The sequence below is a fragment of the Coregonus lavaretus genome (genome assembly GCF_964263955.1).
Source record: "Coregonus lavaretus genome assembly, chromosome: 18".
In the NCBI taxonomy this organism is placed as follows: Eukaryota; Metazoa; Chordata; class Actinopteri; order Salmoniformes; family Salmonidae; genus Coregonus; species Coregonus lavaretus.
In genome coordinates this window covers 22,471,991-22,544,079 of record NC_140005.1, presented here as the reverse complement: position 1 = coordinate 22,544,079, position 72,089 = coordinate 22,471,991, and the positions used below count along the sequence as shown (strand labels likewise).

At 44.4% G+C, this 72,089-nt stretch overlaps 1 protein-coding gene and 1 pseudogene across 2 annotated transcripts in view; one reads left to right on the top strand and one right to left on the bottom strand.

Annotated features, from left to right (window-relative positions):
• Positions 1-27,066: 27,066 nt before the first annotated feature.
• Positions 27,067-56,881, bottom strand: LOC311145699 (RAS guanyl-releasing protein 1-like). Its single transcript, XM_084181960.1, has 17 exons — positions 56,643-56,881; positions 54,929-55,119; positions 45,731-45,836; positions 43,821-43,883; positions 43,455-43,586; positions 41,962-42,115; positions 41,620-41,793; positions 39,385-39,501; positions 38,982-39,257; positions 32,922-33,002; positions 32,507-32,611; positions 32,174-32,283; positions 31,637-31,781; positions 31,315-31,351; positions 30,604-30,738; positions 28,256-28,635; positions 27,067-28,114 (listed from the first exon to the last, which is right to left on the bottom strand). The coding sequence occupies exons 1-17, from the start codon at positions 56,780-56,782 to the stop codon at positions 27,962-27,964; spliced, it is 2,499 nt and encodes an 832-aa protein (XP_084038086.1). The 5' UTR covers positions 56,783-56,881; the 3' UTR covers positions 27,067-27,961.
• A 6,770-nt stretch (positions 56,882-63,651) lies between these two features.
• Positions 63,652-72,089, top strand: part of LOC311145351 (piRNA biogenesis protein EXD1-like) — a 9,631-nt pseudogene continuing 1,193 nt past the window's right edge. The window contains exons 1-7 of the transcript in view: positions 63,652-63,774; positions 70,640-70,752; positions 70,875-70,962; positions 71,178-71,264; positions 71,408-71,512; positions 71,604-71,684; positions 71,837-71,980. The product of the transcript in view is annotated as a biogenesis protein EXD1-like (transcript). The remainder of the gene's footprint in view (positions 63,775-70,639; positions 70,753-70,874; positions 70,963-71,177; positions 71,265-71,407; positions 71,513-71,603; positions 71,685-71,836; positions 71,981-72,089) is intronic.

Genomic DNA, 72,089 nt, shown 5'->3' with positions numbered 1-72,089 from the left:
CAAATATACTAATTGACAAAATGTTAAAAAAAGGTATAATCTTTGTAAATGACATCATCGGTAGGACTGGTGGAGTTATGTCGCACATGCAGCTAATAAAAACATATGGAAATGTCTGCTCTACCCAAAATTACAACCAAATAATTGCAGCCTTACCGCAAAAATGGAAGAGGAAAGTGGAAGGAGGAGAAAGTAAGGAACTTGTCTGTTGGCCTTGCATTAAAGAACATAATTGGTTAAGGAAAACTGTGATAAATAAAAAAGTATATCAGTTTCATTTAAGGACCAAAGGATTGACAGCCGTCCCATATAGATTGCAAAATAGTTGGGAAGAGATTTTTGACGTACCGATCCCATGGCATAGTGTTTATGAACTGATACGCAAAACGACACCGGATTCAAAACTTAGAATCTTTCAATTTAAATTATTATATAAAAGTCTTGCTACCAATAGAATGTTATTTATATGGGGGATACAATCTTCCCAGCTCTGCAGATTTTGCTGCGAAGAGACAGAATCATTCGATCATTTGTTTTGGTACTGTCCATTTGTTGCTTGTTTTTTGGACACAGGTCCAGGAATGGCTAAAGGATTGCAATATTTACCTGGCGCTAACCCTGCAGATAGCACTACTGGGTGATCTGAAAAGTCATAGTCAATCGATCAATAACATAATAATACTATTAGCAAAATTTTTTATTTTCAATTCACAATCTGTAGAAACAATGAGAATAGAAAGATTCAGAACTTTTGTAAGACATCACAGTACAGTTGAAATATATATGGCAAATATAAATCCTATATGGATGGTGTTAAAAGATAGATGGGAGGTGTTGAATGGAATTGAAGGATGGGACTAATAACAACTAACAACAAACAATAACAAGATAACTAATAATGTAGGCACGCTGTGTCCATAATAAGTGTATGGGTTGTAGGTTGGGAGCTTTTGTGAAGGAGCACAGTTAGAAAGATATGGCATATAGAAGCAAACCGGATGGACATCATGAAAATGATCGGAAAGGTTGAGAGTAGAAGAAGTTCAGGAGAAAGAACAAACAAAATGTAATTACTGTAAAATTGACTGTGTCCATCAAATGTAGATAGTGGGTATGGGCTGGAAGTAGAGGCCTAGGCGTTGTTTTCACTAGTTTACTCCAAGTGGGGAAAGGGTGGCGGGGTTGGAAAGGAATAAAGGGGAATATATATATTTTTTTAAAGGATATGTATGTGTATGTATGTATGTATGTATGTATGTATGTATGTATGTATGTATGTATGTATGTATGTATGTATGTGTGTGTGTATGTATGTGTATGTGTATGTGTATGTGTATGTGTATGTGTATATGTATATATATGTATATGTGTATGTATATATATATATATAAAACATGGGGGATATGAAGTGATGCAGACAATTACATTGATGGAAGTTACAATCTATCTGCAATATTAAGCTGATATATCCCCAAAAAAAAGAAGAAAAAAAGAAAATGATCAGTCTATAATTTTAATGGTAGGTTTATTTGAACAGTGAGAGACAGAATAACAACAAAAAAATCCAGAAAAACGCATGTCAAAAAACCCTTGTTGGCAATCACAGAGGTCAGACGTTTCTTGTAGTTGGCCACCAGGTTTGCACACATCTCAGGAGGGATTTTGTCCCACTCCTCTATGCAGATCTTCTCCAAGTCATTAAGGTTTCGAGGCTGACGTTTGGCAACTCGAACCTTCAGCTCCCTCCACAGATTTTCTATGGGATTAAGGTCTGGAGACTGGCTAGGCCACTCCAGGACCTTAATGTGCTTCTTCTTGAGCCACTCATTTGTTGCCTTGGCCGTGTGCTTTGGGTCATTGTCATGCTGGAATACCCATCCACGACCCATTTTCAATGCCCTGGCTGAGGGAAGGAGGTTCTCACCCAAGATTTGACGGTACATGGCCCCGTCCATCGTCCCTTTGATGCGGTGAAGTTGTCCTGTCCCCTTAGCAGAAAAACACCCCCGAAGCATAATGTTTCCACCTCCATGTTTGACGGTGGGGATGGTGTTCTTGGGGTCATAGGCAGCATTCCTCCTCCTCCAAACACGGCGAGTTGAGTTGATGCCAAAGAGCTCGATTTTGGTCTCATCTGACCACAACACATTCACCCAGTTCTCCTCTGAATCATTCAGATGTTCATTGGCAAACTTCAGACAGGCATTTATATGTGCTTTCTTGAGCAGGGGGACCTTGCGGGCGCTGCAGGATTTCAGTCCTTCACGGCGTAGTGTGTTACCAATTGTTTTCTTGGTGACTATGGGCCCAGCTGCCTTGAGATCATTGACAAGATCCTCCCGTGTAGTTCTGGGCTGATTCCTCACCGTTCTCATGATCATTGCAACTCCACAAGGTGAGATCTTGCATGGAGCCCCAGGCCGAGGGAGATTGACAGTTCTTTTGTGTTTCTTCCATTTTCGCATAATCGCACCAACTGTTGTCACCTTCTCACCAAGCTGCTTGGCGATGGTCTTGTAGCCCATTCCAGCCTTGTGTAGGTCTACAATCCTGTCCCTGACATCCTTGGAGAGCTCCTTGGTCTTGGCCATGGTGGAGAGTTTGGAATCTGATTGATTGATTGCTTCTGTGGACAGGTGTCTTTTATACAGGTAACAAGCTGAGATTAGGAGCACTCCTTTTAAGAGTGTGCTCCTAATCTCAGCTCGTTACCTGTATAAAAGACACCTGGGAGCCAGAACTCTTTCTGATTGAGAGGGGGTCAAATACTTATTTCCCTCATTAAAATGCAAATCAATTTATAACAATTTATAACATTTTGCGTTTTTCTGGATTTCTTTGTTGTTATTCTGACTCTCACTGTTCAAATAAACCTACCATTAAAAGTATAGATTGATCATGTCTTTGCCAGTGGGCAAACATACAAAATCAGCAGGGGATCAAATACTTTTTTCCCTCACTGTAACTTGCCCCTGACCTGCTGTTTCCTCTCTCTCTCTCTCTCTCTCTCTCTCTCTCTCTCTCTCTCTCAGCTATGAAAAGCCAACTGACAAACATTGTGATTATTATTTGACCCTGCTGGTCATCTATGAATGTTTGCTCTTTGGGGTTTTAGGCTGGGTATCTGTATAAGCACTTTGTGATAACTGCTGATGTAAGAAGGGCTTTTCATTGATTGCTTGATCTTAATTTAGGTTTACATTTTTACATTTTAGTCATTTAGCAGACGCTCTTATCCAGAGCGACTTACAGTTAGTAAGTGCATACATTTTCATACGCAGTTTGTGGAGTTATTAGTCCAGTGAATGTAATAAAATCTCTGACTGGTGCAGTAGGAGTCCTGCCCTGGAGAATGGGATGACCCCAAGATTCATTATATTCTCTGTAGTGAGAGTTGATAGTCTCAATAAAGGAGTGCCAGTGAGAATTTATTTGGACAGCAGAGCTTTTCGGCATGAATAATGTAGTGCCCCCTGGATCATCAGTATGATAAATTCCTCGAAATGCAGTAGCCAATGTCTTGCCAGCAACGCACTGGAAACACTAGAACATTTCATCACATCTGATAAAACACTTAGGCCTACAGCCAAAAATAGAATGTTATTGGGGGATGTGTGAATATGTTAATGAAAGCAACTGAAGCCAGGTGTTTGACAGGGCTGTGCCCTCTCTCAATCCAGGTGTAACATGTGGGTGACCCAAGCCAAATCCTGACGCAGTGTCTCCACAGTGTGTATTCTCCTGACTGGGTCTAGTGCATCAGACCGGGCCATCCCTGTCCCCCCCGCTGCCACCTGGGCCTTGGTTTTATTCACAGTCCAAACACATCAGCCTGTCACATTGTATAATGGAATTAGAAGACAGGCGCAGGAATATGTATTAGGGGTTTTATTTACTCCACCCACCACAAGGTACGTCATGGAAAACGACGGGGACGAAGCCCAAAACAAACACGTATATACACTGCTCAAAAAAATAAAGGGAACACTTAAACAACACAATGTAACTCCAAGTCAATCACACTTCTGTGAAATCAAACTGTCCACTTAGGAAGCAACACTGATTGACAATACATTTCACATGCTGTTGTGCAAATGGAATAGACAACAGGTGGAAATTATAGGCAATTAGCAAGACACCCCCAATAAAGGACTGGTTTTGCAGGTGGTGACCACAGACCACTTCTCAGTTCCTATGCTTCCTGGCTGATGTTTTGGTCACTTTTGAATGCTGGCGGTGCTTTCACTCTAGTGGTAGCATGAGACGGAGTCTACAACCCACACAAGTGGCTCAGGTAGTGCAGCTCATCCAGGATGGCACATCAATGCGAGCTGTGGCAAGAAGGTTTGCTGTGTCTGTCAGCGTAGTGTCCAGAGCATGGAGGCGCTACCAGGAGACAGGCCAGTACATCAGGAGACGTGGAGGAGGCCGTAGGAGGGCAACAACCCAGCAGCAGGACTGCTACCTCCGCCTTTGTGCAAGGAGGAGCAGGAGGAGCACTGCCAGAGCCCTGCAAAATGACCTCCAGCAGGCCACAAATGTGCATGTGTCTGCTCAAATGGTCAGAAACAGACTCCATGAGGGTGGTATGAGGGCCCGACGTCCACAGGTGGGGGTTGTGCTTACAGCCCAACACCGTGCAGGACGTTTGGCATTTGCCAGAGAACACCAAGATTGGCAAATTCGCCACTGGCGCCCTGTGCTCTTCACAGATGAAAGCAGGTTCACACTGAGCACGTGACAGACGTGACAGAGTCTGGAGACACCGTGGAGAACGTTCTGCTGCCTGCAACATCCTCCAGCATGACCGGTTTGGCGGTGGGTCAGTCATGGTGTGGGGTGGCATTTCTTTGGGGGGCCGCACAGCCCTCCATGTGCTCGCCAGAGGTAGCCTGACTGCCATTAGGTACCGAGATGAGATCCTCAAACCCCTTGTGAGACCATATGCTGGTGCGGTTGGCCCTGGGTTCCTCCTAATGCAAGACAATGCTAGACCTCATGTGGCTGGAGTGTGTCAGCAGTTCCTGCAAGAGGAAGGCATTGATGCTATGGACTGGCCCGCCCGTTCCCCAGACCTGAATCCAATTGAGCACATCTGGGACATCATGTCTCGCTCCATCCACCAACGCCACGTTGCACCACAGACTGTCCTGGAGTTGGCGGATGCTTTAGTCCAGGTCTGGGAGGAGATCCCTCAAGAGACCATCCGCCACCTCATCAGGAGCATGCCCAGGCATTGTAGGGAGGTCATACAGGCATGTGGAGGCCACACACACTACTGAGCCTCATTTTGACTTGTTTTAAGGACATTACATCAAAGTTGGATCAGCCTGTAGTGTGGTTTTCCACTTTAATTTTGAGGGTGACTCCAAATCCAGACCTTGATAATTTTTGTGTGATTTTGTTGTCAGCACATTCAACTATGTAAAGAAAAAAGTATTTAATAAGATTATTTCATTCATTCAGATCTAGGATGTGTTATTTTAGTGTTCCCTTTATTTTTTTGAGCAGTGTATATACCAAAGGGATGTAACCCAAACAAAAGAGCGAGGTGTAACCTCTACACAATACACGGCACGAGACCCGTAAACAACAAGAGCACAATACACGGTACTCACGAGACCAACGGACATGGGACAATAATAAGGACAATGGGGAACAGAGGGCACATATATACACATACTAATCAGGGGGAATGGGAACCAGGTGTGCGTAATGAGACAAGACAGTCCGGGGTTGGTGGTAATGATCCATGTCAGTGACGCCTAGAAAGCCGGTGACGTAGACCTCCGGAACTGGTGAACGGAATGAGCAGCAGTACCGGGGGGTTCCGTGACACAGCCTCAATAAAAACAGAAATTAAAGGTGCTCAGCCTTGTCAGAGCTGCTCTTCCTGATGTGTCATGGAGGCAGGCTGCATATATAAAAGCTTGTAGACATGAATAAAACATATTGTCATGTGTAATTCTGTGTGAGATAGCTCTCAAAATACACTGAACAAAAATATAAACGTAACATGCAACAATTTCAAAGATTTTACTGAGTTACATTTCACATAAGGAAATCAGTCAATTTCAATTAATTAATTAGGTCCTAATCTATGACTGGGAATACAGATATGCATCTGTTGGATACAGATACCTTTAAAAAAAAAGGTAGGGGCGTGGATCAGAAAACCAGTCGAGTTGATCAGGACGTTGATTGTGGCCTGTGGAATGTTATCTCACTCCTCTTCAATGGCTGTGTGAAGTTGCTGGATATTGGCGGGAACTGGAACACACTGTCGTACAGTCGATCCAGAGCATCCCAAACATGCTCAATGGGTGTGCAGGCCAATAAGTATGCAGGCCATGGAAGAACTGGGACATTTTCAGCTTCCAGGAATTGTTTACAGATTGTTGCGACATGGGGCCGTGAATTTACATGTTGAAACATGAGGTGATGGTGGTGGATGAATGGCACGATATTGGGCCATCACGGTATCTCTGTGCATTCAAATTGCCATCGATAAAATGCAATTGTGTTTGTTGTCCGTAGCTTATGCCTGCCCATACCATAACCCCACCACCACCATGGGGCACTCTGTTCACAATGTTGACATAAGCAAATCGCTCACCCACATGACGCCATACACGTGGTCTGGGGTTGTGAGGCCGGTTGGACGTACTGCCAAATTCTCTAAAATGATGTTCAATTCTCTGGCAACAGCTCTGGTGGACATTCCTGCAGTCAGCATGCCAATTGCACGCTCCCTCAAAATATTACGTTTTGTTTACGGTCACTGTCAGCTTGTATAAGACTTGTTTTAGATTAGGGATAGCTGAATTTAGTGTAGAGTTATTTATAGAGGTCCTATGTGTTATGGCTATCCTTAAAGGAGATTGGAGCACAAGAGCCCAGGTACATTGAGAAGGATGGCATGTCATGGGAAAGGATTACTAGTGGCCGTGGAATAGCTGGGATGGGTCATAAATAAGTGAGTGTTTGGGGGGCCGCTCTGGGTCAGGCACACAGAGACACTCCCTGCAGGGATGACTCATCACCCTGTCTATTTGAATCATGTCAGCTACCTGGGTCTTTGCATCTGTCACTGTGTTCCCATGCCTGCCCACCACCTCTCTCTCTGACTGTGGGGGTCTGCATCTTCCCCTGTCCACCTTGGTGTTGGGTCTAGATCAGGGGTGTCAAACGTCCGGCCCACGGGCCGGATCAGGCCCGCAAACGGGTTTAATCCGGCCCGCGAGATGATAAAAAAAAAATAAAATATATATATATATATATATAATAATTTTGTAAAGTATAAAAATGCGCTGCAATTTTTCAATAAAATTAACTGCTGTTCCAATTGCGTCCACTGGATGGCGCAATAGCAATTGTGTTAAGCAAGCAAACTGTTTATACCAGGGCAGAGCAAGTAGGTCAAGCACGTGCAGCCAATGAGCTACTTTGTTTTGCCCCCGATATTTATTACGGCTTCTACTTTTAACATTATGTGCTTTGGCACCCTCATTGCCCCAATATGTCTCTGTCAAAAAAGAGAAAAGTGGACGCAGAGTGCAGAGTGTTCCAAGAAAAATTGTCATCCTATTTATGCTGAAGGAATATAACCTTCGTCGCCACTATGTGAGTCTTCATGCCGACAAATATGACAACATTCAAGGACAGCGGAGATGAGAGAAGGTGAATGAACTGTTGGCGGGTCTGAAGAAACAACAGTCTGTGTTTACTCACAGCCGAGACATCAGTGACGCTGCAGTGAAAGCTAGCTACCTCATTGCTAATGAAATCGCAGTGGCTTCAAAACCATTTAGTGAGGGTGAATTTGTAAAAACATGCATGATGAAGGCAGCGGAGATTGTGTGCCCTGAAAAGCGGCAGGCTTTTGCAAATATCAGCCTGACAAGAAACACAGTTGCAGACAGGATTTCCGATCTTTCAGTGGATTTGGACAGCCAGTTGAAGCAAAAAGTAAAGTCATTTATTGCGTTTTCGGTTGCAATTGATGAAAGCACGGACATTACAGATGTTGCACAACTGGCCATTTTCATCCGCGGAGTTGATGACACATTGACCGTCACCGAGGAGTTCGTGGAGTTGGTGCCGATGACAGATACAATGACAGCAGCTGATATTTTTACCGCACTCGTCGGCGCGCTGGACAGGGTCGGAGTGGACTGGTCCCGCGCTGTCAGCCTGGCTACAGATGGTGCGCCCTCAATGATCGGGAAAAAAGCAGGCGTTGTGACAAAGTTCAGAGAGAAAGTGCAATCTGCAAATGGAGGACGTGATTTTTTGACTTTTCACTGTATTTTGCACCAGGAGGCTTTGTGTTGCAAGTCATTAAAGATGGATAACGTCATGAAGGTGGTCATCCAAACTGTTAATTTCATCCGATCCAGAAGCCTGAATCACCGTCAGTTTGACAGCCTTCTCAGAGAGAAAGACCACATCTATGGCCTGCCATACCACACTGAGGTAAGATGGTTAAGCCGAGGTGCTGTGCTGAGGCGTTTCTTTGATTTACGAGAAGAAATTGAACAGTTCATGGAAGAAAAGGGCAAACCAGTGTTAGAATTTCATTCCGCAGAATGGATGCAGGACCTTGCATTTATGGTGGATGTTACAGAGCACCTGAATAACTTGAACAAACAGCTGCAAGGGCGCAACAAAGTTGTCACGCAGTATTATGACAGCATACGTTCTTTCAAGTTGTCATTGTGGGAGACGCAACTTGCCGGTGGTGATGCAGCTCACTTCCCCTGTCTGAAAAATGTGTGCGCGACCCAACATGTGGTAGACATGAAGCGGTTCAAAGATAAAATAACGGGACTGTTACGGGAGTTTGAGCAACGCTTTCAGATTTATGTTTATATGTTTTTATGTTGATGTGCTATTGTTTTTAATTGATTTTATTTTATTTGTATATTTAACCTATTCTTGACTCTGTGGTTCTTGCACTTGTTTGGGGAACAGGATTTCATTATTTGTATCTACATTTCTGCCTGAGAAATGACACCCTGATATAGTTCTGTGATCTGTGATATACTTCTGTGAATCACTGAGGCATTGTGTGTTTGTGTGTTCTTTGTCCTCAGAACTTTCAAATAACTTGAGGTGTTTTATGATTAATAGTGATGTTGTGCTTTTGGACACTGTCCTCAGGCTCCAGCTTTATGTTTATATGTTTTTATGTTGATGTGCTATTGTTTTTAATTGTTTTTATTTTATTTGTATATTTAACCTATTCTTGACTCTGTGGTTCTTGCACTTGTTTGGGGAACAGGATTTCATTATTTTTATCTACATTTCTGCCTGAGAAATGACACCCTGATATAGTTCTGTGATCTGTGAAACAGTTCTGTTAATCACTGAGGCATTGTGTGTTTGTGTGTTCTTTTTCTTTAGAATTTTCAAATAAACTTGACGTGTTTTATGATTAATAGTGATGTTGTGCTTGTACTATTTTGGACACACTGTCCTCAGGCTCCAGCTTTATGTTGTATGTTGATCGTATTAAAACAAAGAAAACAATCTGAAGTTGTTGTTTTTAAGTTATATATACCATGATTTTTCCGGTCCGGCCCACTTGGGAATAGATTTTCCTCCATGTGGCCCCTGAGCTAAAATGAGTTTGACACCCCTGGTCTAGATAATATTATTCAGATACCCTCTCACCCACTCAGTCCTCTCCTGGATACATAATGTCTGTCAAAGTCTAAGCACTACTGGCAGTTCAGCTATACTACTAGTACATTTAGTTAAAGAGAGGGATTTTAGGTGATCAAGTTCCTAAATGTTCAAGATCATCTTTCCTTGACTCTGGAAATCCAGATTGGTAAAACTGTGTGAAGCTGCAACCAACTATGTGTTAATGTGATGAGAGGAAGGCCTTCCATTTATGTGTAATGTGAGCAGCATGCACAACCTGGTTTCATCTTTCTACTATATTGTGTATCATTACTGAAATGTAAGTTTGTCACTGTAAGTTTAATTGAAGTAGACCAAGAAAAAATGGACTTTTCAGCTGAAAGGGAAGGTGCTCAGTCTCTGCTATAGGTTTAGCTAGCTCAGTACTGCCCTAGTCTCTAGCAACGCTTGCTCTTAAGAGCCTTGACAGCGATTGGGGTTTATTTTTGGCAGACTAATGTCTTTGGGGGGAATTCCAAACCGAGTTAACCGCGCATAAACGGAACAGAATTCCCTTTTTATGCACTTTTCTGTCAATGCGTATTCTGACCTTGAATTTAAGCATGAGAATAACATGCTATTCACCCGCTATTTGTTGGGGGTGGAGATCAAAGAAATGAAGGTGTGGTGGAGATGTCTAAAAATACTCTATATTCTGACCTTGACTTAATACCCTTTTAATTCCACCACCTTTACGCATGATGAAACAATGAATACGGTCGAGCAACCTGTCGGGTCCAAGTGGAAAAACACCATTCTCCATGCACTGTAATTTACCAATTGATAAGAGCTATTGATAAGAGTTAGGTAAATGAGTAAGCCATTTGGATAAGGGGATTGCTTTATATCTATTTTACCTTATGATTGCTGGAGACAAATGTGAAACCAGTCATATTGCAGCAAACTAAAGCATATCAACATATCACCTTTTTATGAAATGCTGGCCTTATAACTTGGGATGAAATTTGGAGATCCAAGCTATAGGCTTCTGTAGTCATATGGAAATAACAGTATAGTGCCAAACCTACCGAGTTGATTTAAGATTTCTATAATATTTTAATGATATGCCTGGACTTTCCACTGTATTTAAAGAAAAAAAAATTGTATCGTGATAAATATTAGCCACTATCGGTAGCCACCGTCAGTTATACCCACATACACTTATAACTGTCACTGACTTCAGTGTTAGTTTCCTTACATTTTGCATCATTCCATTGCATCGTTAGTTTACCTTTCTTTCCTCTGTCACGTTCGTGTGGTTGTTCCTGAGGATCGCTAGCATTAGTGGATCATATTAGGCTAACGTATTACAAGTTGTGCAATAATTTGGGACATGTAGCCTATTTGAATCATTATGGAACGCAGACCATATGTAGCAGTTTAAACCTGGAGCCTGGCGCACCATTGTCATCACAGTTCCATGATTAGTGAGAATTAGGGTAGATTTATAGGACTATTGTTCAACCCCTATTGTACACTTTTCTCACCCTCCAATATTTCATGGATTAAATAACTGAATATGGCAACTTTAAGGATGAATCAAACCACTGTATTTTTGATTCACCAATATATTTAATGCGGGCTCTGGGCACTATGCCCATCCCTGAGTCCCTTTACTATTATCAGCAGCTTTGATTTGAAAGCAGTTTCAGAGACCTGAAGGATTTTCCATTTATGAAGCTTATGCAAAGTCAATTGTGTAAAAATGTAATTAGTCTGTTCTGTCCTCCTTTATTAATCAATATGCTTAGCTGCTTCCTGTTCCTCCACCATGTCATCTTCTCTGTGGTCAGATACTGGAGATTATTGTTCTCCCTCCTGCAGGAGGAGATGCAGAGAGTGCCATTACTTTACCAGCTGGTTTTGATCCAGATTGAAATTGTAGGTTGTGCTGTGACTAATAAAGAGGGGAAGCGTCTCTCTCCATTTAATGTTCACCATGGGGTTAGTACAGAGCAGCTACTTGTTACTCTATCTCTCAATATTGCTCATTCTCCATGCCCCATGCTACAATCCATTATTCCCAGAAACCTATAATGGGCCACAGAAGATCTTCCCAGTTTCCACGGTGATGCTCCATTCTCTCCATAATGTTCACAGCTAAAAATCCATGCTTCCTGTCACATGACCTTCAACTGTGTCAATACCAGCTCAGTCTCCCACCCAACCACTCAACATGATCTCTGTTTATTTGCTCTGGCTTTTTCTTTAAATCAATGAACCCACATGCCCACAAATTGACCCCCAGAAAGAGCACTGGGGTCCCTGGTCTCCCGAGTGGCGCAGTGGTCTAAGGCACTGCATCGCAGTGCTAGCTGCGATGCACTAGGTTTGAATCCAGGCTCTGTCGTAGCCGGTCACGACCGTGAGACCCATGGGGCGGTGCACAATTGGTCCAGGGTAGGGGAGGGAATGGTCGGCAGGGATGTAGCTCAGTTGGTAGAGCATGGCGTTTGCAACGCCAGGGTTGTGGGTTTGATTCCCACGGGGGTCCAGTATGAAAAAAATATATATAATGTATGCACTCACTAACTGTAAGTCGCTCTGGATAAGAACGTCTGCTAAATGACTAAAATGTCAAAGAAGCTGGAGGCAGAGGAATGGAATTCTTAACTGCTCATCCATTTGAACAGGCTGGTCAAATCCCTGTAAATTATAACTCTGCCCTTTCATGTTCATCTGTCTCCAGACAGCAAACACTGCAGCTTACTGACCCAGTGAGAAGTACAATACCATTGTATACTTTATATCTCAGATTAGGATGACAGCCACACTACAGGTGGTAAAATATAGGGCTTCTGTAGTCTGATTGCAAAATACTTACAGCCACAGCATTGGATGGATAATCTGTAATGGAGCTGAGTGGTTCAGAGACTCTCTAAGACCAACATAATACAGAAAAATATTTATGTAATTTGGCAAACGGAAGTTATCGGTGCACGTATCAGTTCTCAAGAGACTGATTACTGGAAGTGTCTACATGGTCTGAGCAGAGATTATGCTTGACAACATGTTAGTGCTGTGCTTTGACACATCTTCCTCTTGTTAAACTGAATAATTAATGTATTCTATGTATTAACCAAGGAAAATTCATTAGCCAAGGAAGGTTTGCAAATAAATGAATGTCTATATACTGTATAAACAGATCAGTAACGGTTGAGTTGGCAAAGCATCTCTATTGATTGTTTATCTTCAACATGAGCAGAGCTACTATCTGTTGTCTGCCTGTGTGAGTGTTTAATGAGCTCACCACTTCATTTCCTTCTGTGCATCCCAAATGACACCCTATTCCCTATGAAGAGCACTACTTTTGACCAGAGCCTGGTCAGAAGTAGTACACTACAAAAGGAATAGGGTGCCATTTGGGACATAACTGTGTTGTTGTGCTAATAATGTGACCCTGTTAGGCTCAACACCTGGGGAAGTCCTCTGCATCATCAGCCGATGGTATGGTAGAGGCAATATATCACTGTCCAATCACAACTGGACTGTTGAAGTGAGATGAATACCTGTAACCAGAAACACTACGGAGTCTTTTTATTCAGGCTGATCAGGTTTTAAAATTCCCAGCTAATCCATAAAGATACAAGACATTGCAGTCAAGTCCAGTCCAGTAGCACATGGACTGGTGAAAGTATCCATATTTTATTGAAGTGTTCATTTTAGTGCTCAGCAACTTGACATTTAATCAGCATTTTTTTTTTTTATCTCACACTCACGGCATAATACCATATTTCCCCCTTGACAATGGCTTCTGAAATCCTATTATACCGTTATACAAATGTAAGGAAAATGTACAAAATGTCCCTATTGACCCCACAATTTGCATCCTATCACCAGCAATAAAGGGGGAACAGATGTTTTATACAAGTTCTGAATCCACTGCTGTAACACCCGAGGACATTTATGTATCATTTATGGCAATATCTCTCACCCGTTTTTAACCTCATACACACTGTTCATCTAACTATAGTGGAGGAAGCATACTCTCGGAACTCAGGTTTTTATGTTAAAAGGGTTTATCCACAATGTTAAAGAAATGTAAATCAGAATTTTGATGATATACCTACCGTACAAATTAAACTAAATGTCCTCTTTCCTGATGTTAATATCAGTTACATAACTGCTGTAACAGAGTAGCCTCCTGCAGCTGATGCTGTGTGGTGCACTGTGCTCTAATCCATGGGATGAAATAGTTTTCTTAAAATAGTATGACAAAGTGGCAGCTGTGGTTTCCATGGTTACCCAGTCTGTGGGCGAGGCAACCAAAGCAACAGCAGACCAACCTCGCCAGGAGAGGTTGGCCATCTGAATTACTACGGTATATCTACAATACAGGAGACAGAACTATACTGGCTGTGTTGGCCATGTCTGTGTCTGCTGAGACTAATACATGATGTAAAAACACACAAGCTTAATCAGCAAACCAAGTAAATTAACTAAGCCAAATATGTCCTCAGTTTTCTGTTTCCGAAATATCTGTTGAGCAACATTCTGTTTGTTTTGTCATTCTCACCTTATGCTGGGTATTTGGAGCATTGGAGAGTTTAAGAGTTTGTGACATGCTAGGTGAGAGGTTTCCAGGCGGTGTGATCTATAAATAAAGAGCTGTGACTGCTGTAGCCAGAGCTGTCGATTCACATTACCTGTAGATTTCTTTCTCATCAAACGCTCTTAGCACTTCAGTTAGCAGGGGGGAAGGTCATGATTGGCTCAGGCATTCATTTTACAGACAACCTTGATCAACAGATTGTAACATTTAGGACTATGACTCAGACTCATCCAATAATGATTGAATATTCTATGTATCCACTGCAACTGTTCTAAAGTGTGACAATGGTCTAATAAGGGTATGATGGGAATGGTTTATTACCATGAAAATTCAATATTTTGTTCCATGTCTCTATGATGTTACTGCTGGTATAATTTTCCTTGAGATCTATGCAGAGGGAGGCATCATGCCAAATGAAGGAGAACAGTTGGCATCTCCCTGTGGCTTGGAGGCTCACAGATGGCAGAGTTATGTGGTGGTGTTTTAACTCCTTACTACTTGCCTCAAATGAACTTCAGTCCATCACATTGGTGACTCAGGGATGTTTCTGACATTCCTCAAAGATAAAGGATAATAACAGAGAGGTGGAAGCATCTTTTATGTCAACATGCCTGGCTGTGTTCTGTTTCCCTTTTTCTCTCAAGATATAGAGTTTTTTAACGACACAGATACGTCCATCACAGACAGATATGCCATGATGGGTCCATCCACTCATGTAGCTTAGATCCATATTCTTCAATGGCCTAGGTATCTCTTTCCCTGTGCATGTGTGAATGTGTGGTAATGTCCTCTCCTGAGCAGTGATGGCCCAGTCCTAGTTTGACAGTAACCCAAAGGAATGTCTTGGTTATGTTCCACTGTGGGCTGCTGTATTACTGCTGTCAATGTACATTACCTTCCCTATAAATCCAGCACTTTGAAAAACCCATGAGTTATTGTGTTGGACTGAAGTAGAAAATGAGGTCTTTATTTGGCTGGGGTTTGTCTGGGACTAGAAGGCCACATTCAAATACTCAAATACAGCTTGCTAGGGGAGATACTGTGCGCATGATAAGCCTCCACAGAGCACTGGATTACACATGCTGAGGGGGATGGACGTGAATGTACAAAGTATAGTACAACACACAAGCTCATTTAACACTTGTCTGTAGTCATCACCTTTCTGTCACTCTCCCCATCCTCTACTCTTCAGTAGTTTATTGTGATATGATGCCTATCACGTTCAGCTGCTTGCTCTTTCCTTTTTAACCCCTTTCAGTGAAGAACACCTGCCCTTCAAGGACTAGAGATCATATTCTGGATTCTACAACCCTGGGAAGGAATTATGGATATGAGTGTTTTACCTTATTAGTGTGTACACACCCTACAGTCACAATACCACATAGCCTACTACATACCCTACAGTCACAATACCACATAGCCTACTACATACCCTACAGTCACAATACCACATAGCCTACTACATACCCTACAGTCACAATACCACATAGCCTACTACATACCCTACATCTCATACAAACAGGCTGTGTCCTAGTTTGTGTCAGTAAAGAAGAGTAATTGCTTGCTGTATTTCATTAAAGTCCTGTGGCTATTGTAATCAGCCACTGTGGAGAGGTGCTGTTCTGGGAAGTGAATGGCCCTCTCTCACCGTCCCAAGGAGAACTACCATGCCACTGATACACTGTGGAGGTGGAGCCTTATATACTGGCCAAGGGTGGCACTGGGGCCAGCACTGCCCGTGGGTATTAAGAGGGCATTGGGACGCCATCAGCTGCTGCCCAGCTCTGTCATGTTCTTAGCTCCTGCACTGGCCAGTTGGTATTTTAGTAGCAATTTACATGTATATCATAGATTGGAGTGGCTTGGTCAGCATTGCAGTGCCAATCAAAGTTGTTGTTTTGTGACTAATGATAAGGGGTTGATTAATAGATTATTATCACGGGCAATCACACTTTGTTTCATTTGTTTTACTTATTTGACTTTGGAAATCCCTTATTGCTGTCAATAAGTTTACCTGGTACGTTTTAAACCATGAATTGCATTAAGCTACATGTATCTAAACATCTAAAAGGTTATTATGTAGGAACTAAAGTTCTAAGGGAGATAAAATTCAAGATAATATGCAACTTGCTGCTGTGCAACATTTCACCTACTGCACTAAATTCAGACTCCAATATTAAATTAACTCCAGAATTCATTTTGGTGCACATGCTACAGTTATTACAGATTATTCATTTTGTGTGGGAGCACATTATGCATAATGTATCCATATAAACACATAGTCGGGTATTTAATGAGTCCTGAGTTCCCCTTTTTCTATAGTTCCAAGGGATCCAGAGGCAATTACAGTGTGAGGCAGCTCTCTTGCTGTTGGAAACATGCAAATTTGGCCAAATGAATCACACAGAGATACAGTACATGAATATTTGAAATGTATGCTAGGTATGTACATTTAGTTCAGCTACTCAAACACAATTTGTCTTGATCAGCTGAACATACCATGTAAATGTGCTGACGTTAAATATCCATGGAGAATAACCATTCGAAACCCTCAGTCTCGGTTGTTATAAGAGAAAGCGGAGGTCGGATACTTGTAGTGCACAGTACACAACAGCAAGCCCAGTAAGTATGGAATGTTACGAAATTATTGTTATTATTCTCAACTTTCTTACAGCTTGACTTTTGATCTGGAGATGATGGATATTATGGACATTTGACAATCCTGTTCTGGCCTGGTTAACAGCAAGAACTGAGGAAAATAAGAGTCCTCTAAGATTGTATAAGAGGCCTTGGCGCAGACATTAGGAAATGAGAGGGAAAGGCCAGAAAGAACATGGGAGCGATGAGGTTTCTGCTCACTAACATCCACACATCCCAATCTTCAATTAGAAAGACCTACAGGGCTTTACATTACTTCTCAGATGCCTCCAGAAAAATGAATTTCCACATGCATTCAACCTCTGCTCCTACACAGGGCTCCTTTGGCCATCATTAGAACTTAATGAACTCAAAAATGTAGGAATGTACTTCCCTAAATCAGAGCAGTTTGAGTGAGGAGGGGGTGTAAGATACTGTATATCCTAAGGACATTGCGGCTTCCATCTTTGTTTAAAATGAACGTTGATTGGGTCCTGTGTGTTAATTCTGATGCTTTGATTGGGTTCTCAGTTTCCCACTCTTCTATAGGGACTATAATGGGATATTCCCACGTCTAATTAGTTTGAGCTCCTGTTCATTAGATCCATCTCCCATGGATCAATTCCCTATAGTCCACTGATACCAGTGCCATAAATCATCGGTGTCTCCTCGCCTGCCTGCCTGCCATGCTGTCACGGTTCAGACAGACGACCAGAGGACCACAATTGCGTCACACCAGAAAGTTTATTAAAACTTAAGGGAAAAGGGAAGTAGGGAGTGAATGAAGGCTCCAGGGGTAACAGGGATCCCGTCCAATGTGCTGGGTCTGTGCCCCCCCCAGTGGCAGCGATGCGTCCTATGAAGCCGGTGGTGGGTGGTCCAGAAGTCCTGGGGGGGGGGAGACACAGACACAACAGGGCGGAATGAAACAAGGCAGCAGTACAGTTCAAGGGAAATCCAAAATACGTAGTAGCAAGGCAGAAGGCTGGTCAGAGTTACCGGGATTGAAGAGTAGACAGGAGTCGTTATGGCAGAAGCAGGTCTGGATCTCCTGGGGCAGAAGAGTATCCAAAAATCAGGCAGGTCCGGGGTCACAAAACCAGGGTGAGCCAGAAGCGCGAGCAAACAGGTTCCGGGTGTGAGCTTTGCAGACGATCTGACACCGGAGAGCTGAAAGACAGGGCCTTAAATACTGGGAGAGGTAGTGGGTAATGCAGCGCAGCTGGCAGAGTAATTAGAGCAGAGCAGAGCAGGGACAGGTGGAGCTAGTTAGGCTGAGTAGAGAGAGTGGTGAGCAGAGTGGAAGAAAATAAAGGTGGTAACCCGGTGGAGTGAGAGGCTCATGACAGAACCCCCCCCCCAAGGGACGGCCCCAGAAGTCCCAAGAGCAACACCACGCCGGGCGGGAGGAGGGGAGCCGGAGGAGGGCTAGAACTCCTCCGAACGGTCCGAGTGAACGTCCTCATCCTCGGAGGAAGCCGGAGGGCCGTGGTCGGGAGATGGGACAGGTCCCGAGACAGGATCAGGCACAGGACAGGAAGCCGAGCGGGCAGGACGGTTAGGGACCCCTCTGGGGCGGCCCCTACGGATTGCAGGTTGATCAGGATGCCGTTGGTGGAAAGCGGTGATGAGAGTCCTATCCACAATCCGACTAGCTGGCACCCAGGTCCTTTCCTCAGGTCCATAGCCCTCCCAGTCAATGAGGTACTGGAGACCCCTACCCCTCCGTCTGGACCGAAGCAGGCGGCGGACGGTGTAAACCAGACCACCATCGACGAGCCGTGGAGGAGGAGGACAAGGCGCAGCAGGGACCAGCGGACTCTCATGGATGGGCTTAATCTTAGACACATGGAAAGTGGGGTGCACCCTCAGGGAATTAGGCAGTTGGAGCCGGACAGCAGTTGGGCTAATCACTCTTATAATAGGGAATGGGCCAATGAACCGAGGTGCCAGCTTCTGCGACTCCACCCTGAGTGGCAGGTTCTTTGATGACAACCACACCCTTTGACCAACATGGTAGGTGGGAGCAGGAATTCTCCGACGGTTGGCCCCGGTAGTGTAGCTGGCAACGGATCTGAGGAGTGTGGCTCGGGCTTGTGACCAGGTGCGGCGACATCGACGGGCAAAAGCCAGTGCAGATGGGCAAGTAACCTCCTCTTCCTGGCTGGCAAATAGAGGAGGCTGGTATCCATAAACACATTGGAAAGGGGACATACCGATGGCAGAGCAGGTCAGAGAATTGTGTGCGTACTCCACCCATGTCAATTGCTGCGACCAGGAGTGGGGGTTGCGTGAAGTCATGCATCGCAGTGCCTTCTCGAGCTCCTGATTAGCCCGCTCTGACTGCCCATTGGATTGGGGATGGAATCCGGAAGTCAGACTGACTGTGGCTCCCAGCAGGTGACAGAACTCCTTCCAAAAAGCGGAGGAGAATTGTGGACCACGGTCAGAAACTACATCCTTTGGCAGTCCGTGGATCCGGAAGACGTGTTCCAGGACCACCTGGGCGGTCTCCTTGGCGGTTGGGAGCTTGGGGAGGGGAATGAAGTGTGCCATCTTGCTGAAACGGTCAACTATGGTAAGAATGACGGTCATGCCACTTGAAGGGGGCAGCCCCGTGACAAAGTCAAGGGCGATGTGAGACCAGGGACGTCTGGGCACAGGCAGGGGCTGCAGCAATCCGGCTGGGGGCTGGCAGGACGACTTGTGTTGGTTGCAGATGGGGCAGGCTTGGACGAATTCCCGTACATCCTTTCTCAGAGAGGGCCACCAGAACCTCTGGGCGAGCAGGTTGTAAGTGCGGGTGGAGCCAGGGTGACAAGCTAGGCGGGAGTCATGTCCCCACTGAACGACCTGGGACCTCAGGTCTTCGGGGACAAAAAGGCGGTCAGCTGGGCAAGTGCTGGGACCTGGCTGGTTACGGAGAGCCTCCAGCACCTGTTCCTCAACAGCCCAGGTCAGAGCTGCAACGATGCAGGGACTTGGCAGAATCGACACAGGGTCCTTGGAGGGGGTGTCATCCTTCTGGAATTGGCGGGAGAGGGCGTCTGGCTTGGTGTTGCGTGATCCAGGCCGGTATGACAGAGTGAAATTAAACCTGGTGAAGAACAGGGCCCAGCGGGACTGCCTGGAGTTCAACCGTTTGGCCGTGCGGATGTACTCCAAGTTCTTATGATCGGTCCAAACGAGAAATGGAATGGTGGACCCCTCCAGCCAGTGACGCCACTCCTCCAAGGCAAGCTTCACAGCCAGCAGCTCACGGTTCCCTATGTCGTAATTGCACTCAGAGGGGGACAACCGACGTGAGAAAAAGGCACAGGGATGGAGCTTCCTATCCTCCGCAGCCCACTGAGAAATCACAGCACCAACTCCCACATCCGAGGCGTCCACCTCCACAATGAATTGCCGGTCCACATCAGGCATCTGGAGGATGGGAGCGGAGGTGAACCTCACCTTGAGGGTACTGAAGGCCTTGTCGGCTGCTGGGGTCCAGGTGAAGGGTTGCTTGGTGCTGGTTAGAGCAGTGAGAGGGGCAGCAACGGTACTGTAGTTCCGGATAAACTTTCTATAGAAGTTAGCAAACCCCAGAAACTGTTGCAGCTTCTTTCTGTTCTCCGGAACTGGCCATGAAGTGACTGCTGATACTTTGGCAGGATCCATTTGGATACTTCCCTCTGCCACTATGTACCCCAGGAAGGCCACTGTCTTGACGTGAAACTCACATTTCTCTGCCTTGGCGTAGAGGGAATTCTCCAGAAGACGATGAAGGACTTGCTGGACATGGCGGGTGTGTTCAGACAGGTTTCTGGAGTAGATTAAGATGTCATCCAGGTAAACGAAGACAAACTTGTTTAACATGTCCCGCAGTACATCATTCACTAGAGCCTGGAACACAGCAGGAGCATTGGTGAGACCAAAAGGCATAACCAGATACTCGTAGTGGCCTGTTGGTGTATTGAATGCGGTTTTCCATTCATCTCCCTCCCGGATCCGCACTAGGTGGTAAGCGTTTCTGAGATCCAACTTGGTAAAAACAGTGGCTCCCTGGAGCAACTCAAAAGCAGAGGTGAGCAGAGGCAGAGGGTAACGGTTTTTCACTGTGATGTCGTTGAGTCCCCTGTAGTCGATGCAGGGGCGAAGAGATCCGTCCTTCTTCCCCACAAAGAAGAAGCCAGCACCAGCAGGAGATGAAGATGAACGGATTAATCCTGCGGACAGAGAGCCATTGATGTAGTCCTCCATGGACTTTCTTTCAGGAGCAGACAACGAATAAAGACGACCCTTTGGAGGGGCTGTTCCAGGGAGGAGGTCGATGGCACAGTCGTACGGTCGGTGAGGGGGCAGAGATGTGGCTCTTGCTTTGTTAAACACCTCTCTGAGACCATGGTAGCATTCTGGGACATTGGAGAGGTCAGGAGCGGAGTTAGTAGGTACTGGCCGAGGGGGTAGTGCGGCAGCAAGCAGGCAGGTTCGGTGGCAGTCCTCTCCCCACTCCCTGATCACCCCGGTCACCCAGTCGAGCTGAGGGTTGTGCCGGCGGAGCCATGGGTAACCCAGGATGAGGGGTTGGCCTGGAGAGGGGAGCAGGTGAAACTGGATAGTTTCTTGATGGTTTCCGGACAGACCCATCGAGACCGGGGCCGTGACATGAGTGACCGATCCGAGTAAGTGTCCGTCCAGTGCCCGGGCAGGAATAGGAGGTGTCAAACGGAGGTTCTCCAGTCCCAGTTGGCGTGCCAGCTTGATGTCCATTATGTTGGCTTCGGCGCCAGAATCCACCAGAGCAGCCAGGGTGTGAGTTGAGTCAGAGAGGCGGAGGTGAACTTGCAGCAGGGGTTTGCGGTCGGAGGACTGGATGGTCATTGAACTCAACCGGACTCCCCCTATGCCCGGTGAGCTTCGGCCCTTTAAAGGGCAGGTTACCACACGATGTCCATCACCTCCACAATAGAGGCAGAGGTTTGAGGTGAAGCGGCGCTGGCGCTCTGCAGGAGTGAGAGAGGCTCGCCCAATCTCCATAGGCTCAGACTGATCAAGCTGACCTGGGTGAGTGGCAGTAGATGACAGGAGCCCAGTCGGATCTCTCCGAATGCCGGTAGTAAGTGGACCTTGGCGCCCCCTCTCACGACGACGGGTCTGTATCCTTCTGTCGATCCTGACAGTCAGTGCGATGGCTTCATCAAGAGTGGAAGGCAGTTCATGGGAGACCAACTCGTCCTTGATATAGTCAGCCAAACTATGGAAGAACGCGTCCACCAACGATGGTGTGTTCCAAGAACTTCGTCTAGCCAGGGTTCGGAAGTCGATGGAATGGTCTGCGACTGTACGTCTGCCTTGTCGAATACTGAACAGTTCACGAGACGCCTCTGCGGTTGGTGAATCCAGGTCAAACACCTTCAGCATCTCCTCAGCAAACAGGTCGAAGGTTGCACATGCGGGGGTTTGACGTTCGAACTCTGCTGTTCCCCAGAGTCGAGCTCGGCCCGTCAGGTGAGTGATGGCATACCCAACTTTAGCCCCCTCCGTGGCGAAGGTCCTTGGCTGCAAGGAGAACTGAAGTCGGCAGCTAGTCAGGAATGGCCGGACCTGGGTTGAATCGCCGTTGAACCGCTCGGGGTTTCCAATCTTGGGTTCCGGAGCAGCGGCTGCAATGACCGGGGCAGGTAACTCGGGGGCAGGGCTGGTGGGCAGACTGGCTGGGGTAAGGTTGGTGAGGAGTTGAATGATCATGGCGAGTTGTTGTTGCTGCTGCTGGAACTGCTGCTCATGCTCATCGGTTTCCATGTCGGGGAAAGTGTGCGCTGAGTCCATAATGGTCAGATCGTACTGTCACGGTTCAGACAGACGACCAGAGGACCACAATTGCGTCACACCAGAAAGTTTATTAAAACTTAAGGGAAAAGGGAAGTAGGGAGTGAATGAAGGCTCCAGGGGTAACAGGGATCCCGTCCAATGTGCTGGGTCTGTGCCCCCCCCAGTGGCAGCGATGCGTCCTATGAAGCCGGTGGTGGGTGGTCCAGAAGTCCTGGGGGGGGGGAGACACAGACACAACAGGGCGGAATGAAACAAGGCAGCAGTACAGTTCAAGGGAAATCCAAAATACGTAGTAGCAAGGCAGAAGGCTGGTCAGAGTTACCGGGATTGAAGAGTAGACAGGAGTCGTTATGGCAGAAGCAGGTCTGGATCTCCTGGGGCAGAAGAGTATCCAAAAATCAGGCAGGTCCGGGGTCACAAAACCAGGGTGAGCCAGAAGCGCGAGCAAACAGGTTCCGGGTGTGAGCTTTGCAGACGATCTGACACCGGAGAGCTGAAAGACAGGGCCTTAAATACTGGGAGAGGTAGTGGGTAATGCAGCGCAGCTGGCAGAGTAATTAGAGCAGAGCAGAGCAGGGACAGGTGGAGCTAGTTAGGCTGAGTAGAGAGAGTGGTGAGCAGAGTGGAAGAAAATAAAGGTGGTAACCCGGTGGAGTGAGAGGCTCATGACACATGCCTCAACATATAATAAAGCCTACCTCCACCGTAGTTCTACTCTCATGCTTCTTTGCTTTTTGACTATACCATCTCATGGATGGAAGGATCTTAATGTGTATGAATATGTTTTATAGTTCATTTTCAGTCTGAATTAGGTGGATGACACCAGAATAATGAACTACCCATTTTCCTTTGTTTTAGTAGATTCTGTTGTTATGGCTGTCTTTGTCTTCAACATTTCAATGTAATTATAGATGCCTTTACACTCTTAAAAAAAAAAGATACTATCTAAAACCAAAAAGTGTTATTCGGCTGTCCCCATAGGAGAACCCTTTAAAGGAACCCAAAAGAGTTCTACCTGGAACCCAAAAGGGTTCTACCTGGAACCAAAAAGGGTTATCCTATGGGGACAGCCGCATAACCCTTTTGGAACCCTTTTTTCTAAGTGTGTAGGTTACATGTTTTGTTTTTTTGTCATCAGTGACTTAATCACATTAAAAACATCCCATTTCCAGACACGCGATCCTCTGAGTTTAATGAACTGTCTGTTAACTGTCCCTCTTTTTCTTTACTCAGCCATGTTATTGGAAATGATCCTGGGTGGGAGACTGACTGTGACTTTCCCTGAGCTGGGTGTCACATTCAAATATATGTAAATGAACTGTCAGCAACGCTAAGGCTGCAGGCTGCACCATCTCAGACTGCTCGCTCCGCTCAGAGCAGCTGTAGTCATGATTGGAACTCCTCTGCATGTGTTTGTGCAACGGAGGTAAGAACGTACTGTAAACTCACGCCACAGCTAGCTTAGGCTTCCACTGGGGCACAGTGACACTGAGACTGGGGGATAAATACCCTTTTATATGAACTCCAAAGACATTTCAGAGAAATTAATATATCCTATTTGATGGGAGATATTTTCTTATTTTTAAGAGACATAATAGTATGTGTTGTACTGTAGTATTGTCTGTCCTCAGTAAAGGTGAAGCCAGATGAATTGGTCTGAGATATGATATGTGTCACTGCTCTTCACCACAGAAGACTGCACCTCTAATTACCTACAGAGATCTCAGGTCAATGTTAATGGGAATACAGCACTTATTATGAGCAGCAGGGTGTTGACCTACAAGGGACACAAAAGATAGACAGCACATTTACACTGCTCTATTGTTCTCTTGCAAATGTCATTTCTTTCATTTATTGAGCTACCACCATCAGTGTTTGTGTTTGTGGTGTGTTTCATGTTTAAGCTTGATGTTGGAGGTTTTAGAAAAGTTTTGAGAATGACACAAATACTAATTTTCACAAAGTCTGCTGCCTCAGTTTCGATGATGGCAATTTGCATATACTCCATTATGTCATGAAGAGTGATCGATGAATTGCAATTAATTGCAAAGTCCCTCTTTGCCATGAAAATGAACTTAATCCCCAAAAAACATTTCCACTGCATTTCAGCTCTGCCACAAAAGGACCAGCTGCCATCATTTACATTTCTGTCATTTAGCAGACGCTCTTATCCAGAGCGACTTACAGTTAGTGAGTTTATACATTTTAATACTGGTCCCCTGTGGGAAACGAACCCACAACCCTGGCGTTGCAAGCGCCATGCTCTACCAACTGAGCTACAGGGGACTGTGTCAGAATCATGTCAGTGATTCTCTCGTTAACACAGGTGAGAGTGTTGACGAGGACAAGGCTGGAGATCACTCTGTCATGCTGATTGAGTTAGAATAACAGACTGGAAGCATTAAAGGAGGGTGGTGCTTGAAATCATTGTTCTTCCTTTGTTAAACATGGTTACCTGCAAGGAAACACGTGCTGTCATCATTGCTTTGCACAAAAAGGGCTTCACAGCCAAGGATATTGCTGCTAGTAAGATTGCACCTAAATCAACCATTTATTGGATCATCAAGAACTTCAAGGAGAGAGGTTCAATTGTTGTGAAGAAGCCGTCAGGGTGCCCAAGAAAGTCCAGCAAGCGCCAGGACCGTCTCCTAAAGTTGATTCAGCTGCGGGATCGGGGCACCACCAGTGCAGAGCTTGCTCAGGAATGGCAGCAAGCAGGTGTGAGTGCATCTGCACGCACAGTGAGGCGAAGACTTTTGGAGGATGGCCTGGTATCAAGAAGGGCAGCAAAGAAGCCACTTCTCTCTAGGAAAAACATCAGGGACAGACTGATATTCTGCAAAAGGTACAGGGATTGGACTGCTGAGGACTGGGGTAAAGTCATTTTCTCTGATGAATCCCCTTTCCGATTGTTTGGGGCATCCGGAAAACATCTTGTCAGAAGAAGACAAGGTGAGCGCTACCATCAGTCCTGTGTCATGCCAACAGTAAAGCATCCTGAGACCATTCATGTGTGGGGTTGCTTCTCAGCCAAGGGAGTGGGGTCACTCACAATTTTGCCTAAGAACACAGCCATAAATAAAGAATGGTACCAACACATCCTCCGAGAGCAACTTCTCCCAACCATCCAAGAACAGTTTGGTGATGACCAATGCCTTTTCCAGCATGATGGAGCACCTTGCCATAAGGCAAAAGTGATAACTAAGTGGCTCGGGGAACAAAACATTGACATTTTGTGTCTATGGCCAGGAAACTCCCCAGACCTTAATTACATTTACATTTACGTCATTTAGCAGACGCTCTTATCCAGAGCGACTTACAAGTTGGTGCATTCACCCTATAGCCAGTGGGAACATGTGGTCGATCCTCAAGAGGCGGGTGGACAAACAAAAACCCACAAATTCTGACAAACTCCAAGCATTGATTATGCAAGAATGGGCTGCCATCAGTCAGGATGTGGCCCAGAAGTTAATTGACAGCATGCCAGGGTGGATTGCAGAGGTCTTGAAAAAGAAGGGTCAACACTGCAAATATTGACTCTTTGCATAATCTTAATGTAATTGTCAATAAAAGCCTTTGACAATTATGGAATGCTTGTAATTATATTTCAGTATACCATAGTAATATCTGACAAAAATATCTCATAACACTGAAGCAGCGAACTTTGTGAAGACCAATACTTGTGTCATTCTCAAAACTTTTGACCACGACTGTAGGTCTAAATAGAATATCAGTTTCCATCAATACCTTGTTTCTAACTGGCCTTTTCAGTCTGTTAAGTCTGGTTAAAATAAGAGATTAATGCCATATAGGTGGTCACAATCTCACCTGTTTACTGTGGAGGCGGAGCCTTCTTGTTCCAAACCTCTGATGGCGAGGATGTCTATCCCTTTAAGAGCAGAACCCCATGTCCAGGCTGATTGCTACTATCAACTACCCTGCTCATGTTCCCTGACATTATGGAAGGACTTTCTTATTTTCCTATTAGACTTCCCATTAATCTCCAACTGAGAGGTAATGGCACTGTTTCCACTGGTTCACAGCTATTGTGATGAGGTTGAATAGAGAAAATGGAATACATTTACCCAGCAAATAGTAAAGTCACTGTGAGTTGTGTTTTCAATTATTTTAGCAAAGTTGAACAAAACAAAACAAAAACAAAACCATCAAGCCATTATGAAAGCAGGCAGAGTGGTAGGCATAAATATAAAACAGTTATATCTTGGTGGTAGGCTATGCCAACATTCTAGAGGGTTTCAGTGACCCCTAGTGGACCACATCTCACAGCTACTGTCAGTTCCATACTGTGAAGGTTCCATACAAACAAAGACAAATTAGTACCCACTGAGTTAGAAAACTCACCCAATACAACTAATAGAGAATATGTCTTTATTATAACATTCATTATGACAGCAATACTGAGAGAGGACATCTTGAGAGAAAATACTAGTATGATGGCACCACAATATATCATATGCTTAGGGTATTTACATGGTATGTCATTGGTGAAACAGCTAATATTATGTTAATTGCTACTATGGACAACACTGAGCTGATGAAATATACATGATAAAACTGTGGTTGAATGTATTCTTTCGCTAAAATGTCTTGCACCTAAATAAGAACAATTATTTGTCTACATCTACCTGTATAAAAAATCTGAACTCTGCTTATCTTTTCCTCAATGATTGACATTAACTCACGAGTTTTGTAGTGTTTTAACAATAAATATGGACAGTAACATTGAAATCACATGGATTTACATGTTGCATACAATATGCAACCTTGATATTACCTAAGACAGGACAATAACTACACAGTACACCTGAATGAACTTCTGCAGTGTCCTGGCCTTTCTGCCATACTGTGTGGTATTCTGATTGTCAGAGTCCCAAAGCCGATGGCACACTGATTGGATATGTTTTGGCTATGTTCCATAATGGCTGGTACTGTACTTTGATTGTCTGTGTCCTATTCAGGACGGTACTTTCATTGGCTATGCCTCATAGCCCTGTTTTGGCTGTGATTGGCTGCAACTGGTGTTAACAGTGGCTGTATGTGCCGTACTGTGAGGTAATCATGGCATGCCACAATGTGAGTAACAGCGTCTCCTCACAGGGAGTTTTAGGTCCCTCTGTGTATATTCTCGACTGTGTGGCACTAGGGTCCTCCAAGACATACAGTACTGTCAGTGGCTCTGGAGACAGAGGCCTGGGCATCACCTGTGATGTCATAGAGTGGGTGTGTCTGACCTGCTGAGGGGTGTTCCTGCTAGGAGGAGGAGGAGGAGGAGGAGGAGGAATCCTCCACCACGGAGTGAAGGGCGTGCCTCTTTAGGAGTGTCTGCAGGATCTCTACCTCGTGCTGCGTCTCCCTCAGCTTCTTACGCAGCGTCTCATTGTTCTTCTGAAGCTTCTGGTTCTCCTGAGAACAACATAATTCACTATCATTGTTTATTTGTTTGAATGGTCAACCTTGTGTTCAAAACTCTAGAAATGAGAATGTAGTACATTCAATGTACACAATTGAACACGTATCAGTAACCCAGTGGTGTCTGAATCTCACCATTTCCAAAGTATCATAGGTGGGTTTGTTGTCTTCGTCCGGCTCCCTGGGCTTTAGCACTGTAGAGGCTCTGTTCTCCCACTTGACGTAGGCCCGTTGTTTGCGTTGGGGCACCGGGCTGGGGCATGGGGTGAGGGAGAGGGGTACGGGGGCCAAGAGAGAGGAGGGTACAGGGGCCAGGAGAGAGGGCTGTACTGGCTGCAGCTGACTGGGCTCTGGAGGGGGGGCAGGGGCGGGGGGGCCCTCTGTCTGGGTGCTGCGATGGACTCCCACAGGCATGGACAGCCCAGGGGGGAGCCTCAGATGGGAGGGGGCCGGAGAGACAAGGCTCCAGTCTCTACATTCCTCTGAGTGGTACGGGAAAGGTCCCTCTTCTGAGCCTAACACAAACAGCACCATGAAGATAGTCAGTCAAATCTGTTCAACCCATTTCAATCAGTTTTCTGGTTTTTAAGTGATATGTTTGCATACAGTCTGCATCCCATAAGGTCAACTGAGTTTTTGTCTGACCACAGAATGTTATTTTTAGTAGTACGGTAAGTGAGGCAGGTCCTTGACTTTAGCGAGCAGTATGACAGTTTGAGTCCACCTACACAGGGAAACTACCCAGGATGCTGTGGTACTTTTCCATAAACTATCTTAAACCTGCATTATCATCTGCAAAAACATACTGTATCTTTCAAGTAATGATTTGGCATTTTAAAGTTCATGTGTATTTGCACTCTATATGACCAGTGTCAAGAATGGTTGCCACATTGAATGGTACAGTTTAGGCCTATCTGAGACAAATAGGTTTTAGTTTATTAACCGGTAGTAAGCACAATGAGGATGATATATTACTTCTAGGCCAACAGATGGAGACCTACTACTACAGTACATGTGGTTTTCACTATTTTAGGTGAAGAACCTATTTAGTATGTGTGTACAGTGCATTCGGAAAGTATTCAGACCCCTTCACTTTTTCCACATTTTGTTACGTTACAGCCTTATTCTAAAATGGATTAAATGAATACAAAATCCTCAGCAATCTACACACAATACCCCATAATGACAAAGGGAAAACAGAAATACCTTATTTACATAAGTATTCAGACCCTTTGCTCTGAGACTCGAAATTGAGCTCAGGTGCATCCAGTTTCCATTGATCATCCTTGAGATGTTTCTACAACTTGATTGGAGTCCACCTGTGGTAAATTCAATTGATTGGACTTGATTTGGAAAGGCAGACACCTGTCTATATAAGGTCCCACATAGTTGACAGTGCATGTCAGAGCAAAAACCAAGCCATGAGGTCGAAGGAATTGTCCGTAGAGCTCCGAGACAGGATTGCGTCGAGGCACAGATCTGGGGAAGGGTAACATAAAATGTCTGCAGCATTGAAGGTCCCCAAGAACACAGTGGCCTCCATCATTTTTAAATGTAAGAAGTTTGGAACCACCAAGACTCTTCCTAGAACTGGCCACCCGGCCAAACGGAGCAATCGGGGGAGAAGGATTTTGGTCAGGGAGGTGACCAAGAACCCGATGGTCACTCTGACAGAGCTCCAGAGTACCTCTGTGGAGATGGGAGAACCTTCCAGAAGGACAACTATCTCTGCAGCACTCCACCAATCAGGCCTTTATGGTAGAGTGGCCAGATGGAAGCAACTCCTCAGTAAAAGGCACATGACAGCCCGCTTGGAGTTTGCCAAAAGGCACCTAAAGGACTCTCAGACCATGAGAAACAAGATTCTCTGGTCTGATGAAACCAAGATTGAACTCTTTGGCCTGAATGCCAAGCGTTATGTCTGGAGGAAACCTGGCACCATCCCTACGGTGAAGCATGGTGGTGGCGTTATCATGCTGTGGGCATATTTTTCAGCGGCAGGGACTGGGAGACTAGTCAGGCTTGAGGGAAAGATGAACTGATCAAAGTACAGAGAGATCCTTGATGAAAACCTGCTCCAGAGTGCTCAAGACCTCAGACTCGGGCAAAGGTTCACCTTCCAACAGGACAATGACCCTAAACACACAGCCAAGACAACGCAGGAGTGGCTTTGGGACAAGTCTCTGAATGTCCTTGAGTGGCCCAGCCAGAGCCCGGACTTGAATCCGATCTAACATCTCTGGAGAGACCTGAAAATAGCTGTGCAGCGATTCTCCCCATCCAACCTGACAGGGCTTGAGAGGATCTGCAGAGAAGAATGGGAGAAACTCCCCAAATACAGGTGTGCCAAGCTTGTAGCGTCATACCCAAGTAGACTCGAGGCTGTAATCGCTACCAAAGGTGCTTCAACAAAGTACTGAGTAAACGGTCTGAATACTTTCCGAATGCACTGTATGTGTGTTTGTGTGCGTGTCCCTCCTCACCTTCCGGGCCACCTGTTGTGCCGGGTGTGGACCCTGGTGTTAGTGGACCTTCAGAGGTGCTGCTGCCTTTGGCATTCTTCTTACACTCAAACGCCACCTGATCCTTACATAGCCTATGGCAGTTCATCCCACAGTCTGTGAGCAGGCCAAGAGAATGTAGACAATGTGTTAAAGCAGGTAGAGGTGGAAAGGAGGAAGTTCAAAAAGTATTATTGTATGGTCATGCTGGGTTGCACAGAGAATGACGTAAATGTAATGCATGTTTAATTGTGATTTACTAACGGAACACTTTAGCACCCTACTAGCTAATGTAACTTCCATTCCCCTCAGTAGCCTAATGGTGCTGCTCAGCCTGTGGAACAGAACAGTTCTCAGACCTTTACGTGCATGTTGCCATGAAAACAGCGTGTTTCTGACTGTTTCAAGGGGAAGAGGGTAAAAAGCAATGTTGTGGTTGCGACTGCAGACTCTTATCTGTTGCAGGGTTCAGCTAGCAGTCTACATGACAGAAACCACACAATGCAGCTTCTTCTCAAGATATCTACACTTTACCTGCTTCTCACAGCCTCCCCATTATCAACAACCTCTGCTAACATTCTATTCTATCACAATACAAAGTACTGAACTCTAAGCTACATACAGTATGACATTTATGAAAACACTATGGAATATTCCAGTCTAGACTCAGTGACAGTAAAAATAAATAATCACCTCTGCATCTATAGCCTTGTTTTATGACGCCCCACAACTGTAATGGAGAAGAGGACGTTGCTAAGGTTATTTAGAGATAACACAAGTGATGCATATTTAAAAATGAGCATGTTTAAATATAGTCATTTAAAGCCAGCAATGCTATTGATTATCCTAAAACAGCATTGCTATTGATGATGAGTAGGCTATAACTAAGGCCCAGAGTTTTTCCTGATCAGGTTACATTGTCTGGAAAACCTCCTGGCCCTATTAATGAGAACTACAGCTTAGCTGAAGACAGACAGATCAGGACATAGTGCTGTAATATAGTGCAGTGAATTACGAATCCCGAGCAGTTGTCACAGAAGGTGGGCTTCATGTAGGTGGTCTCCTGAAAGTTGTGGACAAAGCCAAGACCCAGTTTGGAACAGATGACACTAGCACGCATGAAATAGGCTGTGATCTCCTCTCTGCTGATTAGGCCTTCCCTGGAGCAGGACAACACAAAGCATATCTCATGTAAACAAACTGTCTGATAAGAAATGTTTGCAATGTACTGTATAGGCATTGGGCAACATTTCATATGTCACCATTGAAATAAGAGCAACTAAAACTAATTTATTTTCACTTCAACAGTTTCACTCCAGTAGCTAACTGGTTAAAAAGTGTGTGGTTTAACCTGTCAGTTGACCACAGTGAGAGTGGCTAGCTCATAGTTCTGTTGCTATTTCTGTTTCCTGTTTCTACAGGCCCTGCTAACAGATTCCACTTTAGTTTCCTTTCTCTGCAGTCACAAATGAACCCATGCAGTTACAATGAACTGTCAAATGTGCCAAAGGAGAACCCATTCACCCACAATGGAACCATACCCTCCACTTACTTCTCTTTGTCCATGACACAGAAGGAGAATGGAAAGCTAGCAGCAATTTTCTCAAAGTCCTCTTGAGAGATGAAGCCATTCTCATCATGGTCATAGTTTTTAAACACGGACTGTTGAGGACGAGAGACAAGAAATCATATTGAGATACATGAAACATGAAGCACAATAGATCAACTGGGAGAGGTGGAGTAAAACCACAACTTCCAGAGAAATAATGTATGTAGTAAACAATAACAGTCATGACATAACAATAATCACAACATGATTACTTATTTTATGAAACCGAATATAATGCCTATGAGAATACAGAGTGATAGGTCATGGACAACTCACATCCACCATTCTTTGCACATGTTTGCTGATGGTTTTGGGGTCAGGTTTTGGGGGTACGCCTGATGCCCAGTTCACAACCACTGGAGGTCTAGAGGGGGTGGCTGGCTGATGTAAAACAAAATAGATGATCAGAACACTGTCAGCAGGTGTAGAATATACCGTGCTGATGTTAAATGGGCCAATGAAAAAAGAGCTTCAGTGCATGTTCTCTTTCAATAGGTTTGTTAATGAGATATGCAACATCCAATTTCCAAACATTCAGAAATGATTCACTAACGCTAACTGGGTCTTTGTGAGTATTATTACACGTTTGAAATGTAAAATACCCCTAGCCATAACACAGTGAACTTGCTATGGCTAGGGGTATTTTCAGTTTTATTTCCCACAGTGTTTTTCATGTCCCCTTTTTACTCACGGGTGCTTTGCTGTTCTTTGGCTCCCTGGTATAAGACAGCTCATAAATCTCGTCCTCTGTGTAGTAGAGGTCCAGGGACAGCTGAGCAGTAGAGGACACCAAGGTCAGACAGCTGATATATACCAACCAACACAGTAGTGTGTACTAGCCTAAGAATTTGATATTTTGCACTGATATTATGATTACTTTTTTGTGTCTTTTTTATATTTTATATATATATATATATTATATATATATATATATATATATATATATATACAGTGGGGAAAAAAAGTATTTAGTCAGCCACCAATTGTGCAAGTTCTCCCACTTAAAAAGATGAGAGAGGCCTGTAATTTTCATCATAGGTACACGTCAACTATGACAGACAAAATTAGAAAAAAAAATCCAGGAAATCACATTGTAGGATTTTTTATGAATTTATTTGCTAATTATGGTGGAAAATAAGTATTTGGTCAATAACAAAAGTTTCTCAATACTTTGTTATATACCCTTTGTTGCCAATGACACAGGTCAAACGTTTTCTTTAAGTCTTCACAAGGTTTTCACACACTGTTGCTGGTATTTTGGCCCATTCCTCCATGCAGATCTCCTCTAGAGCAGTTATGTTTTGGGGCTGTCGCTGGGCAACACGGACTTTCAACTCCTTCCAAAGATTTTCTATGGGGTTGAGATCTGGAGACTGGCTAGGCCACTCCAGGACCTTGAAATGCTTCTTACGAAGTCACTCCTTCGTTGCCCGGGCGGTGTGTTTGGGATCATTGTCATGCTGAAAGACCCAGCCATGTTTTATCTTCAATGCCCTTGCTGATGGAAGGAGGTTTTCACTCAAAATCTCACGATACATGGCCCCATTCATTCTTTCCTTTACACGGATCTGTCGTCCTGGTCCCTTTGCAGAAAAACAGCCCCAAAGCATGATGTTTCCACCCCCATGCTTCACAGTAGGTATGGTGTTCTTTGGATGCAACTCAGCATTCTTTGTCCTCCAAACACGACGAGTTGAGTTTTTACCAAAAAGTTCTATTTTGGTTTCATCTGACCATATGACATTCTCCCAATCCTCTTCTGGATCATCCAAATGCACTCTAGCAAACTTCAGACGGGCCTGGACATGTACTGGCTTAAGCATGGGGACACGTCTGGCACTGCAGGATTTGAGTCCCTGGCGGCGTAGTGTGTTACTGATGGTAGGCTTTGTTACTTTGGTCCCAGCTCTCTGCAGGTCATTCACTAGGTCCCCCCGTGTGGTTGTGGGGTTTTTGCTCACCGTTCTTGTGATCATTTTGACCCCACGGGGTGAGATCTTGCGTGGAGCCCCAGATCGAGGGAGATTATCAGTGGTCTTGTATGTCTTCCATTTCCTAATAATTGCTCCCACAGTTGATTTCTTCAAACCAAGCTGCTTACATATTGCAGATTCAGTCTTCCCAGCCTGGTGCAGGTCTACAATTTTGTTTCTGGTGTCCTTTGACAGCTCTTTGGTCTTGGCCATGGTGGAGTTTGGAGTGTGACTGTTTGAGGTTGTGGACAGGTGTCTTTTATACTGATAACAAGTTCAAACAGGTGCCATTAATACAGGTAACGAGTGGAGGACAGAGGAGCCTCTTAAAGAAGAAGTTACAGGTCTGTGAGAGCCAGAAATCTTGCTTGTTTGTAGGTGACCAAATACTTATTTTCCACCATAATTTGCAAATAAATTAATAAAAAATCCTACAATGTGATTTTCTGGATTTTTTTTTTTCAATTTGTCTGTCATAGTTGACGTGTACCTATGATGAAAATTACAGGCCTCTCTCATCTTTTTAAGTGGGAGAACTTGCACAATTGGTGGCTGACTAAATACTTTTTTCCCCCACTGTATATATATATATTTTTTTTTTTAGGGAGTAGATCAGCTTTAATATTGCAGATAGATTGTAACTTCCATCAATGTAATTGTCTGCATCACTTCCAATCCCCCATATGTTTTTTCCTTCACAAATATATATATATACACTGCTCAAAAAAATAAAGGGAACACTTAAACAACACAATGTAACTCCAAGTCAATCACACTTCTGTGAAATCAAACTGTCCACTTAGGAAGCAACACTGATTGACAATACATTTCACATGCTGTTGTGCAAATGGAATAGACAACAGGTGGAAATTATAGGCAATTAGCAAGACACCCCCAATAAAGGACTGGTTTTGCAGGTGGTGACCACAGACCACTTCTCAGTTCCTATGCTTCCTGGCTGATGTTTTGGTCACTTTTGAATGCTGGCGGTGCTTTCACTCTAGTGGTAGCATGAGACGGAGTCTACAACCCACACAAGTGGCTCAGGTAGTGCAGCTCATCCAGGATGGCACATCAATGCGAGCTGTGGCAAGAAGGTTTGCTGTGTCTGTCAGCGTAGTGTCCAGAGCATGGAGGCGCTACCAGGAGACAGGCCAGACATCAGGAGACGTGGAGGAGGCCGTAGGAGGGCAACAACCTAGCAGCAGGACTGCGACCTCCGCCTTTGTGCAAGGAGGAGCAGGAGGAGCACTGCCAGAGCCCTGCAAAATGACCTCCAGCAGGCCACAAATGTGCATGTGTCTGCTCAAACGGTCAGAAACAGACTCCATGAGGGTGGTATGAGGGCCCGACGTCCACAGGTGGGGGTTGTGCTTACAGCCCAACACTGTGCAGGACGTTTGGCATTTGCCAGAGAACACCAAGATTGGCAAATTCGCCACTGGCGCCCTGTGCTCTTCACAGATGAAAGCAGGTTCACACTGAGCACGTGACAGACGTTCTGCTGCCTGCAACATCCTCCAGCATGACCGGTTTGGCGGTGGGTCAGTCATGGTGTGGGGTGGCAATTCTTTGGGGGGCCGCACAGCCCTCCATATGCTCGCCAGAAGTAGCCTGACTGCCATTAGGTACCGAGATGAGATCCTCAGACCCCTTGTGAGACCATATGCTGGTGCGGTTGGCCCTGGGTTCCTCCTAATGCAAGACAATGCTAGACCTCATGTGGCTGGAGTGTGTCAGCAGTTCCTGCAAGAGGAAGGCATTGATGCTATGGACCGCCCATTCCCCAGACCTGAATCCAATTGAGCACATCTGGGACATCATGTCTCGCTCCATCCACCAACGCCACGTTGCACCACAGACTGTACAGGAGTTGGCGGATGCTTTAGTCCAGGTCTGGGAAGAGATCCCTCAGGAGACCATCCGCCACCTCATCAGGAGCATGCTCAGGCGTTGTAGGGAGGTCATACAGGCACGTGGAGTCCACACACACTACTGAGCCTCATTTTGACTTGTTTTAAGGACATTACATCAAAGTTGGATCAGCCTGTAGTGTGGTTTTCCACTTTAATTTTGAGGGTGACTCCAAATCCAGACCTCCATGGGTTGATAAATTTGATTTCCATTAATAATGTTTGTGTGATTTTGTTGTCAGCACATTCAACTATGTAAAGAAAAAAGTATTTAATAAGATTATTTCATTCATTCAGATCTAGGATGTGTTATTTTAGTGTTTTGAGCAGTGTATATATATATACAGTGAGGGAAAAAAGTATTTGATCCCCTGCTGATTTTGTACGTTTGCCCACTGACAAAGAAATGATCAGTCTATAATTTTAATGGTAGGTTTATTTGAACAGTGAGAGACAGAATAACAGAAAAACGCATGTCAAACATTTTATAAATTGATTTGCATTTTAATGAGAGAAATAAGTATTTGACCCCCTCTCAATCAGAAAGATTTCTGGCTCCCAGGTGTTTTTTATACAGGTAATGAGCTGAGATTAGGAGCACACTCTTAAAGGAAGCAATCAATCAATCAGATTCCAAACTCTCCACCATGGCCAAGACCAAAGAGCTCTCCAAGGATGTCAGGGACAAGATTGTAGACCTACACAAGGCTGGAATGGGCTACAAGACCATCGCCAAGCAGCTTGGTGAGAAGGTGACAACAGTTGGTGCGATTATTCGCAAATGGAAGAAACACAAAAGAACTGTCAATCTCCCTCGGCCTGGGGCTCCATGCAAGATCTCACCTCGTGGAGTTGCAATGATCATGAGAACGGTGAGGAATCAGCCCAGAACTACACAGGAGGATCTTGTCAATGATCTCAAGGCAGCTGGGACCATAGTCACCAAGAAAACAATTGGTAACACACTACGCCGTGAAGGACTGAAATCCTGCAGCGCCCGCAAGGTCCCCCTGCTCAAGAAAGCACATATACAGGCCCGTTTGAAGTTTGCCAATGAACATCTGAATGATTCAGAGGAGAACTGGGTGAAAGTGTTGTGGTCAGATGAGACCAAAATCGAGCTCTTTGGCATTAACTCAACTCACCGTGTTTGGAGGAGGAGGAATGCTGCCTATGACCCCAAGAACACCATCCCCACCGTCAAACATGGAGGAGGAAACATTATGCTTTGGGGGTGTTTTTCTGCTAAGGGGACAGTACAACTTCACCGCATCAAAGGGACGATGGACGGGGCCATGTACCGTCAAATCTTGGGTGAGAACCTCCTTCCCTCAGCCAGGGCATTGAAAATGGGTCGTGGATGGGTATTCCAGCATGACAATGACCCAAAGCACACGGCCAAGGCAACAAAGGAGTGGCTGAAGAAGAAGCACATTAAGGTCCTGGAGTGGCCTAGCCAGTCTCCAGACCTTAATCCCATAGAAAATCTGTGGAGGGAGCTGAAGGTTCGAGTTGCCAAACGTCAGACTCGAAACCTTAATTACTTGGAGAAGATCTGCAAAGAGGAGTGGGACAAAATCCCTCCTGAGATGTGTGCAAACCTGGTGGCCAACTACAAGAAACGTCTGACCTCTGTGATTGCCAACAAGGGTTTTGCCACCAAGTACTAAGTCATGTTTTGCAGAGGGGTCAAATACTTTTTTCCCTCATTAAAATGCAAATCAATTTATAAAATTTTTGACATGCGTTTTTCTGGATTTTTTTGTTGTTATTCTGTCTCTCACTGTTCAAATAAACCTACCATTAAAATTATAGACTGATCATGTCTTTGTCAGTGGGCAAACGTACAAAATCAGCAGGGGATCAAATACTTTTTTCCCTCACTGTATACATATATATAAACACATATACATATCCTTTAAAAAAATATATTTCCCTTTATTACTTTCCAACCCCACCACCCTTTCCCTAATTGGAGTAAACTAGTGAACAACAATGCTTAGGCCTCTATTTCCAGCTTATACATACTATATACATTTTATGGACACAGTCAAATTTACAATATTTATATTTTGTTTGTTTTTACTCCTGAACTTCCTCTACCCTCCGATCATTTTCATGATGTCCATCCGGTTTGCTTCTATATGCCATATCTTTTTAACTGTGCTCTTTCACAAAAGCTCTCAACCTATAACCTATATACTTATTATGGACACAGTATGCTTTACATTAGTTATCTTGTTGTTAGTTGTTATTAGTCCCATCCTTCAACTTAATTCAACACCACCCATCTATCTCTTAACACCATCCATATTGGATTTCTATTTGCCATATATTTTTCAACTGTACTGTGATGTTTTACAAAAGTTCTGAACCTTTCTATTCTCATTATTTCTACAGATTGTAAATTGAAAATAAACATTTTTGCTAAAAGTATTATTATGTTATTGATCGATTGACTATGACTTTTCAGATCACCCAATTGTGCTATCTGCAGGGTTAGCGCCAGGTAAATATTACAATCCTTTAGCCATTCCTGGACCTTTGTCCAAAAACAAGCTACAAATGGACAGTACCAAAACAAATGATCTAATGATTCTGTCTCTTCGTAGCAAAATCTGCAGAGCTGGGAAGATTGTATCCCCCATATAAATAACATTCCATTGGTAGCAAGAATTTTATATAATAATTTAAATTGAAAAATTCTAAGTTTTGAATCCGGCGTCATTTTGCGTATCAGTTCATAAACACTATGTCATGGAATCGGTACGTCAAAAATCTCTTCCCAACTGTTTGTGTCATTTTTGTATTGTAGGTATAAACGTGTCAGTGGCAATATAAGTGTGTAAATACATGTGTACTAACCGTGAGAAGGTGGACCAGGTCTTTGTTGGCGTCGAGCTGTGGGGTGATCTGCTGTAGCTGGATCAGCTCGTTGATGTGGTTGTACAGAGCCTGGAGCTTCTGAACATTCACCTTGTTGTCCTCTACGTAGTCCGACATGGCCTCATTGACTGAGATCAGGTCCTTGAGGTGGACTCCCAGGATGGGGATCTTAAAGCCTGCACACCTGCTGTACACCTGACGGTAGTTGTCATAGTTCCTACAGGAGGACAGGAGGTCTGTCATCTCATTCAGCACCTGTGGAGAGAAGAGACAGCGGAGAAGATATTGTAGATGATCATCTTGTACAGTATGTTTATATTGGAGACGTTTGTCAACATACTGATCAATAGATCAAGTTATGATAATGTTATAGATAATGTACCTTGGTGACCTCGTGGGACACATGTGAACTGGTCTCTTTAAGTCTGGAGATGGAGCTGTGGCACAGGCCCCCCACAACAGCCATTAGTGTGTTGAAGTTGTGCATAATATGGAGGCTCTGGTTAACACATACAGTGGGGAAAAAAAGTATTTAGTCAGTCACCAATTGTGCAAGTTCTCCCACTTAAAAAGATGAGAGAGGCCTGTAATTTACATCATAGGTACACGTCAACTATGACAGACAAAATGAGAATTTTTTTCTCCAGAAAATCACATTGTAGGATTTTTAATGAATTTATTTGCAAATTATGGTGGAAAATAAGTATTTGGTCAATAACAAAAGTTTCTCAATACTTTGTTATATACCCTTTGTTGGCAATGACACAGGTAAAACGTTTTCTGTAAGTCTTCACAAGGTTTTCACACACTGTTGCTGGTATTTTGGCCCATTCCTCCATGCAGATCTCCTCTAGAGCAGTGATGTTTTGGGGCTGTCGCTGGGCAACACGGACTTTCAACTCCCTCCAAAGATTTTCTATGGGGTTGAGATCTGGAGACTGGCTAGGCCACTCCAGGACCTTGAAATGCTTCTTACGAAGCCACTCCTTCGTTGCCCGGGCGGTGTGTTTGGGATCATTGTCATGCTGAAAGACCCAGCCACGTTTCATCTTCAATGCCCTTGCTGATGGAAGGAGGTTTTCACTCAAAATCTCACGATATATGGCCCCATTCATTCTTTCCTTTACACGGATCAGTCGTCCTGGTCCCTTTGCAGAAAAACAGCCCCAAAGCATGATGTTTCCACCCCCATGCTTCACAGTAGGTATGGTGTTCTTTGGATGCAACTCAGCATTCTTTGTCCTCCAAACACGACGAGTTGAGTTTTTACCAAAAAGTTCTATTTTGGTCTCATCTGACCATATGACATTCTCCCAATCCTCTTCTGGATCATCCAAATGCACTCTAGCAAACTTCAGACGGGCCTGGACATGTACTGGCTTAAGCAGGGGGACACGTCTGGCACTGCAGGATTTGAGTCCCTGGCGGCGTAGTGTGTTCCTGATGGTAGGCTTTGTTACTTTGGTCCCAGCTCTCTGCAGGTCATTCACTAGGTCCCCCCGTGTGGTTCTGGGATTTTTGCTCACCGTTCTTGTGATCATTTTGACCCCACGAGGTGAGATCTTGCGTGGAGCCCCAGATCGAGGGAGATTATCAGTGGTCTTGTATGTCTTCCATTTCCTAATAATTGCTCCCACAGTTGATTTCTTCAAACCAAGCTGCTTACCTATTGCAGATTCAGTCTTCCCAGCCTGGTGCAGGTCTACAATTTGGAATACATTAAGAGAAGGTAGAGGAGCAGCATCTGATTAGTGCATTAAAGAGATACTTCAGGATTTTGGCAATGATGACCATTATCTTCTTCCCCAGAGTCAGATGAACTCGTGGATATCATTTTTAGGTTTCTGTGTCCAGTATGAAGGAAGTTAGAGGTAGTTTCGTGAGCCAATGCTAACTAGCGCTAGCGCAATGACATGAAGTCTATGGTATCTGCTAGCATACTACCTCTAACTTCCTTCATACTGGACACGAAACCTAAAAATGATATCCACGAGTTCATCTGACTCTCTCATTGCCAAAATCCTGAAGTATCCCTTTAATGTAACCTAGAGAGATTCTCCAGAGTTTGGCCTCTCCATCCAACTCTCTCAGCTCGTCATCACTTTTCAGGATACAGCTTTGCATGTGAATAAAGTGGTGAAGAGGCATAATAAACCAGACTTTATCCATTTTTCCATGGTATACTTGCTAGCACTTGAGTGTCAGTGTTTCACCTGATAAATCCATTAGTGCGGATGGCCTGTACTTTGTTAATATTCAGAGCACACATTCTCTGTTAGCAAGCATCTTTGATGCACTAAAAGCCCATCATGGAACTCTTGAGAGTCATTAGCAGCCCTCTTTTAATATGCATTATGTAACTACAAATGATGGTGCTTCTGCAGCTCAGCAGTAGGTAGGTCTCACTGTACTGTACGAGATAGTAGACATGCATTAGCTTAAGCCGAGGAAAAGGTACCGGATATACACAATGAACAAACACTCTTTAAGAGGGTACAAAACATGGAAGCTAAACACCTTGTATGTGGACATTTTGTAATTTTTTTATACATAAACTGTAGAGAGAGAGTGTTAGTCTATGATAGATAAGGAGGAGGAGGAATAGTTAGGGCCATACCTGAGCCACATGGATGAACTTGGTGAAGACCTCTGCTCTCAGCTGAGCTGTAGGCCGACTCAGAACCATGAGCTGCACCCACTGGGAGATACCATTACACAATGTAATGGAACGTTCCATCATGGGGTTGTCCTTCATGCAGCAGCTGCGGATGTAGTTCTGGTAGTCTACAAACTGGCAGAAATAATAAAGCATATGCTGACTCATTTTGCTAAAAGGACAGAGGTTGGCGGAACACATTTGGAATGCATTGCAATACCTAAAGTAGAGAGTATGTGCTATGAGATTCTTCCCAATGTCAAGTCATTTGATCACATACAGGCGGATTGGGACTCTACTCACTGATATTCTACAGAAGGACTTGAACTCCAGGTAGGTGAGGTGCTCAGCCAGCTCGATGGGCTCCAGGTGATCAAACAGCAGAGACACTTTCCTCTTCTTACTTCTGCTAGCCTTGATCCTCTGACTGGGCTTCTGAGACCAGTGCCTGTCATTTCTGAGACACAACATGGTAAACAACATAGACAGGAAATACAGAGGTACACTATATGAATAAAAGTATGTGGACACCTGCTCGTCGAGCATCTCATTCCAAAATCATTGGCATTAATATGGAGTTGGTCCCCCCTTTGCTGCTATAACAGCCTCCACTCTTCTTGGAAGGCTTTCCACTAGATGTTGTAACATTGATGCAGGGACTTGCTTCCATTCAGCCACAAAAGCATTAGTGAGGTCGGGCACTGATGTTGGCCACTTAGGCCTGGCTCGCAATCAGTGTTCCAATTCATCCCAAAGGTGTTAGATGGGGTTGAGGTCAGGGCTCTGTGCAGGCCAGTCAACTTCTTCAACACCGATCTCGACAAACCATTTTTGTATGGACCTCGGTTTGTGTACCGGGGCATTGTCATGCTGAAACAGGAAAGGGACTTTCCCAAACTGTTGCCACAAAGTTGGAAGCACAGAATCGTCTAGAATGTCATTGTATGCTGTAGCGTTAAGATTTCCCTTCACTGGAACTAGGAGCCTGTACCATGAAAAACAGCCCCAGACCATTATTCCTCCTCCACCAAACTAGTACAGTTGGCACTATGCATTTGGGCAGGTAGCGTTCTCCTAGCATCCGCCAAACCAAGATTAGTCAGTTGGACTGACAGATGGTGAAGCGTGATTCATCACTCCAAAGAACGCGTTTCCACTGCTCCAGAACCCAATGGCGGCGAGCTTTACACCACTCCAGCCGACGCTTGGCATTGCGCATGGTGATCTTAGGCTTGTGTGAGGCTGCTTGGCCAAGGAAACCCATTTCATGAAGTTCCCGATGAAGTTCCTGACGTTGCTTCCAGAGGCAGTTTGGAACTCTGTAGTGAGTGTTGCAACCAAGAACAGGCGATTTTTACGCGTTACTCGCTTCAGCACTCAGCAGTCCCTTTCTGTGAGCTTGTGTGACCTACCACTTCGCGGCTGAGCCATTGTTGCTTCTAGACGTTTCCAATTCACAGTAACAGCACTTACAGTTGACCGGGGCAGCTCTTGCAGGGTAGAAATTTGACGAACTGACTCGTTGGAAAGGTGGCATCCTATGACGGAGCCACGTTGAAAGTCACTGAGCTCTTCACTAAGGCCATTTTACTGCCAATGTTTGTCTATGGAGATTGCATGGCTGTGTGGCTGAACGGGTGTGGCCGAAATAGCCGAATCCACTAACTTGAAGGGGTGTCCACATACTTCTGTATATATAGTGTACTACACAGGCATAATTTGAAACTATTACATCAGCATGAATGTTAAGCCAGAGAGACATTAATTATGTTCAGTAATATACCGGGGATACTTACATCCATTTAGTCTGCAACAGAGGGCACAGCCTCTCCTGGCCCTGATCTCTGATCAGATCCTGGAACTGCTCCATGGAGTCTGACAGGCTGCTGTGCAACCGGAACATTGTCCAGAACTCCTGGATCCAATACCTGATATAGATAGAAAATAGATTGTTTACCACAATTAAATCAACACTATAGTTTAATGTAAATGCAATAATAGCATGACCTAAACCATTGTATTATTAGGTGATAAGTGGATTTCATAAGCTCTTTCATAAGAATGATTTAACAGTGAGGTATTGTGTGGAGACCTTAGTGGACCCCAACAGGCCCTGTGGTAGTGACAGGATCAGGACCACTGCACGGGGAACACACACTTACCTGATGAAGTAGCAGATCCTCTCACATTCTGTGGACTGCTCATTCTCCAGGGTGCTTTTAAATGTAACAACTCAAGTTAAGGATACATTATGATTCACTGGTATATTAAAACATGTGCACATTGTTTAGAGTCAGGGAAGAGACCAGGAACTGTATGTGGGATTTGTTAGTGAATAAACGATCTGCATCACTGTGCAGGACAAAGTGTCTATTCATTTCTATTCATCTAAGTCCCGTGTCAAACTCATTCTACGGAGGGCCGAGTGTCTGCAGGTTTTTGCTCCACCCTTGTACTTGATTGATGAATTATGGTCACTGATTAGTAAGGAACTCCCCTCACCTGGTTGTCTTGGTCTTAATTGAAAGGAAAAACCAAAGACCAGCAGACACTAGGCCCTCCATGGAGTTTGACACACCTGATCTAAGTAAACAATTCCAAATTGGTGTTTATTATATTTAGTGCAGGAAAGTCATCAATAGGGAAACTAAAAGGTGAATAGATGTGACATTTGGTGGTGTGGGAGGAGGCGATCACAAATGGGAAAACTGGTTAGGAGCATCAGCAAGTGAATCATTCTGGTGTTCCAATAGCTCAGTTGGTTGAAATATGGTGTTTACAGGGCTATGGGTTGGATTCCTTGGATGCTTTGGTGTGTCTGTTAAACGTGCCCAACACACATTCACTATTCCTACCAAAACAGACTGTGTATTAAATGTGCTGGCAGAGGACCCTTTTATTTAGTAAAAACATGTTCTCTCAACCAGGTAAAAACAAAGCTCACTTAATGATACTTTTACCTCCCAATGGCTTTGAGTGTGAGAACAGTTTATTACCTAAGCTGCTGTGCCATATGCTCGGTAAGTACAGAGTGACCAGAATCTCTGGGGGATTGTATTAATCGAAACTAAAAAACATCTCCATTCTTCTTATTATATATAACAGGGGTAAAAATAGCCAGGCACTGTAAGCCTCGCCACAGCACTCTATTGGCAGAAATCAGCTTGAAGTGATGCACATAAAAAGGCTAATTGCATCATGGGAGCTCAAGAGCTGTCCACACCATCCCAAAGCCAGATTGTGTTTACAATAAATGGCATTAATGGCTCCAGTGCTTTCCCTTGTTCCTAACCCAATCTTAACAATATTTGGTACATGCGTCTGAGTCCTAGGCTCAGAACGAGCCCAGGGGTTAAAAATAGAGGGCAGGACACATTGTGCATCTTGAGGTGTGACGTGGGTTTTGGTGAGCGAGCCTCCTTGGGCAGCTGAGAGGCTGTGCATTTATCTGAAAAGGACGTCAGTCTGGGGAGAGCTCATTAATACCTGAAGCCCCTAGCCTTAGTTCCCTCCTCACTGGGCCAGTCCTGCTGCTCCTCTAGGCTCTGTGACGTCAGAGCTCTTTGTTGAATGGAGGCCTAGATTATATACCGCTCATTTAAAACAGAAAATAGGCTTCTAGAGTTACCTTTTTAAACCAGACCTGAAGTGGGGGAATTAAATTGGGATGATTCGTGCTTTTCGAATGGTCCTGTGCAGCTAAGATTGTAATAGAACAAGAATGTAAGGTACCTGGAAGACACTGGATTTGAAACAGAACATGGTGATGTGTACTGGAGCTAGCAAAGATCTAAAGTACAGTAATACGAAATTGGGGTGCACACATATTGCCACTGACAGTCACATTGATTGGAGGAGTGAGGCGTCGATGGCATGGCACCTTGTCAGCCAAGTTGGATCTTAATTGGCCGTTGCTACTGACAACCAAATCACAAAACAGTGCTGCACAGCCGGTAAAGATCCTGTGTTATGTTTGGCACAACAGATTGGTCAGGTCCTTGTGCCAACTCAATCATAGTTTTGGCTGTAGTGGAGCAGCCGCAGAGCATTGGGTCTGCTTGGTAAAGGATATAGGGAGGTGAGTTTCTCCAGGAGGTCACTGGAGGACATGAGGAGTCGGTGCATGGTCAGGGTGATGTTCATCAGGTGACTGCTCCCATACACACAGCCCTCTGCATCTGGAATAATACTATGCCATTTAGCAGACGCTTTTATCCAAAGCGACTTACAGTCATGTGTGCATACATTTTCACGTATGGGTGGTCCCGGAGATCGAACCCACTACCCTGGCGTTACAAGCGCCATGCTCTACCAATTGAGCTACAGAGGACCACAACACATGGAGCACGTCAACAGACATTCTGTTGCACATCACAATGCCAACACTGTACTATAGATGGTTGAGATTGCATATGGACAAGAAAATGAATGTCCAATGATACTGTAGCTCTTGGATAACTACATCTAGCAGTCATGTCATGCTACAGAATCAATGTCAACAAAACAAGGGGATGTAGCCATTAAAACTACCTGATTTCTTTCAGCCACAAGTCTGCAAAGTCATGCAATAACAGAAAAAGAATGATAGAAATCAACCATGAACACAATAATGTGCCAAATGCAAATCTCAAATGTATCTAGTCATTGGGTAACGGACATGTATAAAAATAAATGGCATGTGTGATAGCATTGTCATCTAAGTACAACTACTTTTACCAATTCCCCTTATATCTCTAATGTAGTGAGGTCATGCTTGACAAGCTGCCTTTCCTGTGGTGGTGTTGTCTACTTTTCTCTGTCTTATCTCACTTCCTGTCTTTGTGACCACCTCCCCTAACTCTGCTAACACTACTGACATCACATGGTCCTGCAGCCACCATCTCTGTCATCTACTCTAACAGCTTTGTCCCTAGAGGCACTGGAGATAAAAAAATATATATGACAATGTGGAAACCCACAAGGCAAAAACTGAAAAACTTCATTTTCACAACAAAAAAAACATAGAAAACTAATTGGATTAAAAAAAAAATATATATATATATAAGGGCATTTTGTCTTTTTTTCCACCAAACTTTAAACCTAAATCCAATGACATGGTGACATTATACACTGCTAAAAAAAATAAAGGGAACACTTAAACAACACATCCTAGATCTGAATGAATGAAATAATCTTATTAAATACTTTTTTCTTTACATAGTTGAATGTGCTGACAACAAAATCACACAAAAATTATCAATGGAAATCAAATGTATCAACCCATGGAGGTCTGGATTTGGAGTCACCCTCAAAATTAAAGTGGAAAACCACACTACAGGCTGATCCAACTTTGATGTAATGTCCTTAAAACAAGTCCAAATGAGGCTCAGTAGTGTGTGTGGCCTCCACGTGCCTGTATGACCTCCCTACAACGCCTGGGCATGCTCCTGATGAGGTGGCGGATGGTCTCCTGAGGGATCTCCTCCCAGACCTGGACTAAAGCATCCGCCAACTCCTGGACAGTCTGTGGTGCAACGTGGCGTTGGTGGATGGAGCGAGACATGATGTCCCAGATGTGCTCAATTGGATTCAGGTCTGGGGAACAGGTGGGCCAGTCCATAGCATCAATGCCTTCCTCTTGCAGGAACTGCTGACACACTCCAGCCACATGAGGTCTAGCATTGTCTTGCATTAGGAGGAACCCAGGGCCAACCGCACCAGCATATGGTCTCACAAGGGGTCTGAGGATCTCATCTCGGTACCTAATGGCAGTCAGGCTACCTCTGGCGAGCACATGGAGGGCTGTGCGGCCCCCCAAAAATATACCACCCCACACCATGACTGACCCACCGCCAAACCGGTCATGCTGGAGGATGTTGTAGGCAGCAGAACGTTCTCCAGACTCTGTCACGTCTGTCACATGTGCTCTGTGCGAACCTGCTTTCATCTGTGAAGAGCACAGGGCGCCAGTGGCGAATTGGCCAATCTTGGTGTTCTCTGGCAAATGCCAAACGTCCTGCACGGTGTTGGGCTGTAAGCACAACCCCCACCTGTGGACGTCGGGCCCTCATACCACCCTCATGGAGTCTGTTTCTGACCGTTTGAGCAGACACATGCACATTTGTGGCCTGCTGGAGGTCATTTTGCAGGGCTCTGGCAGTGCTCCTCCTGCTCCTCCTTGCACAAAGGCGGAGGTAGCGGTCCTGCTGCTGGGTTGTTGCCCTCCTACGGCCTCCTCCACGTCTCCTGATGTACTGGCCTGTCTCCTGGTAGCGCCTCCATGCTCTGGACACTACGCTGACAGACACAGCAAACCTTCTTGCCACAGCTCGCATTGATGTGCCATCCTGGATGAGCTGCACTACCTGAGCCACTTGTGTGGGTTGTAGACTCCGTCTCATGCTACCACTAGAGTGAAAGCACCGCCAGCATTCAAAAGTGACCAAAACATCAGCCAGGAAGCATAGGAACTGAGAAGTGGTCTGTGGTCACCACCTGCAAAACCAGTCCTTTATTGGGGGTGTCTTGCTAATTGCCTATAATTTCCACCTGTTGCCTATTCCATTTGCACAACAGCATGTGAAATGTATTGTCAATCAGTGTTGCTTCCTAAGTGGACAGTTTGATTTCACAGAAGTGTGATTGACTTGGAGTTACATTGTGTTGTTTAACTGTTCTGAAGCTGGAGACTCTTATCCCCCTCACTAACTTTAAGCATCAGTTGTCAGAGCACCTTACAGATCACTGCACCTGTACACAGCCCATCTGAAATTAGCCCACCCAACTACCTCATCCCTATATTGTTATTTATTTTGCTCTTTTGCACCCCAGTATCTCTATTTGCACATAATCTCTTGCACATCTAGCATTCCAGTGTTAATACTAATTGTAATTATTTTGCACTATAGCCTATTTATTGCCTTACCTCCATAACTTGCTACATTTGCACACACTGTATATATATTTTCTGGTGTATTTTTTTACTTTATGTTTTTTTACCCCATATGTAACTCTGTGTTGTTGTTTTTATCGCACTACTATGCTTTATATTGGCCAGGTCGCAGTTGTAAATGAGAACTTGTTCTCAACTGGCTTACCTGGTTATATAAAGGTTAAATAAATAAAAATATATAAATATATTTTCACGTTGAGTTCTAGTTAGTTGGACAACTCAACCAAATGTAAACCAAAACTAGTTGTTGAAATGACATTTGTGCCCAGTGGGAAAGATCTCAAGGAATACATTGTTACCTGTATCCACAAAGTAGCAGTGGTGGAAAAAGTACCCAATTGTCATACTTGAGTAAAAGTAAAGATACCGTAATAGAAAATGACTCAAGTAAAAGTGAAAGTCACCCAAAAAAATACTACTTGAGTAAAAGTCTAAAAGTATTTGATTTTAAATATACTTAAGTATCAAAAGTAAATGTAATTTCTCAAATATACTTAAGTATCAAAAGTATGAATCATTTCAAATTCTTTATATTAAGCAATACCAGACGGCACAACTTTCTTGTTTTTATTTATTTACGGATAGCCAGGAGCACACTCCAACACTGAGACACAAAGCATGTGTGTTTAGTGAGTCCGCCAGATAATAGGCAGTAGGGATGACCAGGTATGTTCTCTTGATAAGTGTGTGAATTGGACAGTTTTCTGTCCTGCTAAGCATAAAACATTTTACGAGTACTTTTGAGTGTCAGGGAAAATGTATGGAGTAAAAAGTACATTATTTCTTTAGGAATGTAGTGAAGTAAAAGTATAAGTTGTCAAAAAATATAAATAGTAAAGTGAAGTACAGATACCCCCAAAAACTACTTCAAGTAGTACTTTAAAGTATTTTTACTTAAGTACTTTACACCACTGCAAAGTAGCAATTGCAGATTCCATTTCTAACTACATTAGCCTTTCTTTTACAAATGATCTTACTTGAGAAATGCTTATATTTTATTGGTCCGCTGTAACATGTTGTGTATAAGTAAGCGGTTCACTATCATGGTTGTCTTTGAATAACCTTTTTTGGTTCCAGGTAGAACTCTTGTGGGGTTCCATGTAAAACCCTTTCCACAGAGGGTTCTACAAGGAACCAAAAAAGGTTATCCTATGGAGTCAGCCAAATAATCCCTTTGAAACCCTTTTCTCTAAGAGTGTAGACTTCCTGTCTCTTCCATTCCAGGTAGAGGTAAACAATTTGACAGTGATTTTCTGGAAATCGAATCGTGGCTAAGAGATCACCTTGACGAAACCATTAAAATGGTGTTTAACTTTGAACCTAAGCAGCTGGCATTGTTTTGATGCCACACAAGGACTCCAGTTTCCATGGGTCCCCACTTATCCCATATCTCCTTGAAATACCACAGACACCATGGCAACATGATCCTTTCTAATCTTTGTTATCTATCTCACTGGGTCACTTTCAATCGAACGCTGCTTGCACCTGCCCGCCCGACTAGAATCACTACTCTCGACGGGTCTGACTTAGAATATGTGGACAACTACAAATACCTAGGTGTCTGGTTAGACTGTAAACTCTCCTTCCAGACTCACATTAAGCATCTCCAATCCAAAGTTAAATCTAGAATCGGCTTCCTATTTCGCAACAAAGCCTCCTTCACTCATGCTGCTAAACATGCCCTCGTAAAACTGACTATCCTACCGATCCTTGACTTCGGCGATGTCATTTATAAAATAGCTTCCAACACTCTACTCAGCAAATTGGATGTAGTCTATCACAGTGCCATCCGTTTTGTCACCAAAGCCCCATATACTACCCACCATTGTGACCTGTACACTCTCGTTGGCTGGCCCTCACTACATATTCGTTGCCAAACCCACTGGCTCCAGGTCATCTATAAATCACTTCTAGGCAAATCCCCGCCTTATCTTAGATCATTGGTCACCATAGCAACACCCACACGTAGTATTCGTTCCAGCAGGTATATCTCACTGGTCATCCCCAAAGCCTTCCATCCCCATTCCTTCCAGTTCTCTGCTGCAAATGACTGGAACGAACGGCAAAAAATCTCTGAAACTGGAGACACTTATCTCCCTCACTAACTTCAGTTGTAACTAAGCATCAGTTGTCAGAGCAGCTAACTGATCACTGCACCTGTACACAGCCCATCTGTAATTAGCCCACCCAACTACCTCATCCCCATATTGTTATTTAAATTGTTATTTATTTTGCTCATTTGCACCCCAGTATCTCCATTTGCACATCATCTTCTGCACATCTATCACTCCAGTGTTAATACTAAATTGTAATTATTTTGCACTATGGCCTATTTATTGCCTTACCTCCATAACTTATTACATTTGCACACACTGTATATAGATTTTCTATTGCGTTATTGACTGTACATTTTGTTTTTGTTTATTCCATATGTAACTCTGTGTTGTTGTTGTTTTTAATCACACTGCTTTGCTTTATCTTGGCCAGGTCGCAGTTGTAAATGAGAACTTGTTCTCAACTGGCTTACCTGGTCAAATAAAGGTCAAATAAAAATAAATAATAATACTTCAGCAGGCAACTAATCCTGTCCTCGTATCCTGCACCGCTGGTACGGGAGTGTTCTGTTTACTCGTCCAAACAATGGCTACAACGCCCCAATGGTCAATGTCAATGAAAAGTTACCTTCCCAGGTCAGTATGACACACAGACGTGATCTTAGAGAATAAAAAACTGGCAAGAGTAAAAAGAAACATCTAGAAGATCAATAGTTTTGAAACATTATACTGTCACTGTACTATATCCTTCCTCTACTATAACAAACTGAACAGTGTTTTATTGCTGTTTTTATGGCTGTAATCATGTAAGCAAGTCATGCTCTATAACAGGTGTGTCCAACTCATTCCACGGAGGGCCAAGTCTTTTTTTTCTTCCTTTGAATGAAGACTTAGACAACCAGGTGAGGGGAGTTCCTTACTAATTAGTGACCTTAATTCATCAATCAAATACAAGGGTGGAGTTTGACACGTACTCTAAAATGACCTAAAATATCAAGGAAGCTGTTTTGATTCACTACCAGGTAAACAATTGCTTGATCATTTCACAACACCTCCCTGCTAACCCAGACTTGGCTAATTGCTGAGGAAATCCCCTCCGTTTTACTCACTGTGGAAAGTTAGGAAAGCAGCAGCAGGCAGCACTGGGATAGGAGGAGGGATATGATGACAAACACAACAAAGAGCAGGGAGTGTTGCCCTACTTTGAGGGGTTTTATTATCGTAGGCATTCATCAGAAAGCCCCGGTGTAAGGAGTCTTTCCTTGTTTTGACAGAGAGGTACAGTAACAGGGCTAACGGGATGGATGATCCTTTTGTTTTGCCTCCGTCAGCCTGATGCTTATCTCTACTGTACACATGAAAGAACCGGTAAGGAACGGTCTAAGAGACCCCAGAGATTTATATTTCATTATTAGTTGCACACTTTCAATAGTTCTCTCACTACTGCATGTACCAGCATGCTGTAGGCCTACATGTAGAACAATACATTACTGAGTACAGGAACTTACTTTAATCCCCCAGACAGCCATGATGCTCTGTAAGTGTACATATATTGCCCGCCATAGGCACATAAAGGTTTTTCACAGTGTCTACAGTACATCCGAGTCTGCAGTGGATACTCTGACTCATGGTTTATCTCTTTGTGACATTCACAGGTTGTGTGCCTGCATCATACATGATTTATATGGAATATGCATTTCATTCAAAATGTCTTCCACGATTGAGGCCTTCAAATATATGCACTGCCCATTGCTGTCCATTAACATTATGATTGCGTAGAGACTTCGGGCAATGTGGGTGAGTGGAACTGTGGAGTGTGAACTTGGGGGTGTATGATGATGTCAAACAATATTGATCCACGCTCCTTGGTCCTCTGCATTTCAAAGAGTGGTCAGCATCTGAGGAGGGTCGTTTGGGGAGCTGACCTTTGGGCTAGCAGCTGCCAGCTAATCCTTCAAATAGCTCTTGCGTATGCTCTCACATTTGAAAAAGGTGCCAGATCCCCAGGACCTGGGGGGTCAGCCTCTGATGTGAGACAGCAGCCGCTGGGGAGCACTCAACCCTCTTAGACCCCTCTGTACTAGGTACCTCTATTTTGTCCCTTATATTAACCTGGATTTAAAAACACCTGCCTGTTAATCTCCATACTTTAGACCAGATTCCAATGAGAGGATTTGAATTTCTTGCTCTCACTTGATTAACTTAGCTGATCTTTTTTAAAAATATATATCCTAAATGAACAGCCAGCCATTATTCTGCTATTGTTCTTGCTGACAGATACTGTAACTGTAAGTAGGGGATGTCATTTTCTGTATTCAGTCCATTGTACCACCTCCTCATCACTCTCTCTTCACTCCATTTGTGTCTCCAAGCAACGGCAATCTGAATGCTTGCCTCTTCAAAGACATAATCACCATAACTTTGAGAGCACTCCAGACAACTTCGTAGAGCACATGATTCTAATTTGACAGGGTTTCTTGACCAGGTTTTTGACAGCATTTATAGTGCAGCCAACAGGGATGGCCTTAGCCTTTTGGGGGCCCTAGGCGAGATTTTGTTGCCCCCCCCCCCCCACCTACCTACCTCGCGGGCAAAACATTTTAGTAGCTCCCCTCTTGACGGTGGAGAGAAACATTTTCGTTTTAAAGTTAATTTCTTACAATTCAACACACTTTGCAATGGGGCATAGACATTTTTTTTGCAGTTTTAAAGCCAGTTTTATGCAGCTCTACACATTTTGCTATGGGGCAGAGAGAACATTTTGGAATTTGATAACAAATGTCATGCAATTCTATTCATTTTGCCATTGGCAGAGAGAAAACAATTCCAGTTTTACAGCTAATTTCATTTTGCCATGGGGTGGAGAGAAGTTTTTGCAGTGTTAAAGCAAATGTTTTCATGACTTATGCCATGTTAATGATATCGGAGTGAGAGTGACATACAAAATCAATGGGGGCCCCCTGGAGGTCAGGGCCCATGGGCACGTGTCCAATCTTTATTCGGCCATGATTACTACAAGTTTAGATAGCTGGCTAGACTAACTTACCAATCTATAAATTGTTACATGGTTAATTGAGTGACTGTCAGTGACTGACATAAAAAGAGAAAAAACTACTGATGCACAACCAAATTTCCAAATTGCACCTGGTGAATTCTACTACTCTTACTCTCAACAGTAAATTGAGATCCCGACTGAGTTACTAGGCAACAGCCTATGTCGCTTATTCCTGGGGCCGGCCCTGGCAGCCAATAAACAGAATATATAAATCCATGTAAATGGGAAAAGTTAATGTATTACTAATGTGATTTGCTTAATCACATTCCACATCTACTGAATCAGTACTTCAGTTGTTGAATGATTGTGTTATCTCATATTCATAGCAGGCATAGTTGGATCCACATACAATTATATAGTCTTACAGGGATTGGTATGAAGGGTTGCCCTATTACCCGGGGCAAGTGACCTGAGCAGTCGCAAAAGTTGAACCTGCTCTGAGCTTTTTTTAAATGATAACAACCAAAAGTCCAGTAGTCTGGTCTTTCTGGTTCCTCCATTCTGTAGGTGAAAATAGCTACTTTAAATTTTCTGGCAAGTGATCATAATCTTCGGGCAACAAGACCTTAATGTCAATCACTGTCTTATCATCTCAAAAGCAAAGACTGACGACCATGTTGTTAGACAACAAATAGAGGCTAGTTCATTTAAGTCTTCAAATGTGGTCTGTTTGTGTCAACTTAGCACTATAGGCTAGTTAGAGATACCTTGTAAATGGTGACAGTTTAATGGAGACAGTGTCTCTTAACATCAAACAGCTAGAGGCCGAGAAAAACAGGTGCTTCCAGGAAACACTCACCGTACTGATTTCAAATAAACGGAGGTTCAGCATTCAGCGCCATTTAAAAATGATCAAATGAAGCGGATGCTCTAACCTGACATGCACAACTAATGACAATGATCCTGACCTGCACAACCATTTTGTACAGCTCAACAACAAACTGAAATATTAAGCATGTTTCTAATTTTACATGCAACCAAAAACAACAACATATTTTTATGTGATTTAACAGACGCTTTTATCCAAAGTGACTTAGTCATGCATGCATCCAATTTACGTAAGGTGGTCCCAGCAGAAATTGAACCCATGACCCTTGGCGTTGCAAGTGCCATGCTCTACCGACTGAGCCAGAAATAATTTTCAAATAACAGAGCGAAATATGCAGCACATTAGTTACCAATAGTATTACTGGCAGAAACACAAGAGCAGCTCAGAGCACAGGGACTCACCAAAGGACTGGATACAGGCCTGGATCAGCTCCTCCCAGCTGGCCCCCTTTGTGAAGTGTCCCGGCAGAGACATCATGACCTTGCCCTGGGTCATCTGGGCCAGGTTGGGCCTGTTGAACCGCTGAGGCCGGGCAGGCACCGGCGGACAGACCTTAGACCTGGAGCCACATCCCGGTCCCGGACAGAGCCGTCTGGAGGGGCAGTGGAGGAGAGAGGGAGTGAGATAGAGGGAGGTGTGTGTTACGGGGGGGGGGGGGGGCATTCAAAATATGATAGGACTTTCACAGCATGCAGTGAACAATACAATATTGAAGTATACAACACAATAAAATCACACACTCAAATAAAATGTAGGTATAAGTGTACCAAAAATATTGCAACTAACACAACACTTATCAGGTTCATTTCAAAATACTAAAACATGCTTAATACCAGGTATCTTACAGTTACCATAGCTGTGCTATTTTTCATTGTTCTCATTCACTTCCCTTTGGGGAAATCATTGTTGATTACCGACTACCATTATGGGCTACATTAAAAATATGATAGGACTTTCACAGCATGCAGTGAACAATACAATATTGAAGTATACAACACAATAAAATCACACACTCAAATAAAATGTAGGTATAAGTGTACCAAAAATATTGCAACTAACACAACACTTATCAGGTTCATTTCAAAATACTAAAACATGCTTAATACCAGGTATCTTACAGTTACCATAGCTGTGCTATTTTTCATTGTTCTCATTCACTTCCCTTTGGGGAAATCATTGTTGATTACCGACTACCATTATGGGCTACATTAAAAATATGATAGGACTTTCACAGCATGCAGTGAACAATATACTATTGAAGTATACAACACAATAAAATCACACACTCAAATAAAATGTAGGTATAAGTGTACCAAAAATATTGCAACTAACACAACACTTATCAGGTTCATTACAAAATACTAAAACATGCTTAATACCAGGTATCTTACAGTTACCATAGCTGTGCTATTTTTCATTGTTCTCATTCACTTCCCTTTGGGGAAATCATTGTTGATTACCCGACTACCATTATGGGCTACACTAAATCAGTGTTTCCCCAACCCTGGTCCTCAACTACCTCCAACAGTACACATTTTTGCTGTACCTCTGGACAAACACACCTAATTCAGCTCATTGAGGGCTTGATGATTAGTTGACAAATTGAGTTAGGTGTGTTTGTCCAGGGTTACAATAAAAATGTGTACTGTTAGGGGTACTCGAGAACCGGGGTTGCACTAAATTAACATTTAGTTGGCTGATAAACAGAGAGGATACCATGCACTTGTTCTATACACTTTCCACACGATAGGCTAAAATAGCACTTAAAAACACTCAACTATGGCATTCAATTTGAAGGAGAGAACAAATAGGCTATAGATAAGCTGTTTTGAGAGTGCACATTTTGTGCGCACTGGCTGATGCTTTTATAAATCGCAGCGCACTGAATTGTTGTGCTCAAGTTCTTCTACGACCAAGAACCACCAAAAGTTTCTGATTTAAATTAGGACTACATTGGAAAATTGTACAAGATTCAAATATTTATTCGGTGTCAATAAAGGTTTCAAAATTGCGTATGTTTCAAATGTATTTAATCTGTGCACGTAATGCGCTCCATAAACCTGTTCAGTTAATTCACAAACACAGGAAGGAGTTCGTTATAAAAGAATAACTTACGAATGTCCTTTTTCCTTTCCATTCGATCCCACATTTTCATTTTGTCCATTTTCTTTGGATTGGCAGCCCATAGCGAGATACTGGGCAACAAGTGGTTGAACGAGACTATCCATCTGTGTCCGTTTCGATGAGAGCAACATTGCAGGCTTGGTTCAGTGTGCCGCCATGCGCCGGCGGGGAGCTCACCATTGTTCTGACTTGTCAATGAGGACCCCACAAATGAAGATGCATCGTGCTGTGCTGTGTGGGCGTTAACGCACTTGAACAAAAGTTATTTTGGTGATGCGCCCAATGTCACTGCTCTGTAATTTATGCATAGGGACACATGATAGCTCAAATGAATAGAATGAGTAGGCCGCCTAACCTATTTCTTTATTAGCATATTGCCATTGTATAGTGATTTGTCATTAAAGCATGAGTCACGATTAAATTGCAATTTTCTGATATCCCAATTAAATATCAGAAAATGTGATATCTGTTGTTACATAGATAATTAAGACCACATATGTATATAATTGAGACTTTTAAATCCATTTTATCACATTTAAGTGTGCAATAACTAAATGGATTCCAGCAATACATTTGTGTCAGTCTGGTTTCAGTTGGCAGGTTGATTCACAGTGCCCCTATGCTGTATGCCCATCATCCCATGACTAGTGGCTTCAGGCACCCTGGAATTACACTGCCACCATGACAACAGCTCCATGTATTGGTGTTTTGCTGTGCCTGCAGAACAGGAAAGGTGGGGCCTTCCTCTCTGTCAGAGCTCTCTACTATACAGTAGATGTTAGACCCCTATGAAGATGTTTCTGTGAGCTTGTTGAATTCCCATAAGAGCTACACTATATATACAAAAGTATGTGGACACCCCTTCAAATGAGTGGATTCTGCTATTTCAGCCACACCCGTTGCTGACAGATCTATAAAATCGAGCACACAGCCATGCTAGAATTGCCCCGGTCAACTGTAAGTGCTGTTATTGTGAAGTGGAAACATCTGAAGTGCTGAAGCGCATAGTGCGTAAACATCGTCTGTCCTCGGTTGCAACACTCACTATGGTGTTCAAACTGCCTCTGGAAGCAACGTCAGCACAATAACTGTTCGTCGGAAGCTTCATGAAATGGGTTTCCATGGCCAAGCAACCACACACAAGCCGATCACAATGCGCAATGCCAAGCGTCGGCTGGTGTAGTGTAAAGCTCGCCGCCATTGGACTCTGGAGCGGTGGAAACGCGTTCTCTGGAGTGATGAATCACGCCAGGGGGATATATAAACTGTTAAACTAATTATAAATGTTGATATTAGTTGGCAGGGGTCTTCACTTCAACATTATTCTGTTTGCATTTCTAATACCTTTTAAGACTTTTTTTGCTAGATGTTTTTCTAAGGCCCCTTTTCCATCTGTTTGACCAGAAATAATAAAAAAAAAAGCCTTTGCTAATTCTTATTTTTTAGGATGGAAAATGGTAGAAACATTTATATATGCCTTAATTTCTCCAAAATATAGACTCTTAGCTTTCATTTGAAGCCAAATTTGATGGACTCATATGAACTTCATGTTAGTGCTTATGGGGCCTTTTTACATGGAAATGCCCAGTTTCTACATTCATTTTTGGACTTATAAATGTATGATATGTACCCATTCATTATTGATTAATATAACTTATAAATGCCTCATGTGCGTATTTCAACTGTCATACCCCAACAGAACCCCAAATATAACCTTGTTTTACTCTAATGTTTGTAAACAAAGTAAATGCAAACAAACACTATAAAGCCTCAAAACATGGTTACATTTCTTGGATTTCATCGATTGTCAGTTTCATGGATGGTCAGTCCTTGCATCCATAGCTCTGTCTACGAATTTGAGAGTGGTTACATTTCCCCAGCCCTGTCCATGATTGGCCCTTTAAGCTACACTAAAGCTACACTTAAGAAAAATATAGTTTACTTAACTAAAGTTACTTTGAAAGAGTAAGTCACTACATCTCAACTGTTTCGTGAAAAATTATCATATCTAAATCTGAAATGTCATAGAATAGAAATTGCAAGAACATATCACTCTTGAGTCAGATGCTACCAGAATGTGTAATTTGGCCTACTAAACACAACAACTATGTTTCAAGTGAGAATAAGGCATGTCGAAAAAGAAAGGAAATTCTTGCCAACTTCACCAGTATTTTCTTTTTTTTTGTGCAAAAAAGTAGTGTGTAGTTCCAGTAGTTAGCTTCACCGCTACATGGCAAAAAAATAACTAATTACTGAAAACACTACCAAGATTTTAATTTAGTTCAACTACCACCAAGCTACTGCAAAATGTAGTTCAATTACTAGTTGAACTACATGTAGTTCACTACTCCCAACAGCAACATGGTATTGGAATTATGCTGAGACTCAGATTTTTCATTTTAAAATGAATGCAAACAAAAACCATTGATTTCAAAGTTTAGCAAACCATACAACTCTATGTACAAGGACTACTTTTAACAATTTACACAGAAAATGTAGCAAAAACACATTTACTGGAAGAACTGTGCAGATGCAGATTTATGTGACCACGTTTTCCAAAAACTCCAAAATATTAAGATTCAAAGATGTCTGCAGAAAGAATGGGGTGTCAGCTATGACATGACACCTTGACTTAAAAAATGGTATAATCTCTTTTGGTTATTGAACTACAGTAAGTGAAATGGCTTTACACCCGGTAACAGAATTACGTTAACGAAATTACATAATGGGTCCCTGATAGCCTGAATAGGTACACAAATGTAGAAATAAGCAACATCCTCCTTTGCATATTTGGGCATTATTCTACACACTGGCTATTATTTTAATGAGCTCTGCCCCCAAACATGACCAAATTTGGTTGGACCAAATCTGAACCAATCATAGACGTCTACTGTATGTTTCACAATCCGCTGCTGAGCCCCCAACAACCGGATGTTCCGGTTTTCAGGGGAAATGGACATAGAGCCTGTGACACGACTTCCGCGTTTGGACGTTAACAAGGCGACACCCCATCTTAACTCCTTCTCCACATTTACTGGATTGGTTGAACAGTGCTGAAGAGAACCTCCCCTGACCGTTTTTCTTCTCTCGTCAAAACCTAGTTTCAGGCGTTTCTTTTACGCCTGTTACGTTAGGTTAATGTTTCACAAGTTTGGACATCAAAGTACAGCACAGTAGAGCACAGTAGAGTACAGTACAGTACAGTAAAGCACATAACAGAAGAGTAGCGTATAGTTCAGTACAGTACAGTACAGTAGAGTACAGATCAGTACAGTACAATACAGTATATTGTAACTCTAGTGTGCTCTACTGTACTGTACTGAACTCTACTCTAGTCTACTCTACTGTACAGTACAGGAGTGTACTGTACTGAACTCCACAAAAAAATGGTTTTACTTTACTTTACTGTACTGTGCTCTACTGTGCTGTCCAAACTTGTGAAACATAGACGTCTATGATTGGTTCAGATTTGGTCCGTTCCGGACTGGACCAAAAAAAACAATGTTTGTGGAAGTTGAAATCAAGGCCAGGGCGGACTGGCCAAATTTCAACTACTTTTCAACTTCCATGGACATCCAGTGTCGGGCGGTGCTCAGTGGGTAAGAAGAGCGAGAGGGAGAGAGAGAGGGAGGGGTTGTCTAGACTGTTTTCACACTTGCTTTGACCACCAGAGGACTGCAAGAGGAAGAAAACAGGATCTTAATTTGAGCCAGTTTGCTACAGTAGGAAAAGAATCCTGCAGCAACAGGAAATATGAATTATTATGTGGATTATAATTAATTAAATATGCAATATCTTCCTTTGCATATTTCCATTACTGATTTTTATTTACAGATTTGGTAACAGAATTTTGAGTTTTAATCACTTCATAATTCATAAACCAAATAGATATCAGTAAAAACACTATAACTAATTGGTAGGTCTACCTTTATTTGTTACTTTTCTGAACTTGTATTATCCTCCCACCTCATGAGGGAGAGAAAAAAAATATATCCGCCAACATCAAGGCGGTGACCCGCTCCTGCAGGTTCATGCTCTACAACATTCGGAGAGTACGACCCTGCCTTACACAGGAAGCGGCACAGGTCCTAATCCAGGCACTTGTCATCTCCCGTCTGGACTACTGCAACTCGCTGTTGGCTGGCCTCCCTGCCTGTGCCATCAAACCCCTACAACTCATCCAGAATGCCGCAGCCCGTCTGGTGTTCAACCTTCCCAAGTTCTCTCACGTCACCCCCCTCCTCCGCACACTCCACTGGCTTCCAGTTGAAGCTCGCATCCGCTACAAGACCATGGTGCTTGCCTATGGAGCAGTGAGGGGAACGGCACCTCTGTACCTTCGGGCTCTGATCAGTCCCTACACCCAAACGAGGGCATTGCGTTCATCCACCTCTGGCCTGCTGGCTCCCCTTCCTCTGCGGAAGCATAGTTCCTGCTCAGCCCAGTCAAAACTGTTCGCTGCTCTGGCACCCCAATGGTGGAACAAGCTCCCTCACGACGCCAGGACAGCGGAGTCACTCACCACCTTCCGGAGGCATTTGAAACCCCACCTCTTTAAGGAATACCTGGGATAGGATAAAGTAATCCTTCTACCCCCCCCCCCCCCCCCCACCCCAAAATTGTAAAGTGGTCATCCCACTGGCTATAGGGTGAACGCACCAATTGGTGAGTCGCTCTGGATAAGAGCGTCTGCTAAATGACGTAAATGTGCCCTTGAGCAAGGCACTTAACCCTAATTGCTCCTGTAAGTCGCTCTGGATAAGAGCGTCTGCTAAATGACTAAAATGTAATGTAAATGTAAATATGTGGGGTGTTGGTAATTGCGTTCAAAGACATTGGGAAGTAGCCTAAGCATTTGGATAGTTTTCTATTTAAAAACACAAGTAGTTGAATATTGGAATGTATTTGGAAATACACTTAGAAAGTATTGGCATGCACTGTATATGAAAATATTCAATACTGTCATGCATTTGAACCCAGGTCTGTTTGGTATTTGAAACATTGTATTTGGAAATAAGTATATTTTAAATAGTAGGCTTTTTATAGGAACGTTTTTGAAAATAATTTCAAATACTTACAACAGAAGTAGTTGATTCTGGACATATTATTTGAAAATACTCAAATACACAGAAAGTAAGTATTTAAATAACAAATAATCAAATACACATGTATTTGAACCCTGGTCTGCATCTACTATAGACCTAACTATGCATGGGTTATTTGTTATCCAATACGTTTTATTTTGATCTTCATGGAGACATTGATTGAGTAGGTTCTGGAGAAGCCGTCAAACATGACACAACCCAGTCCTGATGTTGACACAAGCACTAGTCATAGTATTGTGTGGTCATACTGTAGACTGTGATAAAAAAATATATTTAAAAAACTCCTACAACTCAGAAACTCCTGTTATCTGTGTGCACTCCCCTGGCCTACTCCCATTACTCAGATACTTCTTTCCCCCTTCTACCCTTAACTGTGTGATATGGGTTCTACCAGGCTGATATGGATGGAAATACTATACTCCCTTGTCTTTCTGCACTAGGCAAGATGGACTAACGGTTGTTATCTAGTATAATTGCAAACACTGTAGGGCTTGCACTTCCTTCAAATCAGTTTTTTTTATGACTGAGAACATCATTCAACCATATGCTCTCTGACTTTTGACAATGGATTAGATTCACTGTTTACTTTTCTCACAGGGCTACCTTCTCTAATATAATTGAGGGATTGAACAAAGGCCCAAAATGTCTCAAGTCTGTCCCCATGTGGTTGAAGTCAGCACCCACTTAATTATTTACCAGGACAGAGAAACATTACATACGGTAGGAGAAACTTCCCAGGAAAGTTTATGAAACTCTCCCGAGTGGCGCAGTGGTCTAGAGATCCTGGTTCGAATCCAGGCTCTGTCGTAGCCGGCCGCGACCGGGCAGCGCACAATCGGCCCAGCGTCGTCCAGGGTAGGGGAGGGAATAGGATGTAGCTCAGTTGGTAGAGCATGTGTTGTGGGTTCGATTCCCACGGGACGACAGTATGAAAAAAATAAAATAATAATAATGTATACATTCACTAACTGTAAGTCGCTCTGGATAAGAGCGTCTGCTAAATGACAAAAAAAAAACTCGTATTATTTTTATTGTAAGATAGAATTCATTCTAAATTCTACTGAGTATGTTCCATCTATAAAATAAATCTGTGACATGTCAGCAGATAGCTCTAACCTAAAATATAAAAGCATAACTCAAACCTAACAGCATGTTCTCCACATCTGATGTCTTCTCCAGATCATCAAGATTCAAGAAACACATAAAACAGTCATAAAAATGTGATACTTTCCTAACTTCTAAATTAACTGTTCTATTTTATGAACTCTCCCAACGTGAGTTGAAGTCTTCACACAGACTGGTTAGGCTATGAAAGTGAATAACTTCCAGCTATAATATTTCCCTCTGTGCATTATGTAACCCCACAATACCTTTGTGATGTTTGAAGTAGATTCGATTTGACTGTGGTTTAACGTGTGATACATTGTAAGGAAATCTGTACTACTGTTGCAAGACAGTAACTTACTGCTGTGGAAAAATAGGAAAGAGTATCTGACACTCATTATATTATATTTAAGGCTGCTTACCAGATAACTCTCCAATTGAGGAACTTGTCTGTCTGCCTGCAGCAATTTAGCATAGAGTGCAATCTTAATTCTAAATGTACAGTCTTCTTTATTTGCATACAATGTAGTGACAATAAAGATTTTTCTCAAGCATCATGCAAGGTCATGATGATGACGTCTGTCCCCTCCAACCTCCTACGCTCCACCCCCTGGCCGTCAATCATTATGACGTAGATCATTTCGCGCACCTTGTTTCGTTGCTTTGGTCACTGCAGCTAGTGCTGGTAAGTATCAACATAAATGTATTAGCTGTCATTACTAGTTAGGTTGTTAGCTTCAACTTTGCTTGATATATTGCAACAACAAGCATTACAACTCTTGTTTAGCAAGATGACCATGGACGACTTCCAATTTATGGACAGCTTCAAGCACATCACATTGACCCTCAAGACTGCGACTTCCCTTTGTATTGTTCAGCAGATCAATGCCAATAAAACGGTGATTTTAGAGGAAGTTAAGAAAAAATGAGTGCACTGACTTACATTATCTTGAAAATAGTTGTTGTTCAGTGTTTCACATGCTCATATTTTTGCTGAGAAATCTGCACGGTAGCTGATCACGATCAGCTCAGCTAACTTGCCAGCTAGTTGGCTACTAGTAGCAAGCTCACTACAGTAGCTACTGTAGCCAGCAGAAGCTGCAGCCTGGTCGTCAATAGTTACCACAGACACAAAGTCATAAACTCCGCCTATTTCAAACATGTATCTTCTTATAATGTGATTTTAAACCTAACCTTAACCCCAACCTTAACCACACTGCTAACCTTATGCCTAACCTTAAATTAAGACCAAAAAACGATATAGCCAATTTTGACTTTGTGGCTGCGGTAAGTAGTGATAACCCTGCATCCTGGCAAGCTGTTCACGTGTGCCAGTTACTGCCCTGTGCTGCCAGTGTGTATTGCATAACATTTGTAATCTGCAATGTATGAGTCTAATCTGTTTCAGTTGTGGATGTCAAGAATGGAAGGAATTAAACTATTTTCTGGACATGAAATTCTGAATGGTAGGTGGCCTAAATCATGGAAACATGCACTTTATTTCTGTCATTATTACTAGCTAGCTATTCAAATTGAATATAATAATCTCTGGTCATCTGCTATGTAACTACTAGTTTTTCAGTGAAATTCCCAAATGTAACAAAGACTGACCGTGAGTAAGTAGCTAGTATGTCCGATATTGACATAACATTAGTTGATCTTTCACCCATAATGATAACTATGGACAGTGGTGTAAAGTACTTAAGTAAAAATACTTTAAAGTACTACTTAAGTAGTTTTTTGGGGTATCTGCACTTTACTTTACTATTTATATTTTTTACAACTTTTACTTCACTACATTCCTAAAGAAAGCAATGTACTTTATACCCCATACATTGTCCCTGACACCCAAAAGTAATTGTTACATTTTGAATGTAACAATTAATCGGTGTAGAGTATTTATTACTCCCTGCAGGGCGGTCCCGAGTTGGTTTATCCGGTCGTCCTGTCCGCGGACGCGCTCCTCGAACGACTCGGGTGCTGCTGCTGCTCCTGCTGATTCCATCGATAATGGTGTGTAATTCTGTCAGTGTGAAATGTGGATGTGGTGCAAGAATCAGGCGCAGGAAACAGAGGCTTCGTCCAACAGGCTTTAGTAAATACACAAAAAAACAAACGGGCCTCAACAAGAGCCCGGAAGGCAAACACGAAAATTACGCACACAACGCGTAAAACTCTACTCGCCAAAATAGCGCGCACAACAAGTGCGGAAACTCTCTCCTCTCCAATGGAGGAAACAAACACTGCACCTCTGACCGGTGAACAATTACACACAACACAAGACTCAAACAACGAGAACTTATAGGACACATAATAAGCACAAAACAGAAACAGGTGTACCAATAAGACAAAACCAAACAACCATCGAAAACATACAACGGTGGCAGCTAGTACTCCGGGGACGACGACCGCCGAAGCCTGCCCGAACAAGGAGGAGGAGCAGCCTCGGCCGAAACCGTGACAGTAACCCCCCCTTGACGCGCGGCTCCAGCCGTGCACCGACCCCGGCCTCGGGGACGACCAGGAGGACGCGGAGCAGGGCGCGTGGGGTGACCACGGTGGAACTCAGTCAGAAGAGACAGGTCTAAAATGTCCCTCCTCGGCACCCAGCACCGTTCCTCCGGACCGTACCCCTCCCACTCCACGAGATATTGGAGACCCCCCATCCGACGTCTCGAATCCAAGATGGACCGAACAGTGTACGCCGGAGCCCCCTCGATGTCCAGTGGGGGCGGAGGAGTCTCTCCTATCTCACAGTCCTGGAGTGGACCAGCTACCACCGGCCTGAGAAGAGACACATAGAACGAGGGGTTAACATGATAATCAATAGGCAGTTGTAACCTGTAACACACCTCGTTCAACCTCCTCAGGACTTTAAAAGGCCCCACAAACCGCCGACCCAGCTTCCGGCAGGGCAGGCGGAGGGGTAGGTTTGTGGTCGAGAGCCAGACTCGATCTACAGGTGCGTACACCGGCCCCTCACTGCGGTGGAGATCGGCGCTCGCCTTGTGTCGACGGATGGCCCGCTGCAGATGGACGTGTGCAGCGTCCCACGTCTCCTCCGAGCGCCGCACCCACTCATCCACCTCAGGGGCCTCAATCTGGCTCTGATGCCATGGTGCCAGAACCGGCTGGTAACCTAACACACATTGGAAAGGGGTTAGGTTGGTGGAGGAGTGGCGGAGAGAGTTCTGTGCCATCTCTGCCCAGGGGACATACCTCGCCCACTCCTCCGGCCGGCCCTGGCAATACGACCTCAGAAACCTACCCACATCCTGGTTGACACGTTCGACCTGCCCATTGCTCTCCGGGTGGTACCCCGAGGTAAGGCTCACGAGACCCCCAAACGCTCCATGAACGCTCTCCAGACTCGGGAGGTAAACTGGGGACTTCGATCAGACACTATATCCTCGGGTACCCCGTAATGCCGGAAGACGTGGGTGAATAGTGCCTCAGCGGCCTGTAGGGCAGTAGGGAGACCCGGCATGGGAAGGAGACGACAGGCCTTCGAGAAGCGATCCACAACGACCAGGATGGTGGTATTCCCCTGTGAGGGGGGAAGGTCTGTAACAAAGTCCACCGAGAGGTGAGACCAGGGTCGTTGTGGAATGGGCAGGGGTTGTAACTTTCAGGAGGAGACATAAACCCTCACATCCCTGGCTAACGTTGGCCACCAGTACTTCGTGCTAAGGCAGTGCACTGTCCGGCCAATCCCTGGATGCCCAGAGGAGGGTGACGTGTGAGCCCAATAAATAAGTCGATCCCGAACCTCAAGCGGAACGTACGTCCGACCCACAGGACACTGTGGAGGGCTAGGGTCGGTACGCAACGCCCGCTCGATTTCAGCATCGACCTCCCACACCACCGGTGCCACCAGACAAGACCTCGGTAGTATGGGAGTGGGCTCAACGGACCTCTCCTCTGTGTCATACCGCCGAGACAGGGCGTCTGCCTTTCCGTTCTGGGACCCAGGGATGTACGTGATCTTAAATATGAACCGGGCTAGAAACATGGTCCACCGAGCCTGGCGAGGATTCAGTCTCCTAGCTGCCCGAATGTATTCCAGGTTACGGTGGTCAGTCAAAATGAGGAAAGGGTGTTGAGCCCCCTCAAGCCAATGCCTCCACACCTTTAGGGCCTGTACCACGGCTAACAGCTCCCTGTCCCCCACGTCATAATTTCGCTCCGCCGGGCTGAGCTTCTTAGTGTAAAAAGCACAGGGGCGGAGTTTAGGTGGCGTGCCGGACCGTTGCGATAGAACGGCCCCTATACCGGCTTCTGACGCGTCCACCTCCACCTGGAATGGTAAAGCGGGATCCGGATGCGCCAGCACCGGAGCCGAAGTAAACAGGTCCTTCAGTTTCCCAAAAGCCCTGTCCTCCTCAGCTGACCACTGCAAGCGCACCGGACCCCCCCTTCAGAAGGGACGTTATGGGAGCTGCCACCTGTCCAAAACCCCGGATAAACCTCCGGTAGTAATTCGCAAAGCCCAAGAACTGCTGCACCTCTTTAACCGTGGTTGGGGTTTGCCAATTACGCACGGCTGACACACGGTCAACCTCCATCTTCACCCCTGACGCGGACAACTGATAACCCAAAAAGGAGACAGACTCCTGGAAGAACAGACATTTCTCTGCCTTGACATACAGGTCGTGCTCCAACAGCCTCCTCAACACTCGGCGCACCAGGGCTACATGCTCGGCTCGGGTAGAAGTGTACACCAGAATATCGTCTATGTACACGACCACTCCTTGCCCCTGCATGTCCCGGAAAATCTCATCCACAAAGGATTGGAAGACTGAAGGAGCATTCATTAACCCGTATGGCATGACGAGATACTCGTAATGACCCGAGGTGGTACTAAATGCTGTCTTCCATTCATCGCCCTCCCTAATGCGCACCAAGTTGTAGGCGCTCCTGAGGTCCAATTTTGTGAAGAACCGCGCTCCGTGTAATGACTCCGTCATAGTCGCAATCAGAGGGAGTGGATTACTTTATTTCACAGTAATCTGATTGAGACCACGGTAATCAATACACGGGCGCAAACCTCCATCTTTTTTCTTCACAAAAAAGAAGCTCGAGGACGCAGGGGAAGTGGAGGGCCGTATGTATCCCTGTCTCAGAGACTCGGCTATGTATGTCTCCATAGCCCTCTTCTCCTCTTGAGACAAAGGATACACATGGCTCCATGGAAGCGCAGCTCCTGCCTGGAGGTCTATCGCACAATCCTCCTGTCTATGAGGTGGCAATCGCGCCGCCCTCGCCTTGCTAAACACGAGTGCTAAATCCTCATACTCAGGGGGAACGTGCATTGCGGGCACTTGGTTTGGACTCTCCACTGAGGTCGCTCCCACGGAAACACCCAGACATCGCCCCATACACTGGGCAGACCACTCCTTAAGAGCCCTCTGTTGCCACGAAATAGAGGGATTATGGGTAATCAACCAGGGAAGCCCCAGCACCACCGGATACGCAGGAGAGTCGATCAGATATAGCTGAATAGTCTCCTCATGACCCCCCTGCGTCTTCATCCTAAGTGGCGCCGTGACCTCCCTAATCAACCCCGATCCCAACGGGCGGCTATCTAGAGCATGTACAGGGAAGGGAGCATTGACAGGAAGGAGAGGAATCCCTAACTCTACACAAAACTTCCGATCAACAAAGTTCCCAGCTGCGCCTGAATCTACTAGCGCCTTATGCTGGGACCGAGGTGCAACCTGTGGAAAACTGACAGGTATAGTTAGGTGCACAACAGAGAGCTCTGGGTAAGTGGGGCACCTACTCACCTGGAATGACTCCCCAGTGCGTGGCCTGTTGTCTCTTCCCCCTGGAGACCCTCCCCAGCACCTAGCCGCAGTGTGTCCTCCACGGCCACAGTTGGTGCAGGGGACGGCCCCCCTTGGACTCCTTCTCCTCCTTTCTCTAGCGCCAGCACCTCCGAGCTCCATAGGACTCGGCTCGGAGGCGCTGGAGGGTGGAATGGACGGCCCCCACTCGGGACGTCCGCGGGTGGCCAGCAGGGTGTCGAGGCGTATGGCCATGTCCACCAACTGGTCAAACGAGAGGTTGGTGTCCCTGCAAGCCAGCTCACGGCGGACGTCCTCCCGTAGGCTGCACCGAAAGTGGTCAATGAGGGCCCGCTCATTCCACCCTGCATCTGCCGCTAGAGTCCGGAACTCCAAGGCAAACTCCTGGGCGCTCCTCTTCCCCTGCCGGAGGTAGAATAGACGCTCCCCCGCCGCTTTCCCCTCAGGTGGATGGTCGAACACAGCCCTGAAGCGGCGGGAGAACTCCGCGTAGGTGATCGTTGCGGCGTCTATCCCCTTCCACTCGGCGTTGGCCCACTCCAACGCCTTGCCGGTGAGACAGGAGATGAGGGCGGAAACGCTCTCGTGTCCCGAGGGCGCCGGGTGTACAGTGGCTAGGTAGAGTTCTACCTGTAAGAGGAAACCCTGACACCCGGCAGCGGTACCATCATACGCCCTCGGGAGCGAGAGCCGAATCCCACTGGGTTCTGGAGCCTGGACAGGCGGACTGGCCGATGGTGGGGGTGAGGTAGGTGGAGGTGTGGGTATCCCACTGGTCTCCCATCGGTGTAGAGTATTTATTACTCCCTGCAGGGCGGTCCCGAGTTGGTTTATCCGGTCGTCCTGTCCGCGGACGCGCTCCTCGAACGACTCGGGTGCTGCTGCTGCTCCTGCTGATTCCATCGATAATGGTGTGTAATTCTGTCAGTGTGAAATGTGGATGTGGTGCAAGAATCAGGCGCAGGAAACAGAGGCTTCGTCCAACAGGCTTTAGTAAATACACAAAAAAACAAACGGGCCTCAACAAGAGCCCGGAAGGCAAACACGAAAATTACGCACACAACGCGTTAAACTCTACTCGCCAAAATAGCGCGCACAACAAGTGCGGAAACTCTCTCCTCTCCAATGGAGGAAACAAACACTGCACCTCTGACCGGTGAACAATTACACTCAACACAAGACTCAAACAACGAGAACTTATAGGACACATAATAAGCACAAAACAGAAACAGGTGTACCAATAAGACAAAACCAAACAACCATCGAAACATACAACGGTGGCAGCTAGTACTCCGGGGACGACGACCGCCGAAGCCTGCCCGAACAAGGAGGAGGAGCAGCCTCGGCCGAAACTGTGACACTCAAGTACGACAATTGAGTACTTTTTCCAACACTGACCATGGAATCATTCTTTGTAAGTGTCCATCTTTTGACTTTGTGTCACGGTTTCGGCCGAGGCTGCTCCTCCTCCTTGTTCGGGCAGGCTTCGGCGGTCGTCGTCCCCGGAGTACTAGCTACCACAGTTCGATGTTTCATGTTTGTTTGGTTTTGTCTGTTTGTACACCTGTCCCTTGTTAGTGTTTGATTTTGTTTCCTATTTAGTTATCGTGTGTTGGGTCAGGTGTTATGTGTGATTGTTATGTCAGCTGTTGCTGTTGATGGGTTTTCTCTCTCGTGTTGTTTGTGTCGAGAGTCCGCACTGCGTGCGCCTTTTCTTGTTTTTACGCACTGTTGTGTGTGTGCGTAATTTGTTCATGCCTCCCGGTTGGGTTGGCTATTCACCTGTTTGGAGTTACTATTTTGGATTACTAAAGTCTGTTGACGAACACCCTTGTTCCTGCGCTTGATTCCCTGCACCACATCCACACTCAGCGTTCTGACACTTTGCTCACGTATAAATTATGTTTTACAATAGTTGACTTTGCTCACGTATAAATTAATGTCTCATTAGTATTGCATGCAATAATGCAAGAAACTGACCCTGTATTCAATCTGTGGCACAGATAACTCTAGTGACCACAGACCTGAAGGTCACCTGACTGTGGCAGAGTTTCAGCCTTACAGGAAGAGTCTCATACTGAGTTAGTTGACCTCATGTTTTATACTCTATTGTACACATTTAGCTAATTGAAGCCATAGGTTTGCATCATTAGCTTTTTTCATTAGGTAGCTAGCTATATGATCTATGTATGTAGCTCAACAAATAGATGTCTACCTTCCTCAGATGATGAAATTGATGAGAGCCATGTCAACTTTGTGGTCATTGATGAGTTCCATGAGAAATGTAGTCCTGCTGTGAGTACCTAACCCTCACAATTAGGGTTTCATTTCACTTCGCCCCCTGTGTGTACGGTTCCCATTACATAGCCTATTGGCATACAGACGTGGATAACATCTCTGACGAAAATGAAGCTGTAATGAGTCTAAGGAGGTGTGTGCCCTGTGTCCTGTCCTGTGGGTGTATGGAGTGATCTCTAGTACCTTGCTTGGTCATGCTATCTCCACAATAGGTGATGCACATCCGGAAGCAGCAGGTGATCGGGATAGGAGCTGACGGGGACGGGACGTTCCTGCATGAGAGACTCTGTTGGCTGCAGGTGAGGAAAGAGATACAGAGCTCTAAGTAATACTACCTAGGCTTTTTGATATGAATATGTTCATCATTTTCTATTTTTCATTATCTATTACTTTTCATGAATGGAAATTTGAACTGCTGAACTATATCCAATCTCCTTTGTAGATTGCCACTAAGAACAAGGTGTACCTCTTTGACATCCTGTTGCTTGGAGCCCGGGCCTTCAAGAACAGCCTGTCCATGATCCTGGAAAATAACCACATATTAAAGGTGAGTAATGTAGACAGGAGATTATTATATTAATCCATTTTACTTCTACCTCATGTAATTTCACCTCTGTCGGTGTATGTATCTTATTCAGGTCACCCATGACTGCCGGAGGATTGCCAGATGTCTGATGGCTCAGTTTGGAGTAAATCTCACAAACGTCTTTGACACGCAGGTAGTGTACTGTAGAAAATGTATGATCCTAGAGTGTGCAGCCGAAGCTTTGTTGTCGTTCTATGAATGGATTCTTACTGCCCTGTAGGCATCATACCAAGTATTACCCTCCCAGCCTTATCACTGTGATGTGTTTGGGTTATTTCTCCATAGTTGGCAGATATCCTGTGCTTCTGCAGAGAGACAGGTGGCTTCCTGCCAGACAGGGTCAGTACTCTACAGGAAGTGGTGATCCTACATCTGAAGATGCCCTCATCATGACTCTCCTCTCTCAAGATCAAGTGTCTGCTCACCAAGGTACATAACCCTAAAGCAGGGAACATAGCACAACAGTATGGATGTGGTCTGTGTGTGTCTGTGTGTGTATCTGCATTTCAAGACTTGTTACTGTGTGTGTCTGTACTAT

What these genes read in the sequence shown, in the direction of transcription:
- LOC311145699 (XM_084181960.1), bottom strand. Translation starts at nt 56,782, where the DNA reads ATGTTGCTCTCATCGAAACGGACACAGATGGATAGTCTCGTTCAACCA. An exon ending in ATGTGCAAAGAATGGTGGAT is followed by an intron (nt 32,284 to 32,506) that starts GTGAGTTGTCCA and finishes CGTCCTCAACAG; the next exon opens with TCCGTGTTTAAAAACTATGA. An exon ending in CCTATGATACTTTGGAAATG is followed by an intron (nt 28,115 to 28,255) that starts GTGAGATTCAGA and finishes TGTTGTTCTCAG; the next exon opens with GAGAACCAGAAGCTTCAGAA.